At 39.2% G+C, this 54,988-nt stretch overlaps 1 protein-coding gene across 3 annotated transcripts; it reads right to left on the minus strand.

The window, feature by feature from the left end:
- Positions 1–242: 242 nt before the first annotated feature.
- LOC121946801 (adenylate cyclase type 6-like) lies at positions 243–49,420 on the minus strand. Of its 3 annotated transcripts, none has more exons than XM_042491558.2 (24): positions 49,210–49,420; positions 44,015–44,279; positions 42,959–43,898; positions 17,287–17,436; positions 15,398–15,519; positions 13,744–13,855; positions 12,742–12,869; positions 12,472–12,630; positions 11,613–11,754; positions 10,776–10,904; positions 10,001–10,029; positions 9,765–9,912; positions 9,546–9,643; positions 7,886–7,973; positions 7,678–7,794; positions 7,422–7,580; positions 7,097–7,272; positions 6,109–6,135; positions 5,955–5,984; positions 5,727–5,859; positions 5,254–5,517; positions 4,036–4,240; positions 3,793–3,917; positions 243–3,027 (listed from the first exon to the last, which is right to left on the minus strand). In XM_042491558.2, exons 2-24 carry the CDS (start codon positions 44,032–44,034, stop codon positions 2,899–2,901), a joined length of 3,630 nt encoding a protein of 1,209 aa, XP_042347492.1. In that variant the 5' UTR covers positions 44,035–44,279; positions 49,210–49,420; the 3' UTR covers positions 243–2,898. The 3 variants fall into 3 exon arrangements, with proteins under 3 accessions (XP_042347492.1, XP_042347495.1, XP_042347494.1); XM_042491561.2 differs by lacking the exon at positions 49,210–49,420 and adding an exon at positions 48,982–49,135; XM_042491560.2 differs by lacking the exon at positions 49,210–49,420 and adding an exon at positions 47,638–47,795.
- Between the last annotated feature and the right edge of the window lie 5,568 nt (positions 49,421–54,988).

Genomic DNA, 54,988 nt, shown 5'->3' on the forward strand with positions numbered 1-54,988 from the left:
GAATTAACGCTCTGCCCTGGACACCGTTACTCCACTATATCTTTACAGAGCAAATAGTGGTTCGCTATCATATCAATGTTCTGAATGTCATATACAGCTCCTTTGTATAATACTATTGAGTGAATCACTTTCTAATCTTTTAAATATAAAGTATAAAGTCATTGAATAATTTATGATGGGCCTCTGTTTACAGGTCAGTACATATTGGCTGCAGCAATAATAAATATATAAACACAAAAAGAGCCATTGATTTTTTTTTAATTTTTCTTCTTCAAGGGGAAATGTTATTTTTCTCTTTGTCATAGTCCTCAACTCTTCTTGTCCTTTCAGCGTTGCAAAACATTCCCCTTTCAACTCCTCCAACTCAGGGAAAATACAAATAAAAACAAAAACAAATACGGAAGGATTCATCAGGCCTGAGCAAAACACTGTTTCAGTAGTATGGGGGACAACTTTCCTCCCTGCTTCTGTTCCCCCCAAAAAACATCCCAAGAGTTAACAATCAACACAAGTCTATGGACAGCCAATAGAAATAGAATACATACAATGCACATTTTTATAAACTCATGTCCGTTCTATAAACTCTTTGCTTATATGAATCACTCTTCATTGGTCACAGTTCACTTTGATAGTTGGTGATCTCCGTTACATTACTGTCCTCTGGTGCTCCCACCACGCCCCCCGAGGCCTAATATCACCGCACGGGAGGGGACCAATAGCACAAGGCTGCGTGAGCTGGCTTTGGTACAAACATGATCAACTGTTGGTTGCCATTGTTGAGTGTGGCGGAAGAGCTAAATCAGGGCTGATTCTCCAGATTATAAAAGCTGAAGCTGGAGAAACCGAGAAGGTTGCAATGACAGGAAATTATTCTCGATGAGCCCTTATCCCTTTCTCTCTATCAGCAGTCCAGACAGGGCAAGCAGGCACTGTTCCTGTTCAGTGTTATTCCATGATTTGTTTTAACTTAAGGCAATCAAACTCAGCTATTAGTACGTCTTCTGAGTGAGGGGGAAATAATGCAAGAAATATATTAATCTGTCCTCTGGATGTCATTTGTTACTACTGAGAAGTGAATGTGTGGGAGGGAGGGGTCACCTTAAAGCCTGACGGAGATTTACAATACTGCAGTAGTGGCATTAAAAAAACATAAAATTGAAAAAAAAGCACAGTGAATCATCTGTATATGTGTGTGTTTACTGCTATGCTTATGTGAGCATACACCACTCGGGCTCTGCTGCAAAGGCAGCTAATGGTTATTACTTACTATACATGATCACACCTATCGCCAGCTGAAATACTGTTTTGTACATCAGGACTGAACAGCAGAATTCGTTGGCTGCAGTTGATCAGTTGGTACCAGTGAGCTTGAGCTTTTAACAACTGGCGTTTTACAAGAAAGCGTGCTGGTCTTTGATCCGTTTTCATCGGAATGGAATCATCATAATAAGCATAATAATTAATCAGAATCGTCGTAATAATAATCATAATAATAACAACATTAAGAATATACAAATGATGGATACAGAAGTGATACAAAATACCCTACGTTAAAACAAACGAAAATGAAAACAGGATACCACAATCAGACATGCTTCAAAGCAGTTATGTTTGGCAAGAAAGCAGTTTTTTCGTTGTATCATAAAAACCTCACAGTGAAAATAGTTATGCCCCTTCAGGATTACAAAGCACAGTATTCAGTCAAAATCAATATATATTTCTTTCCTTCATCTATTTCTTCTTCATAGAAGAATCAGGCTGTGTGGTACCACTGCGCTGAAATCTGAGGTTTTCCCCCCTGATGGCTCTGGATCTAAGTTCCTTCATTTCCATTTGCATCAAAAAATACTTCTCTGAAAGGGAAGGTCAATGACGAAACTGTAACGGCTGAAACTGGCTGCACACTGGCTGCTCAAGCTCTAAAAAAACCAAACATGAAATGAGGATGAAGAGGATCCTCTTGCAGCTGGAGCTGCTCCTCAGAGATAAAAATATAGATTTCAGACATCACCTTCTCATAACATCCTTAGTCGTCTTTAGTAATTTTGTTTAGAGGCTGAGGGCAACATCATAATTTAAAGTGATCATCTCTTTGCTGCCTGGGTGACAGACAAAAATAAATTAAATGTACACATTTCATGAAAACAATGAAGCAGCCTGTGCTGCCAGCAGTTGGCCAAAAAGACAGAGGGTTTAGCTTCTGCCGAAAAAACAGAGGCGGCGATCATTGCTGACTTTAGCGAGAACATATCAAACATGTCTTGCCTTGCTTTTAGTAAATACTTTAGTCTTTGGTCAATATATTCCTCCTCAGTTTATACATATAATCATACACACACAAATATGCATGTACATACACACTTATAAACGTGTAATAAACTGGATATTTGTGCACGTATGTATTCACACTTTTTCATAAAGGACCTTTTGCACAAAACATCGAGATCAAAATAAATAATTAATCCAGAAACAAAATATGAGTACCTGTTCATAATTCATGTGAAATAAAAAAAAAGAAATACCGAAAAAAAAACACAAAGTAAAAATAAAAAGTAGCCTTATGTACAGCGTTAATCTTCTTTTGACACAGGCTAAAAGGCGTTGTTTTAAATAAACAGACTTTGCATCTTTCAAGAAGCCTGAGAGAGAGGCTAGACATGAGAAAAACACGTGTCCTTCAACATGTATGTAAGCCAAAATGGCTGTCAAACGAGAACATTTTCCTCTCATCAAGAACACTTTCCTTTTGAAGTCTTTAAAGTTTTTTTTCCTCTTTACTTGGGATTCAAGTGATGGCGTCTCGAGTTTTTAGCCATTCGCTCACACTGTGAGTCCTCGCTCAGTGGTGCTGTGTCCTTGCAGTGGGGGTCGTCCCGACATCTGCTGCTGCCACGGCTGCTAACTGTTGGGCGGTCCATCGTTCAGGAAGTAGGTCGTCATTTCTCCTTTACCTTTGACCTTAACCACCCCACGACACTCCAACATGTACCCTTTGTTCGCAAGCACCTGGTACAGGTCTGTAGTCACCTGAGAGCAAAACGGAAAAATATTTAGATGATGATGTATTAATATTACTAATAAAACTACATTTTAAAGGGATCTGTGATACTTTTCCTTACTTTCTGTCATATACAATATACCGTAAAACTTCAAATAAAAGCCTAGTCCCTTTTAAAAGCCAGGGTTGGCTACACATTTTGAAAAATAAAGCCCTGTCTCAACTAGAGGCCCGCTTACCGTGCTGTTCGTTTTTACAGAAGTTCTTTGGATGTATAAAACTGGGTTGTTGGCTACCTGCCGGAGGTAATGTTAATTAGCTGCTTAGATCACGCATACAAATATGTATATATGTTTAAACTTGGTTAAATCACGTTAGCGGCATAAAAATTTTCCCAATTCAGTTTAATCTACTGAAAACATGAGCACCAAAGAAGACGGCATTATCGGCATAGTAACAAGAGAGACGCAAAAAAAGGAGATTAGCAGATGAATAAAACTATTTTTAAAAAATCAAAAGAAAAATGTCCTGTGAACTTTATTCCTAATCATCAAAATGACATATTTTAAATAATTTTACAGAATTATTTGAATTTTTAAACATATTTTCAGGTCACTTATGAGACGGAGAAAGAGGCTTTTCTGTCTTTCCTGTCAATCTTCTTTTGATTCTGAAATGTATTAATATTAAATATTGATACAAAACCATCTCTACTGACAGCTTGACTTCACTTTAAAAACCTGTTTGGCTACATAATTAGCAATAAATAACAACTGTTGTTACATGACACTTACCTGTATGCAGTCAGGTACACCTGTGCTGTCCATACGACTGGCCACATTGACTGTGTTTCCCCAAATGTCATATTGAGGCTTCCGCGCACCAATAACCCCTGCTACCACCGGCCCAATGTTCAGACCTGAGAATTAAAAACAAAAACATTTCACTGCATCAACCTAGCTGCTTCTGTTACCAAATTACAAACTTTTGAATCTTGAGCTGGAAAAGAAAAGCGATTCAACATGCTGCGTCTGTACCTATCTTCATCTGGAAGTTGTTGAAGGAGTGCTCGTTGATGTACTTCATCTGCTCTCTCAGCCTCATGGCGTAGTCGGCCAGTGCAGTGATGTGTGAGCGTCCCTCCTTGTCATAGGTGGAGTCATTGAGACCTGAGGCCGCCATGTAGGTGGAGCCAATGGTCTTGATCTTCTCTAGCTGCCTGTACTTCTCCTCACTGATGATCTGAGAACAGATCATAGTAATATTAGTAACTTTATTTATGTAGCATGTTTAAAACAGAGTTTACAAAGCGCTTTGACAAACAAAGCAAATCAGAAGCAAGAGGGTTAAAACACCTACACCAATAAAAGTAAATACAATTCAAAGAATAAAAGCACTAAAGACAGAATATTTATAATAGTACAATTAAGCAGGATCAACATAAGAATACATTAAAAGATAAAATAAAATACGCATCACACAAAAGTAAGTCTATAAAAATGGGTTTTCAGAAGTGGTTTTAAGTAAGTCATTGATTCTGTGAGCTTTATCTCCTCCAAAAGCACATTTATCTTCAGATTTAAAGGGATAGTTCAGCCAAGAATCAATAAAAAAATTCAGATTCTGCCAGAGGTTGACGGGGAAAAAAAGCTTTGCAATCATCTCCCAAACAATTGAAGCGAATAGTGACCAGGATTCAAAGGCTAAAAAAAAAACACAATAAAACCACAAACTTTCAACATACTGCTCATCTTTAGTAATCCAAGAGTACTGAAGCCCCGATGTGCCAACTTGTTTTGAAAAATGTCACTAGCGTCATGTTTTTAGCCTTGTTGTATTCTGTAGCTCTGTAGCTCCCTCGCAGAAGCCTCCCCCACAAACAGAGAGACTCCTGAAGTTAGCAGCAAGCGACAAATCCTTTTATCTGATTTAAAACTACTGTGTGGTGGGGAAAGCTTCCAGGTAGCATGTAAACACTGTCGGGCAGATACCACAAGTTCTCACTGGGCTTGCGCGAGTGCACATACATGAATGCGGCTCGCATACTAGGAGCTACAGGCTCTAAAAGGCTCTCATTTTTGGGTGAACTATCTCTTCAAGCCTTGACTCTGGACTGGCCAGAAGGGTCCCAACTGAGGATCTACGGCTGTGAACTGGCTCATATGAGGTCAACAATAATATTTCTTACATTTGTGCAACTCACACGTTTTTAAAATTAAAGGGGTGACACACTGAGCTTTTCAAACAAAGTCTACCTCATCAAAGTCAGCGATGATCTCGTTGAGCAGTCGGAGACACTCCACTCCCTCGTTGTTGGCCTCCAGCTCCACGTAGAATTCAGAGAAGTTGCTGATGGAGGCGAACATGACGGCCACACACTCACAGGACTGGTAGTATAGCTCGTCGTTACGCCGCTCACGTGCTAAAAAGTGAGCGGCTACGTCTTTAGGCAGAATATTATGGAGGAGGCGACGATTGTAGGCTTGCAGTTCCTCCATCTCCTCCTTCTCCTCTGTGGCCTGGGAGTGAAGATTCCTTATTAGATATATTCAGCTGGTATGAACGCTGTAATAACGCTGGCAGGGTCGAGGTTGAGACAAGGCTGCAGATATTCTAAGACATTCAGAAACTGTGGGACGGCTCAATTATCATCAGCCTGAGGTTGTGATGAGGTTGTGTTTGCAGTTCATGTGGTGAGATGGCGTCCTCTAGTGGACGCTGAACATACCTGTAATTTCCACAGGAAGTCGAGGCGTGCAGTAGATTCGACCTGCTGGGCGTGCAGGTACAGTGCCAGGACAAAGACTGTGAGGATCACTGGAGTCATGACCCTCAGGGACACTTTGGTCACAACAAATGGGCTGCAAAGTGATGAACACACGGTTACGTTGATGGAAAAAAAGCTTTTCAAACAGGAGATTAAAACTTTAAAAAACAACACTGAATGTAATCTTACCACTGGTTTGTAGTTTCATTGAAACTGGACCTGAAAGTAAAAAAAAACCAAAAAAACATTCTGGTCAATACAAACATGTGAGTCATAATTATATTAATTTAACACTTTAATTGAAGTGTTTCTTCTGAGTGTAAATACAAATTTGAATTCTTACCATTGAGCACTAGTTTCATTTAAATCACTAAAAAGGAAAATTAAAAAAACGTTAGAACAAATAATAAAATATACAATTTTATTTTAGGTATATGTAAAAGTCATATATTATATGCTTTAATTCATGGTGCAAATTAAGATAATTTCCACGTTGTGCTGGGATATTGAAAGGCTTCAAAAGGTTTGATATTGGTGCCAATTAAATTCCTCAGTTTACATGTGGATACCAAAATGATACTTATTTAATAGTTCAGAAATAAAACACTTAATTTTTTCCATTTAACAACATATTAGGGCAGCACATTATACAAACAAAAATATATTACTATTTTTTTGACAGATATTGCGATAGGAGTCAGGATTTTAGTGGGAATAGTAATTTTTGTATTTCATTTCAAAATGATGTGATTTTTACAATGTTTCATTTGAACAGGTATAATGTAACACATTTTATGTATTCCAAAACAAAAACAGTCGCTCCTGAAATTTGAAAATTGGGCTGATAAAAAAAACATGTCTAAAAAAAGATAGTCTAAAGTGTCCTGATTTATGTCAGGAAATGTCTGATTAAAGAAAAAGTAAAAAAGACTGACCAAACATTCAATACAAACTTTTTATAGCCTTGTAAGAAAATGTGGAAAAATGCTGATCAGTGTTTCCCACAATCAAAGATGACATCTTCAAATTTCTTGTTTCGTTCACAAACCAAAGATATTCAGTTTACTGTCATAGAGGAGTTAAGAAATATTCACATTTAAGAAGCTGGGATTTTGCTTTAACAAAATTACTCAAACTAATTAATCAATTATCAAATAAGTTGATGATTAATTTAATCGTTGATAACATCAGTTAATTGCTGCAGCTCTAATTGAAGCCTACTAATAATCAATGCGATGGAAATCCCTTGCTATGCACTTAAATATGTAGTTTAATACACACAACATTATCCTGCCCCTCCCGCATTAGCATCCCCAGCCTGTGGCACTTACATGGCATTGGAGGTGACAAAGAGGTCTGCGTTGTCGAATAGTGCTACTTGTGGCCACTCGACCAGCAGCAGGAAGGTGAGCTGGATGAGCAGCATGAGGGCCAGCTTCCCCGTGCTGCTGATCTGCAGGAACACTGAGCAGGCCAGCAGCGTCAGCAGCACACTGTAGCTGAAATACTGGAGAGCAGCATCACAAAGAGGCGTTATCAACAATAGATCTCAGAAAAACGCAAATGCAAATGTGACATTTTCTTCTTTTTGAAATGGTTCGATCGGCCGCGCGGGGAAAAACAAGCAGTGAAGTGGTGATGTAACGGCGACCTCACCTCAGGAAAGGGGCAGGAGGGGCCTTGGCTCGGACAGATCTCTAGACCCCCTTCAACGGACACATTCAAGCTGCGGATCAAACAGGGCGTCACCAGCACTGCGGAGGTGTTCAGCTTCTCGGCAACGCATTGTTTCAAGCTCATGGTGTCACAGGCAAACTGCAGTGGAGCCAAATGTACACACACGCATATTCAGTGTGATTTTCAACATGTATGGTTGGTATGTTGTGGGGGTATGCTGTTTCTTTAATCCTACCATATTAACAAAGGCAGAGATGAAGACGAGGATGATGGTAAATACTCCAACCAGGGTGCTGTTGGTGCGAGACTGGACAATCTTCTTTGAAACAGTCTGCATTGCAGCTGGAAAGAGCTACAAGAGAAAAATAATAAGCTAAATTTAAGATACAGTGAATGACATACGAGTAAAGTTTCTGTTTGTGAGTTTTGAAAAGATCCACTACCTTGATGCACGAATATATGGCACAGATGAAAAGGATGTTGGCGAGTATGACGAAGATACTGATGTAGATTCCCAGCATGACCGGGGTGCTGCAGGGAAGAATACAGAAACTCAGTTATAGAGAAACATTTAGACAGCTTTCACAAATAAAACTGTCCATAAAGCTCTTTTGCCTGCAAGTGTGGTAGAGGAGATATATGTGGAGCATGAATTCACGTTTAACTTCTATAATTTAATTTGCTGGTTGTGAACTGTTAATATCTTATAAGCATTCTGTATATGTGAAAACAAAGGTGTTAACTTATGGAACAACTGTAGTGTGGAGTTGAAAACGTAACGAGTTTAAACATGATTTTAAAAACAACATATTGAAGGGATATGAGCTGGTAAAACAGAGAGGAAAACAGGCACAGTAAGATATGATGCTTTTAATGGTGTGACTTTTTTCTGTATTGATGTGTTTCTTTTTTCTGTGATGTGTGTGTGTGTGTGTGTGTGTGTTTGTTAATTCGGACTAAATTGTTCTTGTTTTGTCTTAATTCTTGTTTGATTATATCAAAGTGTGTGGTGAGTATTGGGGTAGAAATTGTTTAAAATTAACTCTGTTTTTTATAAAATTGAAAAAAAAGGGGTAGGATCTGAAGCATTCACTTCCTCCTATTCCTTTTCGGACATGAAATACTCACGTTTGTTTACTGAATATGTCTGATGGGGATTCTGGTGGGTTTTTTTTTTCTTGCTTACGTTTTATTTTGTTCTCCTATTTTATTCAGCATGTCGAAATAAAGCTAAAATTAACTGATATTAATGTGTGTATTGTGTTAAACTATTATTTCAGCAGACTATTTATCAAAACAGTAACTTTCTACCCTTAATTTTACAGAAAAAGACAGCCTTTTGTCCAGTTTCTTCAAGGACATGCAGATATACGTATATTGGGCTGTTTTGGAGTCTCGCCTAATAATATTAATTTCTAAAAAAAGAAAAGGCTCTTTAAACATAAGTATGGATACAAGGTTTACAAAATGCAGTGATTTTAATTTCACTTTGTAGGGTGAAAGTTACCAAAACTGTCCAACGGGCTACCTGTCAGTCTGAATGACTTCCTGTTGGTTCACTTTTAAATGGGCGGCATAATATGAAGATATGGGGAAAATATACAATGATGTATTTGAGTATCGCTTTTTACATGCGATAAATACATACATTAAGTTGTACTCAGTTATGCCTTTCTGCTGCTTTTAGTGCACTGCTGAAGTACAACAAATTTCTTGGTGAATTTTAAAAAAAGGAAGGAAATTATTTCCAACATTTTTTAATAAACAAATTAAACATTGAACCAAACACAAAAAGAACCCATGAATAAAGAATGAGCTACATTTTAAAGTGCAGCTCTCTACTGATGCTCCTTTTTGAAAAAACTAAAAAAATCCTTAAGTGCAATATTGCAGTGTTTCTTGCTAAACAGACATCTTAATGACAAAATATATATATACTGTATATCTTGTGCAGCCCTACTATTGATAAGTCAGGGTGAACACAAGGCATCAATTTTTAATTTTTTTTTATATATAGTCCAAACTAAATCAAGCAAACTACAGATGCAAAGGCAACCTTACTTATCAGAGGTTATACAGTATGTGAATATGTGAAGTACTCACTGTGGAAAGATAACAATCTGTATGAAGGATATGAAGCAGAATACTAGTAGAGTACATGCAACATAGCCTCCAAACCGATCGTCCACCTTCTTGGAATACTGCAACAGGAAACAGAAGAAGAAGAAAAGTCAGATATGAGCAGCAGCTGTTCCCTCCTCCAAACACGAATGCAATTTAATTTGACAAAGCACAAACAATAATGTGAGTTTTAGTTTGAACCTTTTTCTCCAGGCTCGACGTCTGGAAGGTGAGAAGAAACTTCTTAACGTGGTCTTTCCTCAGCTGGTCGATGCTGCGAGCATCAATGGCTCGCCCCAGAAATTCATCCACCTCATCCTCCGGGTTCATGGCCTCCTGAACGCCACGGCTGCAGAAACATAAAGGTAGTTAGTGAAATCTACGAAAGCAGCGCAGCAGTCTTCACAGATGTGTAAGCATTAAGAGTCAGTACTCACTTGTCTTTACTGGAGGTCTCATCAATCCCCTGAATAAGAAAAAAACAGAAAATTTGACTCTTTCAGACGAGCTGCGGCTCTGTCACCATAAAACAGAATGAATGTAGGCTTTATTTAACATGTTACACATTGTATATATTGTATATCGTCGTTGTCGGACGCAAACCTCATATCTCCACATTTCACTATTTTTTTTTTTCATAAATGAATTCCATTGGTCAGTGGGTTTTACCATTTCTCAACCAACAAAATGTGTTTAAAAAGCTTGTGACTAAATGTCCTATCTCCATTGGAACCTCCTGAAAACTGCTTTTTTTAAATTTCTGAAAAACAGCAATTTGGGAGATAGGAGGTTTGCGCCCGACAGCAGCAAAAGATTCTTGTTATTCTTACTTATGTATATTTTTGTTGTTCATTTTTGTATATTTTTAAATTACATACTAGTTTTTTACATTGCATTCTAGCATAAGGCACAGTTTTAAATTTACATACTTTTCATGCTGATAATAATACTGTATTTTTTAAATGTATATTTTTACACACTTATATCTCAGGATACTATAAATACTTTATTTTAAATATTTACATACTGTGCTTATTGTTCATTTTTACTGTATTTCTATTTCATAATTTTATATACTTGTGCCGGTTCTTATTTATACTTGCAATAATTCTCTATGCTGGCATCAGAGCGACTGTAACGAACCACAATTTGCCCTCGGGGATCAATAAAGGATTTCTGATTCTGAAGCAGTGTGTCGGTGTGGAGTCTCACCATTTGTCTGAAGACTTTGGAGTCTTTGGTCCTGGAGAAGGTTCTGTCAGGGACCCAGCGTGGCATCAGACCCTCATTAGAGTTGGCTCTCGTCCGCTGCATCTTCGCCATCATCGCCTTCTCCTCCTTCTGCTCAGAGGGAAGAACATGAAGGCTTGACCAACTGTTCTCGTGCAGCACAGTCAATGACAATATATGTGACTAAATACACTAGAAGAGCTCGTTTTCATTCTTTTATTACGCCCACGAGGGAAGCGCAGTCGGTTCAGGATCTAGAAAGATGACTTCATTCACAAATCTGTCTACTCTCATCTGTTGCCTCCTTCACAGCTCTTTATGATACAGTTATTCGGCTGTTGGCCTGCACCTCAACACCACCAGCATGAAGCATCTAGACCCTGCTTACTTACTCAGTAAAGATGTTTCTGTTAACCAGTTTTCAAGTCCAACTTTGATCAATGTTTCATTTCAATTATATTTTTCAGATCTGTAAACTACTATACAGTTTGGGAAATTCATTTAGAGAAAACTGAAAGTGAAAAACAAGGATATCAAACTAAATTCTGAGAATACGGCTCCAAACAATTGGATATTCTTGTACGTGTTTGTTAATAAAGTGTTGGCTGTTTTAAATGAGCCATTATTGACCAACATTAAATATATGTTATTCTACTACTACTAATAATAATAATATTAATAATAGATAGGAGAGGTAGATAAAAAACAACAGTATGTTTTTAAAGTTTTCTTTAAAAAATATGGTGTTATTCCTGAAAAGCCTGCCGTAACAAACCTATTATGTCTTTATTGAGCTTGTGTGTGTTTTTAATCACTGACCCGTTTCTGGCTGCATCCAAGAACCAGGAAGGTCTCGATGCTGTTCTCCTTCAGATATGCGTTCCTCTCACCTCCAAAACCTGGTTCCACCTCATAGTCTCCATTTAGATACTGCAGGGTGGCTTTAGTGATGTGGATCCGCCTACACAGACATAAGGACAAGGAATTGTATATCAATTGAAATTTGAAAATCCAAAGAAAATTTCTGTTTTTGCAGGTTCTGGTTGTGATAAAAGCTGTCATTTTGGTGATTTTTAAACAAAACAAGGCTTCCAAAAATTTGGGATTTTTTTGTTCAATAAAAGTTTTCAATAAAAATTGCCAAGAGATTTTAAAGAAACCAAAATGATCAAAAATTAATTAAAAAAGAGGGGGAAAAAATGGCCACAATTTTTTAGAGAAAGCATGTCGAAAATCGAAAATTAAGAAAAGCAACAAGCCAAAAAAATCTTACAACACAAAAAAAAAGAGCGGAAAAAAATCGCTTATATTTTTTAAGGTTTCTATAAAGATCTCCAACCATTTTAATGACAAAAGATTGCCAATGTTAAAAGAGAAGGAAAGGCACGCTTTCTTTCTAAAAAAAAGGGTGGTAAAAATAAATACAAAATACAGTCATTTAAAGTTGTATGCCCTTCCCGTAAAACCAAAAGGGCTTAAAAAAATGTTTGACATGGCTCACAGGAAAATATGAAGGGAGAGATAGAAAGCAGGGGGAAATGAAGAAACTTTTTGATGCACAAATAAACAAAAACTCAACAACAAAACATCACACGTCAATGCATATCAGAGCTACACTAATGCCAACACATTTAAAAAATGCAAACTGTAAATGTGTGAAACTGTTTATTTGCCTCACCCTGCTTTGCCTCCCGCCTCCATGTGATTGGCCAGCGTGACATCATTTGACCACACGTCAAACTGCCACTTCCTGAGTCCCAGCACGCCGCAGTGCACACGCCCACTGTGAATCCCGACGCGCATGTTAACGTTGACCCCCGTTACCTCGCGTACCAGCCTGCAATCACACCGCACAGAACATCAGTGTCTCCTCCACAAAACTGTGCAAAAGACTTTAAACAACATAACCCTGAAGCAAACATATGTACCCAACGCAATGTCTACTCACGAGATCGCCTCTATCATGTCGACGCCCATCTCAACACAGCAGTGGGCGTGGTCGGCACGGGGCTCAGGCAACCCGGACACACAATAATAACAATCACCCAAGATTTTGATACGTAGACAGTGATTCTCCTGAAAAGAGAGAGGAAAGGGGGGACACAAGAAAATAACATAGATAAATATAAACAAAAAGCAAAAGGTGGACATTTTGGGAAAGCCGACTACTATTTATACCACTTTATTCTACTCATTTGCAATTCATAATGTGTGTACATTTTATGACCACTCGCCACTCGCTTCAAAACAATGCAAGCATGATTATAAAGAAACGTGCCTATCTGTCTGTATCAGTCCCGCCCCCATATGCTATATATGAATGCGTGTGTGTGTGTGTGTGCGTGTGTGTGTGTCTGAGGTTGTGTCCTGCCAAGCAGAGAGCGGAGAGTCATCTTCAGTGTTTGACAGATAATATCAAAGTAACTAATGACAAAACACATTAAGAAATGCATTGACTGCACAGAAAGCGAACATCCACATTGGATGTGCTACTTCAGGAAACACAGGTCATTTTGACGTTTGCACAATTTACAGTAAAAGTTCTACACAAATTCTCCTTTAGAGTGAACCACTTTATGTTTAAAATCAAGAGGGCAAACTCATTAAAATATGCAATAATTAATATCAGTGCACATGATGAAACAGTGGCATTATAATGAGACAGAGAAGCCATATAATTTCGGGTAATTTTTCTTCAGGAGGGAACCTCCTAGCTTATTTTTCCCACTGGCTGGCTACTCCCTGTCCTTGTGGAAAGCGCTGGTAAAGCCCCCTGATATTGGGCTACATGAATATAACTTACCAGACTAACCTGGATCTATTTACTAAATCAGACTATCAGCACATCTAAAGCTACTTTATGTCCCAAAAAGTCAACCTACTCTAACAAACCACAACACGACGTGAAGATACAGACATATGTAGCTGACAGGACGCTGTGGATTCTTACCGATGCCAGTTTGTCGAAACGGGCAAAGAGTTCATTGAGTGTCATGACCAGCTCCTGAGCCGTGCACTGAGAGGCCAGGCTGGTGAAACCCTCGATGTCTGCAAACAGAATACTGAAAAAGAGAAAAAACAGGTGGAAAGACAGAAAAGAAAACTATTAATCCTCAAAAAAAAAAAATCAGGCATCTTCATTCAGGTTCAGAGTTGAATTTTGATGATTTTTCTATAACAACGCAGCAGCAGCAGTTCTACGGCATATTGCAGCATGTTACTATCAGGGCTGCTGACCTTGAGAGAGGTATGAAGTTTGACCTTAAACCTTGAAGTCTTCTGAAGGAGTGTATGTGTGTGTGTGTGTGTGTGTGTGTGTGTGTGTGTGTGTGTGTGTGTGTGTGTGTGTGTGTGTGTCAGGGACAGAGGGACTGTGTGCGGTGTGTTTGCTCAGTGCTGTAATTGAATGTGTGCTGAAGCTCTCCATCTTTGGGGATTATCTTATCTTGGCTGCTGGTGATTAAGTATTCCCTCACTAGTGTTAATTAGCCTCCACTCTGCCAAACCACTCTACCCTCTTATGACTCGGTGTGTGTGTGTGTGTGTGTGTGTGTGTGTGTGTGTGTGTGTGTGTGTGTGTGTGTGTGTGTGTGTGTGTGAATGTTTTAAGAATCATTCTCAGGAAAAAACAGAAAAATGATTGTTTTGTGTTTGATTTTATGGGATTATACACACATGCATTTTTGTGTTTTGAGTAGGGGTGTGCCATATCATATTATTCACGATAATACCAGTATTATTTTTAATATAATAACAAAATTAATACTGCCAATGTTTTAACTTATTGACGTGATGACGTCATACCTTTACGTGCAGCATGCAACAGTCATGCCTGAAGGTGAAATTGCTACCAGCTCCGCGGTGGGAGAGTAAAGTTCTGAGTGACTTCAGAGGTGAATTTTGTTACCAGCCTGTTGCAATGTAAACCTACATGACGGTCACAGCTCTACAAAAGCTGTATATACAGTATGTAAATGTGCGACAGTCATTGTAATAACAGCCTGTCAAAATAAATGCAGGTCTGCGTGTGTGTGGATGTGTGATGGGTTTGATGGTCAGTGCTGAGTGACACTGTATAAATACAATTAACAGATTCATGGGATTTTTTTGTATTTGGTAGCTGTTTAGATGTGTAATTTGTGGTTGATTTGATTTGTTGTATTATTTCTATTCTATACAGAGTCTGAAACTCACTCTGAGGTACTTTTTCAAATGAGTCTCATGAAGTGAGAGATAAATTTTGTTTAGTTTTTACTGAATATTTGAAATGAATCTGTTAAGTTTATGTTGACATATAAAACCATAGTATTTATTTTGTTGCAATTTTATGTTCTTGAAATTAACAATATAATATTTTTCTGTATTTTGTCAAATTACCAAGAATATTGTTATCACTAAAATGCCCTGAAATATTGTGATATTGTTTTAAGGCCATATCGGCCATCCTTAGTTTTGAGTATGTCATGATATGCTACATCATAATACATAATATCATGTACTCTTAAATAAATATTACTACTTCTACTATAACAGGAAATAAGGTGGATAAAGTACGTGACGTTTTAATTTATGGGTAAAACCTGGAATCAAGTGTCCCGGCTGACCTGACATTGTCGTGTTTCTGGATATAGATTTTGTGGAACATCATGTCTTCCTTCTTGGCATTGATGTCAGCCTTCATCTCCATGGCAACGTGCCTTGGCAACACTGAAAGCAACAGACGTTCCTGGAAAAACACACAAAAAAAGAAACAAAATGCAGATTGTGTCATTCACAATGTTACTGTCTATGTGCAACATATCAAGTGTGTGTGTGTGTGTGTTTACATTTCAATCACAATACAACATGTTTGAGCTTTAGACTTTATTTATTAGAACATTTCTGACCCGTTCTCGATGACCAATGCTCTTGGTTAAAGTTAAAATTAGGACGCGCTTTCAGGCAAAAGTTAAAAGAGTCTGTCAACTAATCCTGTGAAAAGACAAACAATAAATGAATCCTCTAACTAAGTACTGTCTGTATCCAAAGCCTGGTGTATCTTGAGCTCCACTGTTGTCCATAAACTATTAAAAACACATCAGTGAGCGACACTGTTGCACTGGTTGACATGTTCCTTCATTATGATGAGCATCAGCGCTGTAGTTTATTTTGAGTTGACCCAGTATACACTGTCCTGCTGCTGTGACGACTCACCAGAACTGAGAAATGTGTATTAATGTGTAAATGCGTTGCTTATTAATAAACCAAGAAAGTCTTCTTTGCATTTTAATGTTATCTGAGGTGAAGACTGGATTATTTCAGACAAATTAAGATCAGTGCAGTGAGAGAGAAAAAAGAGCATTTTAAGATCTTAAATTAGGATCTTGCTGAGACAAGAGGAAGACTGTTTCTCAGGAGCTGAATTTCAGAAGGATGAGAAAAAAGCCAAAATATTATATTGATCTAAAACTGAGCTGAGTAACATCAAAGAGAAATAGGCTGGACAAGGATGAGATCTTATTTTGAATTAAATTTTCTCTAGTTTTGAGCCTTCATTTCGTTAGGCTAGCTAGTGAACACAAGTCCTTTAGAGTGTCTTTTAGAGGTAATCCAGTTTAATCGACAAATGTTTGTTGCAGCTTGTACTCGTGTTTTGCTGCCAGGAAGGAAATAAGTTCCTGATGTCTTTACTGCAGAAACTGACCAGGGACCAAATCAGCTGTCCAACAGCCAAAAATATCACATAATGTCACGATGAAGAGTTTAAACAGACAAAAGCAGACTGCCAGTAACTGCCTCCAAGAGCCCGAACGGAGAGTGTGACAGTACGAGGCTGAATTAGCTGCAATTGAAAACACATTTGGAGCTACACAAATGTGAGAATTACAATAAAAGGCCACTATAAAATGTGCCGTTTATCTTGAAAGAAATACATATATTGGGACTTAACATTACTAAGGCTGAAACCTGAGCAAATTGGCTTGATGTCTTCAAAAACATGTGAGGAAGGCAATGAGTAACAACAGAAGAGATGACCCAAAAAATACCAAAAATTGTACAAAAAACTAGCTAAAATTAGTTTTAAAAAAAAAGAAAAGACAAAAGTAAAAAGAAAACAAGCAAATGAGCTACAAAAGTGCTTCAAACTGTAATAATATGGCATATATAGTTTTCCCTTGTTTTTTAAAAATCATTTACTCAATCTACTTCTTTCTTGCAATTTGTGAAACATTTCTTACCAAGTTTCTAATTGCCTTTATCCATTGTTTTTTGAAAGAAATTACACCAATTTTCTCAGGGTTCAAAGGTATAAATACTTGTGAAAGGCACTTGAAAGCAGCACAAGGAAAGAGTTTTCGCTCCAGTTTTTTAAGAGTTAATGGAACTATTTTACATCTTATTTTTATGAAAGAAAAGGCTTCAAGAATAAAGACACCTGAGGACATCCTGGCCAGTACAATCATATAGACAAATGTGTGTGTGTGTGTGTGTGTGTGTGTGTGTGTGGGCCTACCTGTTGCTGATTCTCCCTCTGCAGGTGTAGTCTGGCCTGGATGTATCCCCTGGTCTCCTGGAAGGCTTGTCTCTGGGAAACCTCAGCGGGGTAGTGGGTACAGATACCGATGATGTTAGTGCACAGGAAGATCAGGACATTAGCGCTCACCTGCAGAGAGGAGGGAGGAAAGAGGTCGTCAGGCTTAAGATGAGAGAAAGCAAGGAGGGTACAGCTCATAATGTGAGACAACAGAGTGAATGAATCAGGATTTAAAGATAAAAGGAAGCATTTGCAAAGTAAAACAGATCGCTGACAGTACTTTCTCATCAGACTAAACAAATGATTCATTTCTCAAGTGCTGGTGTTGTTGTTGCTTCCAGGTGAAAAGGGTTTCATGAATCAAAACCTCAGTCATAACAGAGAGAAAAGTAAACAGGATGTGCACATTTTAAAAAGTGTAAATAATTAAATATTAAATATATTAAAAAGAGTGTGCATGTCCTTTTTTGTTGGTTTAACCCTAAATCATGGTTAAACTGTCTGTTTGACAGTGAGAGTAAAACTGATTCTGACAGAGACAGAAATACAGCACATCTTAAGTGCTCGACTTCACCGGAAAATCTTTACATAAAAAGAAATAAAAACACAAACTGACAGGCTTTTATTGCACTCTCTGTAAGGGATACATTATGCTACTAGTGGCAGGAATTTCAGTCCCCTGTTTACGCCATCTCTCAAACTTTTCTGTTCCCCATCTCTCTCAAGAGACTAAAGACATAATGTATGTACATTACACGCAGGGTTTCTGGGCTGATAATCGTGAGAGGAACGTTGTCATCAAGCCAAGTCTGGATCTAAATCGCCCTGTGAGTCACGTTTGCTGAAGACTGAAATCTAAGACCAAATTCTCACAATGTGACTGCTCTAAAGACCCACGTCTATAGACCAACCAATCAGAATACAACATAAAGTGACGGAGGACACACAGGTTTGTGCGACATGCAATAAGAGACATTTTCACTACAATGTAGGGATAAAAATCACAAAAATGAAACAGAGTTTGTGGAATTTTGGCCAAACCTCATTCATTCAGTTTCAGGATTCCTACAGCTGAAGGTGAGTTAGATTTAAAACATGTTAAGAAATTTCTTAATGCCACCTGGAATGAAATTTAAGAACAGTTTTATAACAAAATTACTGCAATCAATTTAAAATAAAAAACATATATTGGCAATAAATCTGAGATTTTACAATGTAACGTCAGAAAAAAAGACTCATAAAATCCTTCTTTCAATGTCATGTGTTTTTAAAATTTTTGAAAAAATGTATTTAAGGCATATTTATACCAACTGAGGCCTTATTTTTTGGTTAATGGATTCAATGCCTTTTAATAGTTTTTAACAGTCCACAGGAACCCTGTGGTTTGCTGAATTTGCATATGGATGACATGCCTCTGCTCTTATCTTCTACTACTGTCAAAATAAACTGATACAACGCCTTTAAAAAATAGAATTTTTGATACCACGGGAAAAAATGACATTGAGGGCAAAACATTTCTCATTAAAAGATAAATGTGACATGGCAATAACATGACAACGAAGAATTTTCTTCTCAGTTTGCAATTATGGGAAAAAGAAAGAAGTTAACCAGATTTTTGTGGTTAAGCTTTTTCTTCATATAAAATATTATTCACTTTGTTAAACATACCATTATAATTTAGCTTTATCATATACCAATCTCTGTATCTTTGTAATTCATTTTGAACTCACAATACCAAATAATTACATTGAAATGCACCAGAGAGAAGCCTATAGATGGCACATCCTGTATCAAACACTGATAAGAGGTAAAGAAAAGCGTCTCAGCTCTGATTTGAAGCCTTGGATCAAACAGGATTTTACTATTTACCCTGCAGCTACTGAATGAGATTAGTTTCCAAAGAAAAGCTTTGTTTCTTTCTCAAGTATTGATGATCAATATTTAAACAGTATGTTGGTATGTGGCCAGAAACTCTGACACACTGACCTCTCCTGGGTAAAAATTGAAATACACAAATGGGTTCTATTAATGTTAGTATAATACTGTCCCTATACACACCGCAAACAAAAAAATAACACAAACACAGAGGATAGCTCTTATTATAATAAAATCAAAATTTATGACAATCACAATCTTTTGTGTTTATAATCAAGTGAATACAGGTTTATACATTTACAATTTAAATATTCTCATTTTATTCATCTTAATATCCAGAGAACTCAACAATCTGACAGGATCCTCACCACTTTTGAGTAACATGTTATGGGCAGACCCCATAAAAAAGCTCCCTTTTCAGGGCAAAAGTTTCCGTGTGGATGTCATCCAAAGAAATATCTTTGAAGCTTGAATATCTTTGTTGACTGATGAGCTACAAAATAATTCAGCGTATTTCCAGATAATTTATAATGATTTTAATTTAAATGTGAAATGTCAAAAACCGGGTTATAGCTTTATTTTTATTTTTTTATTCCCCTTTATTTAACCAGATTAGTAATTTGAGAACCAATTCTCATTTATAATTACATGTGAACTGTCCAAAGTAAAAGTCCACGTTGTAGGATTTAGTGGCATCTAGAAGTGAGGTTGCAGAGTTGAGACTTCTCTCATGAGCCAAGTCTGAACTACAGTGGGTGACACCAAACATAACAGTTCTTAGTTTCAAATAAGAGCCTTTGTGTGTGTATATGCCCAAAAATCCTATAAACTGCACCTTCAAAAGAACAGTGTGTAAAATTTAAGGACATTTAGTGGCATCGAGCAGTCTACAGTGAAGACTGCAGATTGCAAACACCTGAAACTTCTCCTGGTTAACATTCCTTCAGTGTTCATTGTTCAGGAGATTTTTACCGGGAGCTGAATTATCTGCAAAACAAATGGACTATTAGTAGCAATTTCCTGTTACAAATCAGTGTTTCTCCAATGCTGTCGTTGCTGAGACACTACTAAATATGATGGCTGATGCGAAAACGCGAGCCAGTGTTTGGTTTGTCCCTTCTGGGCAACTGTAGAAACGTGATGTTGCAACATGGAAATCTCCATGGACAGCGACCCCTCTGTAGATATAAATACTGCTGTACGGGGGCTGTCAAAGGGTAAAGATGACCCCGGCCCAAGGCCAAGGGGAGTCCCAGGGAAAGGTTCATGTTTGAGCCTTAAATGGGATCCAGTACAACAATTTACTTGCTGACTTAAATCACCGGTGACACAATTTATATGTATTTACATGTTAAATAAAGGAGAAGAGAGACAATGGCCAAAACAAATGTGAAGAAGCTCCCGATATGACAAGCAGAGCTGAAGATGAGGAGTTTGTCAGACTAATGTTATCAAATAAAACCTACTATAACAGGCTTAGTTCAATAATACAGTGCAGACGCAGGTATTATGTTAAACAAGATGATCCAGGGCATCCATTAGTACTAACCATCTCATGCTTTTTTGTCAGGACGGGGGCTTAATGATGCTTAATGTTGAATATTTCAGTTTTGATTAAACAGTTGTTAAAGGCATTTTAACAAAGTTTTGCTTTGGAGTGTGTTATATTCCGGATTTTAAAAGATTTTAATTTTCATTGTAAATGCATATCGGTTCCATCTTTGCGTGAGGTCTCATTAACTGCTAACAATCGGTATCGGCCCTGAAAAAACAATATCGGTCGACCCCATGTAATTATTTATATTGTATTTATCTTAGAACTAATGATGATACATTTAGAAAACTTCCTAAAAACATGGAGCAAGAGCTTTCCCTCTGTCATAATGTTAATCAAATTAAGCTGGAGAACCTGTGTGTAAACAGAAGACCATAAATGAATGATAATGTATAGGGTGACTACAAAACAAAACACAAGACACAAGAATAGAAACAGATGGGTAATGGGCGGACGAGTTGAAAAAGAAAGCAAACAAAGCCTGGGGTAAAAAATAGACCAGCAGCATAACGGACAACACAGATAAAATGGAAGACGGACAGACGTTGAGGGTAGGAAGGAAATTAGTGGAAAGAAGCAGGACGAGGAAGGAAAGACACAATGTGACAAGAGTGAGAAGAGTTGGAGTGAGTGAGATCTGCGGAGAGAGAGCAGGACAGATATGGGCCACGGTGACATTAGGCAGATGGCTGCGAGCGCTCGGCTCTGTTTACATTACTCTCACTGATCAAGCAAAAAACAGCCATGAGACAAAAGTGAAACCTGCAGCAGCTCAGTGTGTGTTTGCAGGTGAACGCCTCCTGACAACTTGTTTTCTCTTTAAATGCAACGAGCTGCAGCTACTGAAAGTATTTATCTGTTTAGATTCACTCAACGTCCGTATCACACTCCATGTGTCTGAGCTCACAGACTCGAGCTAATTGCTTGCTTTTCTCAAGAGGGCAAGGGCTAGTGGGTTTATAGAGTACACAGGAAGGTCCTGTGTTTACGCAACAGCACTCCACCTCTTTAGGAGCTCTGCTTGGCAGCTTTTACCTGCTACCTGTGTACGCTGCCACGCTCCCAGCGCAGAGCCGCTGCACCTGCTCCGCTCTGCTCAACAACACACTCATTTATCTAAACTCATCACTTATTACCTTTTCCTGTGCTGGTTTGGTCCGGCACCATTATAATCGTACCACTACGCATTATGATCTGCATTGCTCACTCCCTGTCAGGTAGAGTTCATGACTGAGTTACCAATATAATTATGGCCTGCTAAAAGGGTTATGTTTGGTTTGTGGAGACGAAAATAAACCTGGAATTGAACATCACGTCACTCGAACATCACATAGTTTGTTTCTTGCCATAAAAGCAGTCGTCATCTCCCCGGGGGGAGGGGGGGGGGGTATGATGGAAGCGTCCAGCCAGTCTGTGAAGAGAGGACCTCGGCCTAATCCCTGGATATCAAAATGGCATTATGTAAGAGCTGTTCTGATCTATGCACGACAGGCAAAACAGCAGTATTACTGGCTATTCAGCACAGCGTAGATTATTTTCCTTATAAAAACCCAACAGCTCAGGGAGGATATGCAGGCTTAATCAATAAATGATCAACATGGATGCTCTGCTGGATAAATGGCCACCTCTGCACTTAGCACGTATATCTGCAGCAAACCTGGGATACCAAAATTATGTTATTTAACCCTTTCGAAACCATGATCAGCATCAGTTGTCCTGTGCTGCTTTCAGGTGCCTGTAACAAGCATTTAAACATTTGAAACCTGAGCAAATTCATTTGATTTCTTTCCAAAACATGGGGAAAAAAGTAATGAACAACTTAAAGAGAAATGTTGAGCAGATTGCAAAAAAATAGTTAAAGGTGATGAAAAAATGACCCTGAAAAGTAGCTTACCAAAGGGGAGGATTACTAGAAATTATGTTAAAAAACAGGGAAAAATGTCCACAAAACTACATTTATAATTATTATGATTATATTATCACAAAAAACACACAAAACATATTCTTTTTTATCTTAAAGAACTTTTGCTCAAGTCACTTGCATGTTTTCTTTTTAAATTTTATTTTCTTCCCTTTTTTGTTGCTTATTTTATAGTAATATCTTGTGAAATCCTTTTGTAGCCCATTGCCTTCTTCCCATGATTTCATAAATAAAAAATAAACAAATCAAGCCACTCTGCTCAGGTGTCAACAGGTTAATGTCAGACATGATCGGAGATATTTAGAAGTCTTAATATATTAAGGAAGAGGTTGAATGTGTCTAACAAGGAATAACAGGCCTGTCTGGTGCTCTTCAGAGTGGGGAAATCCTGTATCAGGAGAGATTTCAGAGATTTGGTCCAATGTGTACCCGAGCAAACAGACTTGAGACAACAAACTTTATTTGATGGCTAACGTTTCAACACCAGGTGCGTCCTCATTAAAGTCTGGCATTGAAACGTTGGCCCTTGTATGAAGTTTGTTGCCTGAAGTTTTATGTGCTCCAACACGCTTTGGACCAAATCGGTAAAGTTTCTTCTGATATTTGGAAGGCCATTTCTGCCATTTGTATAAAAAAGGAAAAAAAATGAAAGACAGGCACCTTGTATTCTAATGGACAGACTTACAATAAACATCCTGGAGCCACGCCGCCACATGACTAGTCGTGGACGACTAAACAAAGGAGTGGCAAATGCAACAATGATATCCACCCGCCCATCATTTGTTCATACACATCAAGCCTCAGCAGCAACAAAACACCTCAGCTCCACATCCAAACACTCATCTCGAGTCTGTATCTAATAAAACCCCTCTGAAGCTAAAGACTCAAAGTTGGACGAGTAGGCGAGGACGAGAGGAGCACTAATGGAACATTCAGAAACTTTATTTATAATTTTTCTCCTCTTTATGATGGATTTAACTCAGCAGCCATTAACTTTAGCAGGAAGTCTCTGGTCCTGACAGTGCGTCTATAAACACTGACTTTTAAGGCCATCAGGCCCCTTTTCAGACAGTAACAAAGTGCGTTCTTTGAGGAGCAGAGAGCAATGTGAGGGAATGTGGATAAATGGGACATTTAACAGCATCCTACAAGAAGGTGAGACATGTCATGTACCTTGATATAACGCTGCAGAGCCTCCGATCAAAACTTTTGTATTAGCATGGCTACTTGTATGTAAAAAAGGTCCTCAGCTCTACAGAGCTGTGTAACAGCTTTTAACTCATTGTTTGGGTTTTCTGGCCCTCAACTTTTCTGTTTTGGAGCCCTTTCTCTGCTGCAGCCATTGTTTAGCCAAAGCAGGCGGACAAAGTTAGTGACTAGCTGGTGAATGTATGGAGCATTTAGCATATACAGACCCAGATATTTCCCATAGGAGTTGGTAGAGAACAAAACAGAGAAAACAGTGAGTAAAAGTTGGACTTAAATTTGCCAATGCAAAAAAGACCAAAAACACAACTCAAAGTGAATGGAAATGTTGCTCCATAACTGCTGGATGTAAAAATAAGCAACTCTTTGCACCAAATCATCTCAAAAGGTCTAAAATATGTCAGTGGGCTTAATTTCTCATTTGTCTATTTTGTGCCTCCTCGTCCCCCCTCTCCTCTGTCCTCCTGCCTGTGATCTGGAAATCCATCTCAGTGCGCCATCTTGAAGAAAGTCTCAATTTTTACCAATCTCAAGGAGATCGGAGGCTTGCCTGAGGAGCTACGAGGGAGGATGCACAGGTTTGTCCTTTTCAGAAGTCTTTGCAGTACCGCTGATGTGTTAAAGAGATGTTACACACAGCTGGTAATGCAGCTGTGCCACAGGTCATATTTAGTAGGGGTGTAACAATGCATCATTCTGGATCAATGTATTGATTCAATGATTAAACATCATCGATGGAAAGTCAAAATAGCAGCCCATATTGCCATCTTTAGGGATACGTCTTTATTTTAAAATTACGTGTCACCACCTGCTAGTAACAGGCAGAAAATGGCAATCAGCCCAGAAAAGACAACAAGAATATTTAGTCTGCTCTTTGGGAATAAATCAGAAGTTTAGAAATATTTTGGATTTCAGAGAAATGACGGGTCAAAAAGCAAATCACATACCATATGTACAAAATGCCATTGCAAGATAAAACACTTGAAACATGCCGAACTTGGCTGCGGATCTCACTACACTAACTTGTTGCTCTCACTACGGAATTAAACGCTCAGTTTCAATAATGTTAGGCTGAGCAAACCTGCGTGCAGGCTGAAATTCAACAGTGCTGTTCTGTCCGGAGATTCTGTGATTTAAACCAACGATGAAGTAAAACTAGTAATACAGATATATATTACACTGTGAGTAGAGGAGGAGTCAGCTGGCCACTACTATGGGTGTAAATCAAAAGTTTCATCATGTTACGATATGGCATTAATTCCATGGACAATAGCATTTGCTGATATCATGAAGTCTTCCACAATACAATTTTGATTCAACTCAGTTCAGGGGCCTGCGATCAACACGAGACCATGTCAATAAATATTCTCATTGTTTAACATTATCTGCCTGCTGCTAGGTCACTTGCACTGTTGAATGAATGTTTAAGGAAAGACGTGGACAGCAAAGATGTTACAGACGTGTCATGGGAATTTTAAAATAAAAGTGTCTCTTAAAGGTGATGATATGTATTGATGTTTTCACCTTGCCTCTAAAATGTATTTATGATCACTGAATCAATAAATCGATCCAGATAATTGTGTTGTTACACCCCAGCTGCAATGCAAAAGTGCTTAAGCTAATAATGGGTGACTGGCAAAAACTACTGTTTTTTCGATGACCCTTGATGGTTATTATTGAGCCAAATTGTATACTTTTGTTAAATGTTCTTGTTGTTAAGCCACATTTTAGTGTGTTTATAGAGTCAATTTAAAGTGTCTTTTACTGGTCACATTTATGTCCAATAATTTTTGGTGTCTTTTAAATAGAAAATAGCATTGTGGCAGACTTTTTGATATTGACAAATATACAGTTATCCAAAGAATTGATATAATATCATATCATGATGAAACTTGTGATTTTTAAAATCTTTTATAATAATAACTTTATCTATATAGCACCTTTAAAAACAGAGTTTACAAAGTGCTTCGACAAACAATGCAAAGCAGGAAAGGGATACATAGATGCGAAACAACAACAGAAAACCAAACAGTCCTACCGCACACGAGCCAGAAGAAACTAGGGTAGAGTTAGGATAAAAATTCAAACCAGATGACAAAGAATGCAAGAAGCAGGACGTATAATGTCAATATAAAATAATATAAAGAAATAAAACAAAAAACAAAAAAAACAGAAACAATCAAAGCAACCACAAATAAAAGGAAATAAAATTGACAAAACATAAATTTAAAAAAGATAAAAATAAATAAAAGATAAATAAAGAAAATAAATAATTTTTAATTGGTGTCACTCTCATTTTATTGAATGTCTGTTGCCTCATCTCCTCTCTCCTTGTGTCTTATCCTTGCCTCCTCTGCTTTAATCTCAGGTTTGAGGGACTAAGTCCCGAGAAGAGGAGATGGGGAAAGGAATCAAGGATGTACAAAATGTTTTGTTTTCAACTTTGTTTCCGCTGCCCTCAAGTGGCCCAAAGAATCCTGTGATTGCAGGTTAAAGGGCCAACATACAGGATCAACAGGAAAAACAAATATAGTCCGTCTGTGCAATGAAGCAGCTAAACAATCCTCTCCAACGCAGACAGTAGGATGTGACTAATAGTCAGCACTCACAAGCCAATTCCATTTCAAACGAGCTTAATCAAACTGCCCGAGCTTTCCGGATGCTGCACGGTCCTTCTTTCAGAACGTCAGCCGGGTATCTCTTTTCTTGTTTTCTCAGCATGTTCACACAGCAGCAGGCGACCTGACCCCACCCTGCTCTCCAACACCCAGCTCTCATCACAGAAAGGTGTGTGCGTGCATGTGTGTGTGTGTGCGTACATACATGCACAAAATTAGCAGGTCAGGAGAGATCTTAATATTTTCCCCTGACGCCCAGTATTACTACTGTACCCCTTAATTTACTCAGACCCCTCACAAGTCAGCTGACAGAATGAAAATTTCAGAGGCTTAAAGATGAAATGAATCTGAAGCCCAGAGGCTCTTTGAGGACATGAAATTTATACCTTAAATCCCTTAAGTTCAATAAAAACATGCTTTGTCTCTTCAATCATTCGCACCGTCAGTTTAGAAGTTGTTGATATGCAAAAAACGAGCGCTGCTTTAATGTGTATGCAGGTATTATGTTCACTTTCCTGACTTAATACTCCCGTTAGAGAGCTCATTTTGAAGCCAGCAGTCATTATAGACCTTTTATGTGTGGAAGATGGAGATGTGATGATGGTGGTGGTTTTATATATAACCCAATGTTGTTCAAGAGTCTCTCTCTCTTTCTCTCTCTGTGCTTCTTTCTCAGTCTTGTGAAAGGTTCTGCTTAGTGTTGGCCCGAGACTCACACCCACGGAGACTGTGAATTATCAGAGATGGCAGCGCAGCTTTCACTTAGCAACTATCACCCACATTCCACAGCCTCGCTCCAAAGACCTGCAGCCCCCCACCCAGGTTCAGGGAGGGTGCATCATGGGGACCAGATGAGGAGGGATGGAGCGGGGGGGTAGTGGGTGCAGGGGTGGACTGATGACTTTGTCCTACAGGCTCATTTCACCGACATACCACAGTCAGAACATGCTGTATCTCTCAGAGTGTTCTGGTTGGCTCCTTACCAACACATTGTTTTTGCTAGCAATTAATAAATATGTCAAGTGTCAGATAGACGAAAAAATGTTCAAGTTCAAAGGGCAAAAATCCTAACCAATTCACTGTCTGTCTTGCACAGCACCTTTAATAATATGCAGATTACAATGATAAAAGTAGCAGATTTACCATCGAAACTCTGAGTAATTTTTGAAAAACAGTCTGTTCCTGATTTTAGACAGAGGAAGACAAAAGCAAACTCATTTCTAGCCATTCATTGGCAATTTTGCAGGTTGAAATAAAAACTGTCACCTGCAGATTCAGCTGCAGCTAGTTAGCTAAACATCAGTTCCCAGAGTTGGTTGAAAACACCACCACCTGCTGATTTTTTAATGCCTCAAGCTGACGAGTTTTAATCAGAATCAGAATCAGGTTCATGGCCAAATAGGTTTTCATATACAAGGAATTTGCTTTGTATTATTGCATTACATGAATGTAAGTTTCTTTACTAACGCAGGTCTGTAATATAACAATAGTACAGCTCGCAACAGTGTCTTATTGCCATCATTTCTCTTGTTCATATTGGTGGTGACAGGAAACATCAAATAGGCATGCATGCTTTTGCCACAGCTCGACCAAACTGGCCTCCACATTTTCCATCCACCTGAAGCATCATGTCTCCATGGCACTTTCAGATGTTCAGTTTGCCACTTTGCTGAGGCGCAGTGAGAATAAAAGGCATTAACTTTGGGGTATTAACTCTTGGCTCTGCTTCAAATGTGCGAGAGCCTGGCAACAGTTGACCAAAATTTCTGACATGTCAGAAATTTATCCGAATGCCCGACAAAGCTGAAATTGGGTCAGACTCAAAAATGAGTTGTGCAGCTCAAAATCAGGTCAGAATTGGGCTCAAATCATACAGTGTAGGAACTGACAGATTATCAGCCTGGACAATTATTGGAGCTGATATTTTGCATTTTGCCGATTATCTTAATCTGCATTTTATTTTAATGATTGCCGATAAAATTAATTAAAAAGTGCAAAGAGTCAGCATGGGAGTAGCAGAGTAACTTTTACTTAATAAACCTTCAGGGAGCTTTCAATTTTCCTTTGACTATAAAAAATTGCAGGGAACTTGTTGTATATAATGTTGAAAGATTCAGTTTTGATTAAATATTTGCTATATTTGCTCCAAATATCGGTTATCAGTCTCATCAAGTACTAATAATCTCTATTATACTGGCCCTGAAAAACAAATATCAGTTGACTCATAGTACAGTGTATGCACGGCTTAGTGTGGTTAGTTAACAATATGCTTACTCTTGTAAGTGCTGGATAACTGTTGTATGCAGTAAGTTAGTCAGTCCAACATGCTAACATGCTCGAATTTTTTGCTTCTGGGAAGGTTAAAGAAATAGACATTGCCCTAAAACTTTTTAAATGACAAATATCACCCATACTTAAGTCGTATAAACGAGACCTTAATGTATGGAGAGATTAAAAACTCTACAGGCCTGCTGTGCCTAGTTACGGTTGCTAAGCCATGATTGGACGATCCCTGTTGTGTCAATTAATCGACTAATTCTTTCAGCACTGTTTAACTTCAAATGGTTTGGAGCTGTCTTGGACTACAGGGGTCACTTGACTACACTGAGAACAAACATTTCATGCTTATGGAAAAAAATCATTGTCCAGAAAACTGTGTGGAGAACAGGACGCTGATTTTTTAAGACCTTTTCCCAGAGGGAGCAATGACTGATGGGATATTGTTGTTGAAACGGAGCCAACGAGAGTGCAAGTCAGAGCTCATCGGCCTTTGAGGAGCATCTGGAACTCCTTAGAACATCTGTGTTAGATCAGGCTCTGTAAAACACGCTCCAGCACCCCAAACACAATGACAGGACTTCACTCGTGACAAAACATAAGTCTCCTCCGTAGGTTGCCCTTTATCTTTCTTTGAGAGCGTCAGTTATTTATTTCCATATTCTTTCATTTCATTTATTTTTTCCTGCCTCCTCCCACTCTGACTCGCGCTCACTGTCACTTTTAGCCTTTGTAAAAGAGTCTGTGTGTGTGTGTGTGTGTGTGTGTGTGTGTGTGTGTGTGTGTGTGTGTGTGTGTGTGTGTGTGTGTGTGTGTGTGTGTGTGTGTGTGGTGAGTGTGTGTGCAGTGCCAGGCAGCTGCTGGGTTTGTGTACTCAGCCTGAGCCTCATGTCTACACACAGCTCGCACTGCCCTTATCTGAAATGACCAGAACCACATCAACAGATAAAGAGTCGAGCCCCGCCTGCGCACTCTGCCGGGTGGTCTGTACACTGTCTGGAGGTGAGCGTCAACCGGCTGCGGCTAACTGAGACACACTGCAATTAAACATTTGTGCCTTAATGTGGAAAAAAAAATCCCATTAAAAATAATAATCTTTAAAGCTGTGGTGAAAATATATTTTGGAGCACAATCACCTGTACAGTCTTGTCATTTTTCTAATTTGTGATGAACAGCAGGGAAGAATTTTGTCCTTTCTCACGAAATCATTTTTCCAGGACAAAATCGATCAGACTGTTTAAACTGGAGTTCTTAGTTTCTAAAATCTGTCATCATTGCCACTGACATGAAGCAGTGTCATTTGAACAACACATAAATGCACCATTGTGAGGCGAAGACACAAAATATATTACATTTTGCTCCAACATTTACTAGTTCTTTGGTAGTTTAATTTCACTTAAAGTTTGCTTCCATTGCAATGAACGACAAGTGTTTGGATTTATGGGAAACAATTTGCGGAAAATGTTTAAAGGGGACTTATTATGCTTATTTTCAGGTTCATACTTGTATGTAAGATTTCTACAAAAATCTAAAGTTTACATGCTTTCATGGTCAAAAAACCCCTTTTCCCCCCTCATACAGTCTGTGCTGGACCACCTGTATTCATCCTCTGTCTGAGACACTCTGTTTTAACACCTGTCCCTTTAAGACCACTCCAAAAAGCCTAGTCTGCTCTGATTCGTCAATGTCTTAGCGTCTCTATGCCGTCATTGCTGTCAGGGAATGACTGTAACACCTCTAACATACATCAAGCGAGGGAAATCTGGTGGTCCAGATATTCTACAAGCGAGCCTAAGCAACCGCTTGCCGTCGCTCATTTGCATCACGTCCAGTTAGGAAGGAGTGCAACAGAGTATAGCGGTACTTTCTACAGTGAAAAATCACCAATAAAAACTTTCAAACCAAAATCTTCACAGCTGGACATTTTCCAACAGGAACATGATCCGAAATCAGGGAGAAATTAACAACATAGGCAACTAAGATTACGTGTTTCCATCACGTTAGCATGTAGTTGTATTTAGCAGTGTAGGCTACATAATGTGTAGCAACAATGCGCAGTAGCATGCCTGGAACAGATGACCGTGTAAAGAAACCCTGAACACTAGGACATCATAGCCAGGGTAGAAAAAACATTGTAAACTGTGTATTCAGAATAACCTGAAGCCTAAGGGATTAAATCTACATAACTTTACATCCCTATTTGAAACTTTGGCCATGTTTAATATTAACACCTTTTTTTGTAACACAGAGAAACATAATAGGTCCCCTTTAAAAATTATGGATATATCAAAATGATATCCTCTTTCACATTGAACGAGGATATTTGTCTCATCCATACACACTTGGCTCTATTTATTTCTGGTAAAGAAAAACAAAAAAGGAGGTTGACATGGAAACTTTTCATTATGCTGCTTAGATCTGTGTCCAAATCCCCCCCGCATTAACTGTTTCCTGTAACACTCAACAGGTCACTCATTGGTCTATAATGAGCAGTAAATTAAGATTTTGCATCATGGAGTTTTTTTAATCTATCATGGGAATATTTGAAAGGCACTATAACATAAATGTCATTAAATTTCCAAAGAGTAGCAGCTATAGTGCATTTAAGAGTAAATACAAAGTGATTTCGGACATAGCCTTGAGTCTGACATTTCAGTTACTGTAGCTCCGGAAATAATTTTAACGGAGATTTGTTCAATCATGACACATCTAGATTTGTTTTCTCATAAGCTCATAGAATAGATTCAGTTTATTGTAGAATGCATTAGCAGCTGGAATCTTGCAATCTGTGGAGGAAGTTGTGTATTTTATGTGCATTTAAGTAAAAAAAATATGTTTCTAAACAAGCCTGTGATACAAAAGATAAATCACAAAAGAGCAGGAAATGGGGAGACGACATTTTATCTGTTCCCTTAAAACAGGAAATGGTTAGAATGTTCGGCAATTGTTTCTGCTCCCCAAAGGGTAGTTTATTCAAAAAGCCAGTCAATATTTTTTTTATTAAAACAAACATGTTTTTTTTTAAGACCAACTACAAGGAAAATCCAAATTTTAACCTTGAGCAAAGAAGAGAACAACGCCACGGATGAGCACTTCCCTCTTGGAGCTGCTTTGTGCCACTGACAGTGTCAACAACACGAGTTTCTCATGTCAAACACCTAAGGAACCAGTACCAGCAACTTGTAGACAATGGAGTATCAGAAGAGAAGCAGGTATAGCTACATATCGCTATTTTGCAATTTAAGATGCTGTTTCACTTCAACTTTTCAGAGCTGGCAACCAGGAACAGAGTTCATCTAACATTGTCAACACATTATTAGCTGTTTGATATTGTAGTTAAGTTATCTATTATTATCTATCTGTTATCTATTACCGTATTGACGCCTCTAACAAGAGTTTTGCCTGAACCTGATTGGGCCCAACCCAATCCATCACGTTAGGCCGTAATTTGTAAACATACCTGCAGTTGTAATTGGGTCAGGTTCTCGACAATCTCCCAGTGTTAGAGCGTTCGCTTTCCATGCAAATTAAACAAACAAGTTAAGTTTCATTTTCACTGTGCTTGGCACTCTGATCTATGCACTGCCGTTAACAGAGTGTGGCTCTCTGAATTGAATGGTATATTCTGAAAATGACCCAAATTTAAGGATGGTCCAATGCAGTCTGGAGCTTGGAGCAGCTATTTGCGAACGCACCTTGCATCACAAATGTCTATTACTGCATCAAAAAATGTTCACATTGACATTTCATTGTAATAAACATTTAAAAATTTAAAAATGATACAAAAAAATAATTTTCGAATTGAGATTTGGCCCAAAATTGCTGCTGTGGTTTGGGCTTGGGTTTGGGCTTGTAAAGAAACCACTGGTTCATGTAAGGTCAGGTCTAATTTATGGGCTCAATCAAAGCTCTATTTTTGTAGAGTCGGAGGTGAGTGAGGTACCCTCGAGCTGCAGGCGAGCAGCTGAGGTGTGGGTTTAGTAGTGGACTATGTTGCATGTTCATAGTTCTGTGCATACTAAACAAGGCAAAGGTATAAAGTTATGTCTAAGCCATTTTAAGGCAGGAGGGGATTTTTTTAATTGAAAAAATGTCTAAATATATAATTTTTAACACTGATTACACTGCTACATCTCCCCTATCACCACTGATAGTTGTGAAGAAATATTCTTTTCTTATCAACATAAAAGTATGAATCATGACACAAAGATGTCTATAAATAGTTCTATTTCTTCACCTTTCTGCATTTCCTTCTGCCGTTTTAGACATCTTTGAGTATTTTAGAAACTATGCTCTGAAACACAAGACCATGCACATAACATAAATAATGCACAGCCAGGTGTGGGACTTGAAAAGTAAAGCCAGTTATCCTGATCATACTGGCCATGTTCAAAAACATTTTTCCTCAGTCATGTTTCTGTAAACAGGAACGTGCTGGGGGTCCCAACGCTGAACAACTACAAACCACACACATATCTGCTGGCAACCAGGCGGGTGTGACTTCTGTGGAGAGAGTGTGACTATTAAAGTATTTTGGCATCCGAGTTGCAAACGTGTTTTTATCTAAATAACAACAAAAAAAGAGGGGAGTTCAAGATAATTAATTTCTTCACCAAGTCTTCACCAATTTTTTCTCGAAGGCATGAGACCCCTGCAGGACGCTGCGTCTTACATGCTGTGGACAGACAACAGGTTCAGGGATAACTGCTGTGATTAGACAAAAAGCCTCTTAGAGGAGGTATGTCAACATTAGAGGAACATAAAAGAATTGTAATTAGCAATAAAAACAATTATCTGTGCCCGAAAAAGAAACTCATATAAATAACAGACCCATATGAGGTCAGTTATTTAAGCCAGAGAGCTTTCTTTAAAAAGTGTGGCCCATAAACACGTCCTGCGCTACAGACATGCACAGTCATAGCAAGCTGACCAGAGATAAGCTTCCCTGAACCACACAACTGACAAACAACATCCTGTGCATCCCTCCTCTCGACTCCCTACCACCTCCACTCATATGACCTCTCCTCTGTCATCGCCATGTTTAATTATGGACCGTCTCATTTCGACAGCAGGGGGGGAGGAAAACAAAGCACGGATCTATCAGTGCAGCCGAGCAGCAGCGTGTCTAGAAAGCTCGCCACCCCACCGACATCGAGGTCCTCGAGCTTTCTGATTCTCAGAAGAGAAAGTGAACAGCAGAAATCAATTTTGACCTGAATTTTTTTTTTTTTTTTACTTGAAGCAACGGTTACCAAACTGTACGCCAGCAGGCTGAACTGGGTCTGCTGGCTGCTTGAGTCGTAGTTGTTTCCATGGCAACCACTGGACCAACTGAACACAAGCACTGAGGGAGACACTTAGCAATGCTGTTTATCCCCCATCATTCTCAGAAGTGATGCTAAACTGATAACTCGTTTTTCCAGCGCTCTTATTGGTCCACAGATTGGCGGTGGCGGTATGTGTGTGTCTCGAGTGTGTGTGTGCGCATAAATCTGCATCCATGTAATCCTCATATATGTAAACACAGGCAATTAGTGAGATGTATTTATATAGAGACACAATAACAGCAATGAGGAATCATATTGTATACAGACATATCCTTACTTAAAAAAAACATCCACTGCTGGAAAGATGATCTTTTAATAAAACTAGGATATCTGTGCAGCAGAAAGATGCGAATACTTTTGAAGATGGTGCTACATGACCAGAGAAAAATTAGAAAACGGGCGCTTTTGCTCAACAGGTAGCAAATCACAACTACCAGAATGCACCAGACTAACAACTGCTCAAGCTGGTGGGTGATGTAATGCGAACTGGTATGTGTGAAACAATGGTAGCCAGCAGGCAAGAGACAATCTCGTATTACATTACAACATTTTAAGCAAAAAATAGACAATGCGGTGACAAAATCTTGGTTCATATTTGTTCAGCTAGGCTTGAGGGATATCTGATTTTTCATACCTTCACTGGGGTAAACAATATATGAGTGTGCAGCCCTAACAACCAGACCGACGGCGAGTTTGGTACTTACTTTCAGCTTTTCACACTAATACACAATAGGAACACACAAAATGTTTAGAAAGGTAATTTCATTTTTTTTTTCCGTTTTTCCAACGATCACCTCGTTTTTCCAACGATCCTGCTCTAGTTTGGTTGAAATAAATCCTTAACTCACCAAGTTAAATACAGATTTCTAGTTAGATTAAAAAAAAAATTAAAATGCCGTTGTTCCCCAGTCTTTCTCTGCCTGCTGTTTACAGTCCTGTAACTTCTCCCTCCACCACTAGGTGTTGCGGTGTCTTTCAGCTCAGCTGTCTGTTCCACCAGTAGAGACCTGAGACTGAGCTCTTATGGTGCGTGCTGTGCACTACATACAACAAGTTTAATAGAAGAGAGAACAGAAGAGTGCCTGTATTTATGATGCTATTAAAAAACAAAAACTTCGGGATTTCTAAATACCCTTGTATACCATAATACCATGATACTGCCCAAGCCTATCATCGGCACTGCTCAGTTTTACTGTTTGATCTTCAGTCTTCATTTTCACTGTGCAGGAAGCAGTATGACGCCCACTTCCTATTCACAAACTTTCACCATTACAGCAGAAAACAGCTCTATAGGTCTGTCTCTTGATTTCACTTCAATTTGCATCATCTGGCAGAGTTTCACTGTGGGGGGTATCTAGACACTGATTAGATGGAAGGAATTTTACTACAGTTCATCGACACCAGGGGTACGCAAACTTTTTTGAAATACCTGGAGGCCAGCTGCTTGTCATGTCATTTGGGTTATTAAAAGAAAAAAATCACAAATGACACAAAACGCAACTTTTAAGTGAAATAGTATTCAACTTTCGACTGCTTCTTAAAGCTGCAGCCCTCGCTGTCGACGTGCTTCTTTACCGTGGCCATGCCTGCTACGTTACAGGGAAGATCTGCTGTTGGGTAACTGTTAGTAAGCTTCATTACCACCTGTTTATGAAAACACATTAGTTTTGCCTAAGTAGTTCCTACTGGGTGCATGTCTACAAACTGTATGATTGTCCTGCCATCATGAGGTAAATGGAAAAAAAAAATCATGCTTATTTAACCAATATTATGTTAATATTATAGTATATTTTGAAAGACAAGCTGAGGATATCTTTGAATCAATCTGAGGACCACAACTGGCCCCCGGGCCAGAGTTTGGACATGACGGATCTACACATATTGTTTTGATGCAAAGCTGGTTGAAAATCACCAAAGTCTCCCTTCAAATTTGATACACTGCAACCTATCCTTTGAGTAAAGCTGCAGTGTGTGTGTGTGTGTGTGTGTGTGTGTGTGTGTGTGTGTGTGTGTGTGTGTGTGAGCGTGTAGGTGATCCCATCAGTCAGCACCCATCCTGGTCGTGAGCAAAGTGTACATGTGACAGGTGTCCTCGTTAAAATGCTACTGCCGCGTTAAACACACAAATTATTTATCAAGGAGGCTGTGGAAAAGGACTGCGTGGGGAGAATATCGGATTCTCTTCCGATCACACCGCCTCGCCTTCTCCTCCCTCACTTACACGGGGGTGTCTTATTCTATAGCTGCATCTAGGCACAGGTGATCATCGCACACTGACGCTTCCTCCACTGGGATCTGAGCACCAGTCCCATCTTGATGCATGATGCACACAAGGTTATTTGAGCACCGGGAGCTGCTGTGAAACTGTGAACAGCTGATACAGTTGATACGGTGTGAGATTTTCTCTGATTAAAATGCCTCTCTGTGTAACATCCTGGAAATGTGAAAATTGAGTAAACAGCCATTTGGAAAGTTTGACGTGAGCAGACTGAGCGCATTACTACATAAGCGGTACATTATTATTTAAACTCTATTCCCTTATCTTATCTACTGAATAAAAAAATAAAATCTTTAAACACTTAGTGGGAGCTTGACAAGGAGACCAGGGAAACATATCGACTGTCCCCTGACCCAGAGTCCATCTTGTGGCCTGATTTGCCCTTTGTGCCGTTTAATGGGCTTTTAGGGGCTTAACCCAACATCTCTACTGTGGCCAAAGATCAAAGATCCATCCCAAAATGCATTAGCTTCTGCTTCATTAACGTGCAGCGGAAAAGGATAAAGAAATCGTTGTAGTATCTGTGAATGTACAGTATTAGCCCTCGGGGTTTATGTGAGAACGCAAGCCCATGTGTATGCAGAGAAAAGTGGGTTAGAGTGACCTGCCTGTTGCTCTGACGCAGGCTCTGATAAGACTGTCCCATGTGACGCAACAGTTAGCAGAAACGCCAAGGGCTGGGTATTTTTAGGAACCAGTCTTTGACCTCTCACAGCACTTGTGTCAACAACATCCACACAACAATGCTAGCCTTTGTCGGGGACCATAAAGCAAATAACGGGGGGATGAAGAATGTACATTACGACGAGTCTCAGTGACAAAATTACAAAAAATGTCATCGGAAAGGATCAGAGTGTGCATGAAAAGCAGCATAGCAGCATCTATAAAACACACTTGGGCGCATTTTTCTGATTTAATCCTGGACAGAAGCACGCACTGTACATGTCACTCTCAAACAGACACCCACACATGCTGGCAGGACAATAGTTTTGTGATGTTCCTTCCTAAAGAAAACAAACAGCAGTGATCTGACAAAAATTGAATAGAGAGGAAGGTGACAACAATAACAAAGCATGGGATGGTGTGTGTGTGTGTGTGTGTGTGTGTGTGTGTATTGATGGGTGGCTGGGTGGGACATGCACATGTGTATGTACTGTACTGCTGGCTAATTGATTTCAGCTGAGGAGTCTGAGGATCAAAGACGTTGTGACAGAAAAAAGCAGCAGAGCGAAGCTCGAATGTAACATGACGTCTCCATCACAAAACCACTTTGGCTGGTGTTTGTTTTAAAAGCAGTTCTGTGTATAACAAGGTGGTCGAACTCTTATATACTGTAGTTATGGTGTGAGCGGGTACAATAAGACAGTCCACATGAAGCTAAGAACAGACACTCGATTCTACTGTACGCAGCTGTAAAAACACACATACCAACCAACGCCAAGAGCAATACAGCTTAGGAAACAAGCAGCTGGACTGCATGTTTTGAAAGGTTTGATGGGATTAAGGGCCATAAATTTCAAGAGACGGACATGAAATACTTCTTATGTAGCAGGCAGACACCATCAAGATGTCTGCAAGGGCCTCAATTTACATGACACACAAAAAAAAACAAGATACAAGAAAAGAAGTATACTACTTATACTAATATTTGATTTCATACACAAACATTGCTAATTTTATAATTACAGATTTATGTGATTATATTAATGTATATTTTTGCCATGAAATTCTGATAATGGTATTTTTGATATACGGATATTCTAGAAGTTCTAAAGTAAACTATTTTTTACAGCTGTTCTGTCTTCAGTTTATATTCTTTGTGAATGAAGCTGGTCTTTTCCTTTTGTGTTTTTAAAAAGACTTCATGGTAATAAATGATCAAATGGACTGACAAGCCATTTTATGAGGTCTTTTTATTATGGTTTTTAATTTCTCTAGTTTGGATAATTTCTTTTGCATAAGTAGATAGTCAAACTATACAAAATATGTAACACAAATGTCGCTAACATGTAGACACAGTAAGTGCGTATGGCCTCACTCTTTTAGCAAGTCAATATTTTAAGCAGAATTTAAACACTATGCAAGGTTTTCCTAGGAAACAATGTAAAGACTCATACGAAAGTAATTCCTCGCAATCATCACGTATGAGCCACTATAAGTATGTGGGAGTATATTTATCTGCAGAGACTCTGGACTTTTCAGCACATTTCTGGTCACAGCGCACAGGTGAGGTACTTTATAAAAAGGTAGCAGTCAGATGCCAGATTGTAAGCAGCATGCATCCAGTGAGAAGCTAAGAAAATTGCGGACACAGTGCCAAATTCACAGCACCATTCCTGCATACACCTTCAATTTAAAGTCTAGTGTGTGGGATTTCGTGGCATTTATGAGCAATGGCTACAGATTGCAGCCAAATGAAACTTCTCCCATGTGCCACTGCTCTGGCTGACACGAAAACGCGGAAATACAAATAGCCCTATTTAGAGCCATTGTTTCGTTTTCTGTTCTGGGCAACTGAGGAAACAACATGGAGGACTCCATGAAAGAGGACCTGCTCTGTATGTAGATATAAATTTTAATGTAGCAAAAACAAGATTCTTATTATCAGATGATTATACACTACTGAAAACATAGGTATGTATATTATATTCCATTTCCGCCAATATGTCACCCTAAACACTACACACTTGACCTTTAAGACTTTTTTTTAGAAAGTAAGTACACACTATGTAAACTGAATGCTACGCTGCACAATAACTGGAACATCATTCGTTACAAAAACAAAAAACCCACAAAGCTGGATCAAGTGAAGATCTTCCATCTTTGAGGCTCCTGAGAACTTGGTATTAAATCTTGAATATTTATGGGAAAGAAGAAATATTTATGACTACATAAGAAACAATCAGAATTAAAGTTTGTAAATAATAAACTCTTAATTTATTTATATTAATGTTTAACAGTCAAAAACTCAATTAATCTGCTTGATTAATCGGCACTTTTTTGAGTGGGCTTTGATCAGATTTGTTTGGCTGAGACTGGACAGCATAACGTACGTGTCATTACTTTTTACACAGCAAGCCCCAATTTCAAACCTGAGAGGGTGAAAATGCTCAGAGAAAACACAAAAAAAACATTGTAAATCTCTCATGTTAAGTGACCAAATCTGTTTTAAAATAAAATAGTGTTTTTACGTAGGACATGGCTTGGAGTAAGATTGGTTTGCAGGGCTTTTGCAGCTCTCTTGCGTATTTCTGAGTTCATCTAGGAGCTGCCGTCATAGATGCGGTGATCAGGGTAACACTGATATTGACCCCTGACCTTTGGCCCTGTGTTTCTAAAAAAATTAAAATGGGTGAAGCCGGTTCTCTGCTTTCTTAGAAAGCTATCAATAAATATTCATGTATTTGTGTTAATGTCTCAGACATTTCTGCTCTTACTGTATATGAACTGTGAGTTTGAAATAAAAAGGAAAATACAAGATTTTTGGTAAAAGGCATTCTACCCCCCCTCAATAGCTGCTCAGTTATTTAACTCAGCAATCCACTAAGCTCATGAAACTACAGTTTGATATACAAATAAGACAAATATTTATTTTATGGATGATTAATCAGCACTCATACTTTTTCAGAAATCAACTCATGAGAAGGAGAAATCCAACTGCACATGTTCCCTCTTAATTCCCTGTTTAAATCTGCAGAGCCGGCAGACAGAAGATGGTGATGAAAAGACAGAAAAGAGGATGTGGATTTACACCATTCTTCACACACAACTTCATCATTATCTGTACCCATCAACACCAGCGGAAACCCTGTGAGGTTAATGAGTTATTGGAGAAAGAGGAAATACTTGCACACAAGCGTGAAGCAGTGATTGATGACGCTGTTTTACTGTGTCACATATAGTACACTGGCGACCTTAGGAATAAACAGCACTGCCGGGCTGCAGCTATCTCATGACATTCATTCGCTCAATGACGGCAAACAATGTTGGCGTCTGTGATGGATTGCACTATAGTATATCATGCATGATGTTACAGAGCACACAGAGTTCCCACGAATCCCTAACCTCATCCTATTCTTCAGTAATTAATTTATAATCACAATACTGAAACAAAGTGATTTGTCTTTGAGCGACTGGTTTGGGTTGTTGTTGTTGTCTAGCTAACACGTGAGAGGATATGTTACTGAGTGCATACCATACAGGAATGGCAGAGACATTACAGTGACAATCAGTGATTCATCATTAAGTCCTATATCCCCCTATTGTTTTCATCTAATGGCTTCCCCATTATGTTGTCCATAACTTTTCCCCAAGGAGACGACAGTTGTAAAGCAGCTATGGTTGCACAGACAGCGAGCATCCACCATACTGATTGCCCCCCCACCACCACCATCGCCACCGCCAGTCGGCCTCACCCTAGTCACCCCACCCTTGGAGAAAAGTACAAAGCGTCCCTTGTGTGAGAGCACAGAGACCTGAGTGATACTGCTTTATATCATGGTATTCTCTCACTGTCACACTCACACACACATACAGCCGTCCAGCCGGGGCGTTTCATTCAGCCTGCTGACCTTCAGCGGGCCCATAGGTCCTTGGCATGATGCACAAACAACACGATCCATAAGCCCAAGAATACATGTAAATACACAGAAACAACATGGCGACACATACCACAGCAGAGCAATGCTGCATCCGCTGTGTTACAAGTTCACATGGTATAACACACCTCCTTATCATGACAGGAGACATTTTATATGCCCCTGGACATGTAACGTAGCGACATGTCCAGTTCAGGCAAAGCCACAGCATAATGGGTATTCCTTGTTACAGCCATAACTTATCACTAGATATCACCATTGACAGATTCCTGATGTATCAATTACTTATCAGTGTTTTCAATTTTCTAGCACTTAAAGTAGCTTCATGTATTGATGTGTATGTATTTCACCGGTATACAGAGAGTCCGCACGTAAAACTAGGCTGTCTATGCTGTAGAAAGACACAAACACTTTTGAAATTGGTGCTACATGACCAGAGAAAACAGAAAAAAAATATGCTTTTGCTCAAGAGTCAGAAAACCTATGACTATCGGAATAAAAAACGTGCCTTATCAGACCAATAAGCACTCCCACTGGTGGGTGATGCAATGTGGACTGGTCCATGTGAATCAATGGCTGTCAGCGGAAAAACAACTGTACATCACGATCAAACATCGGGCTTAAACATGTTTCTGACAAAATTTTTGATAAGAAATATGCAACTCGGTAACAGAATCTTGGTTCATTTTTCCTATGACCTGTAGCGCTCTTTATCAGTCTAGATTGTTTTGGTGTGACTTGCAGAGTGTCGGACATTTCAGCCATAAAAATGTCTGCTTTCTCTCCAATATAATGGAACTAGATGGCACTCAGCTTGTGGGGCTCCAAGCCCCAAGAGCATACATTTGAAAAACTCAACAGCAATGTCTCTTTTCAGAAATCATGACCTGGTTACTCAAGATAACCCATAGAACTTGTTGTGAGCAGTACTGTGTAGGAACTTTATTTATTTCTTTACCCAACTACACCTACCAACTGTATCACTGCGCTGAAGGAAGTGTGCATGTACTGAAGCACACCTACTCAATATTTTTAAATTAACAAAAAAAAAAAAACCCAGCAACCTTACTATTTTAACTCATATTCAGAGTTCTCATTGACCCCTTTTTTAGCCATAGCAGTAGGGATGGGCATCAAATGGGGCAACACCCGGTATCAAACGGGCCCTGGTGGCAAAATTATTAAAGATGTTAAATTAGATTCGTCTCCACTGTGATATTAATACGTTTATATCGTGACTTTGTTGTAAACATCCATGTTGCTGTTCTAGAAGCAACATTTAGTTATATTTAAAAGAATATATTTTAAAATATATTTAAAAGCAATTATTTAGTATTGAAAAAGAGACGGTAAGAGTATTGATAAAGAACTGCGCCAATTAGGAGAATCGATAAGAGTAGTAGTATCTATAAAATCCTAACAATACCAATCCTTACACAGCAGGCAGCTGTTTTCAGCAAAAGTTAATGATAAACCTATATGCTGTTCTGCCCAACACCAAACGACACACAAACAAAGCTGGTACCTTGCTGGTGAACAAAGAGAAGGATTTTCCAGCTGAAGAGCCACACATTTCCCTCAGAGCTGGTGGAGACCAAAAACAGAGCTAAAAGGGCACTGATTATTGGACTTACATTCATCAGGTGGCCGGAAAGACAACTCAAAATCAATGCCAGTGATGCCCTGTGTCTGCTGGATGTGTAATGACTAGATTATATTGACTTAACAGATAAATCTATCACAATGACTAGAACCTGTTCACCCTCAGAGGCAGTTATCAGCTTTACACAGGAAGTTTCAACTTCTCCACTACCACTTCTAACTCTCTTCACTCAGTAAACTGCAGGAAAAACTGCTGCTTTACACTGTCTGAGGTTTAAACATAACAGAGAGGCAAAACAAATGTAGAACTGCCAAAAACAGTTTCCATCCTGTTCACCATCAGTTCAGGTTAACCAGTAAAAAGTCAAACAGTCAGACATCAAGCCTCTCTTACCTGTTTCCAGAGGAACTGGTCTTCCTGATTGATCTGCCAGGTGGTGACCACGTGTATGATGGAAAGCACTGCTCCACTCAGCACCGCCGCCCTCATCCTCACAGGCAGCAGAGTGTAGATGATGTAGATGAAGAACACGGACCACCAGATGCCTTCTGAGGCGCTCCTGGGAGCCACCATGAGCACCCCAAACACCTGTACTGTCAGCAAGACTCCGATTACCAGGTAACTGACCATCCACATGTAGTCCTGGTGGAAGCCATTGCGGTTGCAAACCACCATAAGAGCCATAAAGAGTGCCATCGCCACTGACAGGGCTGACGAGTAGGCCACGTGAGGGGCGGCGTGGACACAGTGGAAGGTCAGCATGATGCCGCACACGATGACAAGTACCCCCATGAGCATGGTCAAAGAGCTCTGGTTCAGCCTGAAGAAGTAACGCTGGTATAGGCGCTCCAGTTTTCGGGACTGGAATTTTTTCGACTGGAACACCTGCACCACCCTGAGCCAGCAGTCCGCAGCCGTCACCACCCCTGCTGCACCATTGGGACCATCGTCGCCCATGTCCCCGCTTCCTCCGTTACATCCCCCTTTCCTCCCTTTCAGCTCCCCGTCCTCAAAGCCCAAGTCGACCGACTTTAGCCCCACCCCTTCCCCGGGAGCCCCTCCCCTCTTGCCGTAGTGGTCCTCCTGCCATCCGCAACGGACGCCGAAGTTGCCCCCGCCTCCCACGGCCCCCGCCACCCCTCCGCGGTGGTGCTGATGGAGGGGGGCTCCAGAGGGGGGCTCCATAGCATCCGGGTCCCGCAGACAGCTCATGTAACGCGGGTTGCAGAGAGATGAGCCTCCCTTCCGTTTGGACTTCTTGCCATTGCGCTCCCCCCACGCAGTCTTGCGGTCGTCCACTCTGGCGACTAGGAAACCACTGAACCAGGACATTCTGTGTGAGCAGAGAGAGGAATGTTCAGCACAAACAAGTCAAAGACAGATAACAGCACTGATACCACGTGGGAAGACTATTTCCTCCTCTCTCCACCTGTCAGAGTTGTTCATTACCTGTTGGGGTTCTGGTACATGTCCCAGCCCTTTCCTTTGCAGCCGGTTCACTCATTTATCCCCGTGGACAAAATTTTGAAGAAGTGAGGAGGGGTTTGTAGAGGCCACGCTGCAGGGTCGCAGGGTGGGACAGAATGGATGGGGTCGAAAGACGCACCAGTCGCTTCACAAAGCTCAAGATGTGCCGGGGCCGGTGATCAGAGACCAAGGTTAATGATGAGACCAGTCTCTGCTGCCAGGCCTATCTCCACGGCTTCTGCTGGATCTAGAGGAAAAAACAAACAAATACAGTAAATTATATGAAAGCACTAGGGTTGCAACGGTATGAGGCTTTGACAGTGCGATAACCGTTTCAGAAAATATCATAGTATTACAGTATACGGTATTAAAAAATTAGTATTATCTTAATTTAGTGCTATTACTGCTTAGGGCAAGCGGGATTTCCAACTTTTAAGGACTTTGAAATGCCACTTTTAAGACAAATTTTTACCATAGTCAATGTTGAAGAAAAAAAAACATGAACTAAAATCAATTATTTAAGGTTAGGAAGAATTTCATAGTATTTTTTAAATAAATATTGAAAGATAAAACGTGACTTTATGGTGATGTTAATGCAAAAGACATTTGGTAAATTATTATTAGTAGTATTTATTTATTTTTGAGGTACCCATTATTTTGAGCTTTTGCAATACAATGTCAGAAAAAAACTATTCCTTAAAATTCTACTTCTCCTGTCTGAGCATTTTTAAGACTTTTCTAAGACATTTTGATGCCAACAAAGACCTTATATTTGAGATTAATTGATTCAATTCCTTTTAAGACTTTTTAAGGATCCACGGGAACCCTGATTATTATCAGCTACAACTGAGAATGAAAACAGATTTTTTTTTTCATTTTTCTTTTTTTTTTTTTTTTCCAATAGTAAATATACATTTTATGATAACCGTAACCGTCAGTAAGGAGAAGCATCAGATTATGACAGTAATGTGGTTGTCTTGTCCGGCCAGTTGATGCTATTAATGAACAGCCTTGACTCACATTTAGCTCTTTAGGTTGTTAGCATCTACTTCATATATATCTGACAGGCTATAAAATGCATCCTTGTCTGCTCAACAAAATAAATCTCATTTCCTGGATAACAGGACACACTTGAGATTTCCTCTCATAAAAATTGAGACAGATTCATAGAAGAAGAGTAAGGTACTTCCAAAACTACAGGGGCGGAGGGTGGGGGGTGGGGGGTGGATACAACCCAAAATAGCTTAAAGGCTTGGGGTTTTTAAGGTGAACCAGAACTTGCTCGATTTGACCCCCGTGCAAAAAACACACCCTCTGCTATGAACACATAACAGTCAGGTTGGCTGAAGATAAAGAGCGACTCCTTCCATGCTCTGTTTATTATCACAATCAATGATAAACGACAAGTAATAAATACAGATAAATGCCACTGGACCACAGGACACTGTCAAGACAAATATAAAGACAGCGATGGGAAACACAGCATGACAGGATCTGTGAGCCCTGCAGCAACAAACCAAAAGTTGTTTCGAAATTACGAGAAAAATCAAGCCACTTCCCTTTTAACATTATACAACATACACATCACAGACATACATGTAATAGTATCAGCCTGTTATTGCTGGGTGACATCTACAATATATGTAGAGATTCCCTTTGAGTACCAGAGAAGAAGAAAGTTTCACCTGTGAATGAAACAATTTTAATATTCTACTGACCATCTGATCTTAAACTTTGAAATAATTCCTTAAAAATGTCTGCTGGATATCACTGTCTGTTTGACAGATAATGTGGAAATACACTGAGTTTGTTTTCAGTTCTTGTTCAAAGGACAGTTCACCCTAAAATCAAAAGTATATATTTTTCCTCATACCTGTAGCACTATTTATCAGTCTAGATTGTTTTGGTGTGAGTTGCAGAGTGCTGGAGATATCGCCGTAGAGATGTCTGACTTGGCTTGACTATAGCGGTGCTCAAAAGGCCAAAGAAATACATTTGTCTCTTTTGAGAACTCATGACCCGACTACTAAAAAATAACCCACCTTTTTATAAGCAGTTTCACGTAGGAACTATTTTTTTCTACCAAACTACACCTGCCAAGTGTATTACTGCATAAAAGGAAGCGTGAATGTACTCACGCGGGGCTCACGAGAGGCTCGTGCTGCGTGAGATGTAAACATTAATTGCTTCATTCTTGGCTGAGCTGTAACGTTGGCCAACTCAGTGGTGCATTACGTGAGCTAGCAGTAGATGCACGCTTCCTTCTGAGCTGCGCTATGGTCGGCTGGTGTAGCTCAGTAGAAAGAAAATATATGAAACTGTTCACAACAAGGTCTGCGAAAGAGACATTGCTTTCGAGCTCCTTAAATGTATTTTTTCTTATTGCGCTCGGAGCACCACAAACCAAGTGCCATTTAGTTCAATTACACAGGAGAAAAATCAGACATCTCAATGGTTGATATCTCCAGCACGAAAACAATCTGCAACTCACAGGAAAACAATCCAGAGCGATAAACAGCACTACATGTAAGAGAAAAAAAATAGTTTTGATTTTGGGGTGAACTGTCCCTTTAAGACCGTACCATCATTGCATTAAAGCTTGCATCTGATATTCTATGTTTCATAGATATTGCTTGTTATCCCTTGCAGCTGTATGAGTACAGAAAATCGTGTCTTGTGAGCCAGTGTGGGCTGGGAACCTCTGAGTGTATGACATTCACTTGTGTGTGAGTGGGGACGCATTAAGCCGACTGGGAATCGATCAGACGAGACTGAAAAACATTAAATACAGTTCTTTTGTGTTTCTATTATCAGTTACATTTATTCAGTTGTGGTGGGCCGCCGCTGACTCTGTAGTTAGGGCCACAGCAACGTCTGCCTTCATTTCCTTGTACAAGAAAATGAACCCAATGAGTTCATTACAGCTTGTATTTAAAATTTGGGAAATAGAGAGCCCTGGTATCAGATTGTGAATCTGTATCAGCAGATAACTTGAGTTGAGGTATCGTGAGAGGAAAAGTCAGATTTATGAGGCTACGTTGTGGTTATAGCCCTGACAGAAAATACCTCAAATATCCCTCTAATGTTCTCTGGGGACTTAAATTAAGCATTTCTTTGTTATCTAATCGTAGGTTTATTCTGACCTGGTCACATTTTATAGTATCTATATCTCCAATACTACTATAATAACCCTACAGCATTTCTTAACCCTCTGAAACCTGGACTGACATCATTTTTCCTTTGCTGCATTCAGACGCCTCTCAGAAGCATTTAAAGCTTTTAAATGCAGCAAATTGGTTTGATTTCTTTCAGAAACATGGGGGGAAAGCCATTTATCAACTTGGAATGAAATATCTCGCAAACTGCAAACGATTAGTAAATTTAGATTTCTTCTTTTTTTGAGGGTGAAAAATTAAAACATGGGAAATAAAGGCAATTATGAACTTGGAATTGAATTTCCCACAAACCGCAAAAAAAAGAGTAAAAGGTGGAAAATGACCTGGAGAAGGTTAATAGCAGTCATGATAACAGTAGAGTAGTTTTCGTCCTGATTGAATTATAAAACGTGCACATATGCCTGAGCAACTGCTACCAGCTGATCTTACCGGGCCTCTAGACGCCCTGAGCTCCACGCAGCGCAGAGAGACACGCAAACGCAACGCAGCCGCTTCTGCCGCCGCCTGCTCGACCGGCATTTTCACCGGAGAGGTGCGCTGTGTTGTTGAGGCAAAAATAGCATTTCCACGCTATATCTTGTCTGCATGCGCCTTCTCTGGCACGTATCCGTCCAAGCCTTATCCCTCCTCCCTGGATCGACAAGATTCAAGGAGAACCAGCCCCCCTCTCTCTCTCACACACACACACACACACACACACCTCCCCTCTCCTCTCCTCCCACCTCCACCTCCTCCTCCCCGGCTGCGTCCCTCACTCCCCTGCACAAGGTCGACCAGCTTGTACCCATTTGCAAACGTCGCGGTGTTGCCAGCCGCTTGGTGTGTGTGTTTGCATGGTGCTTGGCTGTACTCTCCGGTTTCCCCCACTAGCGTTAGGAGAGGGGAGGGGAAGCGGGGAAGCGGAGAAGGGAAGGCGGGGGTGACTGACTATTCCTAGGGGACATTTGCAACCGGACAGCCGCTATACACTGGCGTTACAGTCACAACCAGCGAGCAAAAAAAGTCATTCACTGAGGTGCTTGTTCCAGTAAGACATGCTGTGCATGCATGTATCTCTCTGTGTGGCTCAGCTGTCAAGATATACAGATGCGAAAACGAACCAATTAAGGATAATCAAAGACATGCAACGCGTTGAATTGCATTTTTTTTTCCTTTTCTTTATCATGTGCGGATGATTTATTTGTGATCCGGTGTATAAATGCCATGCAAAAGCAGGCCGTGTGTGAGGGCCCGCATTCAAACAGCGTAGGCTTCTTGTTACATAACACCATGGCCTATGTGACAACCATAGCGGGGACCATAAAACCACTCCGTTGAGTCCGGTTGTCCAACTTAAGACCAACACACGCATCTGCTGGCGATTTATTTTTGTGCAAATGTCCTTCAGGCTGCAGTAATGCAATGGCTTTGCAGAATAAACGTACTGACAAACACGAGTCTTGGGTAAATAAACAGATACAAACATGTTATTGCTGCTGCACATTCCTCAGCATCAGTCAATGGATGGAGGACTAGCGGCGGATAATTCTCTAAAACATTCACAAACCCCATGTGTTTGCTCAAGTACATGTAGGTGTTTAAACTTATGTTATGAAAAATATCTGCGGCTGAATCATTATGAGCATCAGATGCGTCCTGCAAGTCTCTGAATGTAGCCCATTAACATCCCTCAGGACTGTCAGCTGGGATAAGAAACACAATGATGCAGCTCATGTTATTTTCCACACACACAGATATGTTGTTATTGGCCGACAGTGGAAAACATGTACTGACCGTGGATCCTTTGCCAGTGTGAAGCGGAGGCCTTACAGCAACTGTTGCCAGCTATGTCATTCACTCCGGCAGACGTGGTGTATTGACAGAGAAGTGGCAGAGGCGTCTACGGCTCAGTGCAACAGCGTTTGAGACGTTTGTGTGACAGGAGAACATATATTATATATGTCGGCCTGCAGTGTGCAGCAGCAGCAGCAGCAGCAGTTACAGTCAGAAAGACGGACTCACCGTGATCATCTTGTTTCCCCGACAGGACCGCAGCGGACAATCCGATTCGGTGTGGTTGTGGGTCGGAGCGGCCAGGGTGGAGGACCATCTGTAGCCGAGCTGTCCAAGGATGGTCCGGTTAAATTGGTCACCCTGTGGTGGATCTCCTCCTGTCGTCTTCTCGCTCCACTCCCTTTCCTCTCCTCCCCCTGACCCTCTCGGCTCCAAGCACCACTGTCAAGACGGGCAAAACACAAACATCACACTTCCGGTTATGGTTTTCAAATTAAAATCGTTATATCAAGCAGTAGTGGCGGAAGTACTCGCAACTTATAGGGTTGCAAATTGTAAGTACTTTCCTTGATCGGTAAAATTAACAATCGATTAATCCTTGTTTGAAGAAAACAACACATAAAAACTTTGATTATTTCAAACAAAACCAAATGCGTTTTATTCTGTCAAAGCTCACAGTAACATATTGCATATATTTTGACATTTCATAGCCTTTCAGTAAAAAAGTTAAATTTCACGTTTGATTAAACTCTTAATGAGCAATTAATTGATCAATCAATTTATTCTAAAAAATAAAATTATTGATCATAATAAATAATAATAAAAAAGATTATTAATTATTAGTAATCTAATTATATTAAATAATTCTAAAATAAAATAAATCTGAATGTTATTATCATCCCTACCTGCATCATTTGGTAAAATTATTTTTACACTTATAGAAATAGCCTAATGAAAACACCGATACTTTCATGTCTTGGTATTAAATATAAGGCTACATCTCAGAGACAGTTAGCGTAGCTTTGCATAAAGACTGGTAACAGGGGGAAACAGCTAAGGGATTGTTTGTTCTTTATGAGAGAGTGTTTTTATTTTAGCTTAGGGAGGGGAATATATTCTCATAAGGTTGCTTTTTAAAATAATAATAATAATAATAACAATTTTAAACACACTCTGAACCCCAGAACACACTAGCAGACTTGAAAGGCATGTTTGTTTATTTCTTATTGCTAAAGTTACACCATTTACTGTAACAAGAAACTGTAAATGAAAAACATGATCATTGGGTCTTAAAATTTCTGACAGTCCTTGAACACGTTATATGTCATAAACTTCTGTTAGGACAAACATAACCAAATCTAAGCTTAGAAATAGTAATATTTCATCAAAATGACTTTAATCAAATTAATAAATAAATCAAAAATCTTGCACCATAGAGGGAGGGTCATGTGTTCACCTCCAGGCATTCTGGGGAATTTCATAGTTTAAAAAAGTCACACCCCAGCCTCCCCCCTCCTCTGATAAACAACGAACAGTCCCTGATCCCAGAAACCTAAAAATCACATTTCACCATTTAACATAGGATAATGTGTTAAACTAATGCAATACTTTCTTTTCTGATGTTGAATTAAAGATTACAGCCAGAAGCCCGTTTGCTTAGTTTAGAAAATTCCTGGAAGCCAAAGAGCAAAAAACTAGCACACAATTCAGACTATAACATCCTATAACATCCTAGATTCCTCCTGGGTTGCCTGGCAACTACCCAGAGCCAGTAAACAGTCCTGCACACAACCCTCACATTTATTTTCATTTCTGCGTTTGTGCGGATAAAACAAACACATTTTGGGGAAAAAAGGACATTTTGACAAAAAAATGTGGAAATTACCTTTTTTGTATTTTCTTCACAAAGTTCATGGTTCTTTTATATTGTCTGTGTAATCCATCATGTAGGCTATGTATTTTTTTAATGTTAAATACTGTAGGTATCCACAGATATTCATCTAAGACAGTCTATTGGCAATAAATATTGTGCTCCAAGGTATTGCTTGACAGTTTCGCTATCAGGAAAGTATACATTTAGGAAGGCCTATTATATAGTCTAATTATACAATTTCATATGCTTATATACATAAACGTAACCTTGTACATATTTTTTATATTTACACCATACCGCATTTCTGTGCTATATTTAACAACTCATTCAATAGTAATTATTTACATATATATTTTAATATTAAAAATTCTACACACCATGTGTGCATTACAATTATTCAGTGCAACAATATCATGGACATACAGTATCTGTATATGTATAAGCTGCATGAATGTTTTGTATAGTGTAGATTGTTCTTTTTTTGTTGATTTTTTAAATGTAGTTTGTATATTTACAATTTTTTGTCCTTATATATCATGCAATCTTTTTTTTTTCTTGTTTTTGAATCCTTAGTTGTTGGATTATGTGATTTTCTCTTAATTTTACAGTCCTTGTTTTTAGCTGCAAGCTTATTTCAATCCATCTTCCCATAAATTGTTCTTCTGTAAGTATATTTAACCTCAGCATGTAAATAACCAACTGCATCAACCTTGTTTTGTTGCACTCCTTTAGATGCTGTTCACCCTAATATCCGTATTTTTCCGCTTTTACTTTGAAATCAAATATCTCTTAGTTCCGGTGTCGTTCTGTGTGACTTCGGCTGGTTTGACGCAGCTCTCCTCAGCCCAGGCGCGCCGTTGCTCACACCACTCTCTCATTCCCTGTTTTAGTAACTCGGCACTCCCTCTAGAGGTGAAGCCGTGTCTGCAGCAGCCCGGGCGGTCAAACACCACCAGCTGTGATCTCCAGCACAACTCCCAGGAGGAAAAAACTGATGTGGAGGAGGGTAAAGTCGTCTTTCACCTTCATCATTATCTACTGAATAGTGTGCGTAAATTGCAAGACTGACATACAGCAATGGTGACAGATGTACTTAACTAGTTACTGTGTAACCTTTACTGTACTCAAGTACTGTTCTCAAGTACAGTTTGGAGGTAGTTTATGGCACTTCAAATAATACATTATGATATATCATTATACAAGTAGGATAAGATACCCAGCAGACTTATATTTATACAGTCACATACATCACACACACATGCAATAACACCTCTTGTAGTGCCTGCTCCATCATGCCCGAGAGAGCCAGTTCCTACCAACAAGCACATAGCCATAGCATCATGTGACTTATAAAAGCGAAAAAAGTGTTTCCATTGAGTTTTCTTGAAACTGATGTGTTTCCGTTTCAATTTGTGCAATCTGAATGTTCATGGAAACCTGCCTTGTGTAACTTTTTTGGAGTCCAACACCATCACCACGTTTGCTGAAAATACAGCTGTGGTGGGCCCTGATCACCGAAAACAATGAATAGGCCTACTTTAAAGGAAGAAGAGGACCTGACCAACTGGTGTCAGAACGACAACCTACTCCTGGACGTGAGCAATAAGGAGCTGAAAGTGGACTTTCAGAAGAAGCAGGGAACGAACTAGGTGGTCACATCACTGAGAGCCTGACGCTGCATGCTGAGTCAGATGTAAGAAATTCAAGGCAGAGACTGTTGGGCATCTGGAAATTACACGAGTCCCCTTAAAATACAGAGGAATTTCTTTCCTGGCACCATAGCCTCCTGTTAGTGAACATCACCGCCTTGTACACAAACAGCACCAAACAGGACCCGAGACCCTGCAAAGAGTGGTTTGTTTGGCTGAATATTCAACAGGCAGCTCTACCCTACCTCAACGATGTTTACACCAGGTGCTTCAAGAACAAGGCTATGAGAAACATTAAAGGTCTTAACCGCCTGGATAACAGACTTTTCTCCCTGTTGAGATCAGGAAGAAGGTACCTGATACACCACGCCAGCTGAGGCTCCAGATAAAAAGTTTTTGATTCCCAGGGTAGGAAATTCACAAGCAATTTAAGTCATCAGAATTAGCCTCACCTTGCAGAGGCAACATGGAGATGAATTATAAATGAATGCATCAATAATATAATAATCTAATAATAATATTATTATTATAAAATGGACCATTCTGCATAATGAGTACCTTTACTTTTGGTACTTTAGGTATAGGCCAAAATGTATGCCAAACATTTTTGCACATTTCTGCACAAAACTGTATATTTTTCTTATTCTAAAAGAGCTACACTGCACATGTTTGCCATGTTATCATACCTTTTAGAACATCTTTATCATATTTTATCGTAAATTGAGTGTTGCAGTAATTATTTTCATTATTGTCATTTTTATTCATCTTAATATGTTTATTGCATGTTTAATGTTTTCACCAAAAATCAAAGAAAATTCCTTTTACATGAAAACCTAATTGGCAATAAATTATTTTCTGATTAGGATATTTTGATGGTAATACTTTTGTAATTTTTCTCAAAAGTATAAGTTAGTAAGGTGGTAGTGCTTCTTTTACTTAAGTAGCCTAAGTATTTATTCAACCACTTAGTACATACCATAAACAGCTGACCCTAAACAGTGTTACAAATGCTATTTTAAAATGTGTAATTAAACCAAATGTGTGTTAAAATAGTCCTTTGTAACTGCAGGAACATTAAGACATTTGAGAGAATGTGCTTAAATATAATCTTACACACAGAGACCATTAAAGGGAAACTTCACCCACTTTGAAAAATCATACATGTTCATCCAATGGTCTAAGACAATCCAAAAATATTAATAAAAATTAAAAACTCTCCCAAATCCAAAAGCAAGAGTGCTAAACCTTACAGGTCATAGGGTATAAAGTCTGGAGACGCTCCATGAACAATGAATGGAGGCCTAATTGTGCCGAAACACAGAATGTTTGTTTTCTTTTTTATACACAAATGAGCTTTATTTATTTAAATATTGAAACACTGTGCTGATTGTTTACTCTGACTGTACCTCTGTTTTGTATTTTATATTTTTATATTAAAAAAACTACTTGTAATAATTATCTGCATCAGAACAGCTGTAACAAACCACAGTTAAGTCACAGACTGTAAGGCTTAAATGTTGCCTCACACACAGACTGGAAGCTGACACCTACCAAAGTCAAAACTACATCACAGCCACAACTCTTATTTACATATTGTGTATTTTATAGGTATGGAAATAGAAAATGAGATGTATTTGGAGGAGAAGTTAGCTTACCTGTTGCAGCTACTTCACCTGGCGTGGCTAGGTTTACTTAGCGTTACTTCGGTAGCTGTTGAAGTCGTGTTTGCTAGCTAACAAACAAGCTAATAAGTCCATTTTGGAGTTGGTAGAAGTTATATTTTTTCACTTAACACAGCCTAACTGTTTAAAATGTGACTGCTAAGAAGGCTAAAGCTGAAATATTTGGTCACTCGGGGCATCTCAGCTCTTCAACGAACACACAGACATCAAATATTAAAACGTTAGCCTTAAAAGTTGTTATGCTAGCGTGTTAGCATCGTTACTTACATCTAAAAGACACATCAACGTTTCCATCGTCTTTCCGGTTTGGATCTTCAGTCTCCAAAAAATAAAAACCCGAGCAAATATCAGGGTGTTTCCAGCAAGATATTTGTTTTTTCAACAGTTAGATGATCGTAGGACAAGCAGCCTCTTGTACAGGTGTTTTCACCTGCTGCCTGTCAGACTTCCTCAGGACTGTGATGGTGCGCAGATCATCAGGCAGCGATGATCTGCCTCACTCTGCTCATTTTGTCAGTTTTTACATTATTATCGCTGGTTTTTGGATCATTGTCATAGCTGCCATCCACTGATTAAAGGTCTAAAATTATAAAATATGTCTACATAAGAATGCTTAGCTGAGAATTATAGAAATATGTTTTTTTTCCCTTAACATGTTGGTCTTTTTTAGGGACAAATACAACTAATACATTCCCAACTAGGGGTCGACCGATATTGGTTTTTCAGGGCCGATACCAATACCGATTATTAGTACTTAATGAGACAATGACCGATATTGGGAACCAATATGCATTTACAATAAA

This window comes from Plectropomus leopardus, chromosome 9 (assembly GCF_026936395.1).
Source record: "Plectropomus leopardus strain MGB_pleo_1.0 chromosome 9, ASM2693639v1, whole genome shotgun sequence".
Taxonomy (NCBI): Eukaryota; Metazoa; Chordata; class Actinopteri; order Perciformes; family Serranidae; genus Plectropomus; species Plectropomus leopardus.

Bases quoted from the DNA above. Each gene is read 5' to 3' on its own strand.
- LOC121946801 (XM_042491558.2), bottom strand. From the start codon at position 44,034: ATGTACCAGAACCCCAACAG. The intron at 10,030-10,775 runs GTGAGACTCCAC...TTTCTTATTCAG, and splicing joins CCAAAGTCTTCAGACAAATG to GGGATTGATGAGACCTCCAG. The intron at 9,644-9,764 runs GTTCAAACTAAA...TTCCTGTTGCAG, and splicing joins CGTCGAGCCTGGAGAAAAAG to TATTCCAAGAAGGTGGACGA.